Genomic DNA, 72,089 nt, shown 5'->3' on the forward strand with positions numbered 1-72,089 from the left:
TCTGCCCAAGTTTCTTAACCAATTTCTGACTATCTGGCATATGATGGCGTCGGCTGGACTTGCTCCAGAATTTTGAGGGTCGTCCTCAAAATTCTGCCCCAATTTCCGGTGCTGGGGGAAAATAAAAATTTTATTATGATATGACCGAACCCACAAGGCTTCCTACTTATCCCCTCTTAAATGGAAATCAGTTCAAGCGTAGTTCAGTTACATCATATGAAGGAATGTAAACAATCTAAACATAGTATCTCTTGATTGCATCTGAATTAATTGGTTTCGGCCAAACTTCTCCATCCATTTATGCAAGTATGAGTGCTCTTGCTGTTAGCATCCGGTGAACCATATAAGGACCTTTCCAGTTAGGAAAGAATTTCCCTTTGGCTTCGTCTTGATGTGGGAAGATCTTCTTCAGCACCAACTGTCTTGGTGCGAATTGTCTTGGTTTGACCCTTTTGTTTCAGGCTCTAGACATTCTGTTCTGATTAAGCTGATCGTGACATACTGCGTTCATTCTCTTTCCGTCTATAAGGGCCAATTTCTCATAGCGGCTCCTTATCCATTCTACATCACTGATTTCGACTTCCAGTATAATTCTTAAAGAAGGAATCTCTACCTCGGCTGGAATGACAGCTTCGGTACCATAAACAAGTAAATAGGGAGTTGCCCCAGTTGATGTGCGGACCATAGTGTTGTACCCCAATAGGGCAAAGGGTAACTTCTCGTGCCATTATTTGTGATTTTCTACCATCTTCCTTAGTATCTTTTTGATGTTTTTGTTGGCAGCTTCCACAGTTCCATTCATTTGAGGCATGTATGCTGTAGAGTTTTTGTGCTTGATTTTGAAGGTTTCACACATGGCTTTCATCAGGTCACTTTTGAGATTGGTGGCATTATCAGTTATAATGGACTCGGTAATTCCGGATCGGCAAACAATACGATCCTTGACAAAGTCCGCGACAACTTTCTTGGTCACAGCTTTGCTAGATGCGACCTCTACCCATTTTGTGAAATAGTCGATGGCCACTAAAATGAACCTGTGCCCATTTGAAGCAGTGGGCTCGATCGGACCGATGACATTTATTCCCCAGGCAAAAAAAGGCCAAGGTCCACTTGTTGCATTGAGCTCGCTTGGTAGTACCTTTATCACATATCTGCATGTACCTGGCACTGGTGGCATTTCTGTACATACCGGATGCAATCCATTTCCATGGTCATCCAAAAATATCCATCTCTAAGTATCTTCTTGGCTAGAACAAAACCATTCATATGCGGTCCACAAGTTCCGGCATGTATCTCCTCGAGCAATCTGGAAGTTTCCTTTGTGTCAACACACCTTAACAATTCCAGATAAGGAGTTCTTCTATACAGGGTCCCTCCGCTTTAGAAGAAGTGATTGGACAGCCTCCCCAGCGTGCATTTCTGAGTTTGGTTTTCCTGCTCTGGATATTCTCCCCTTGCCAAATATTCTTTGATGTCGCGAAACCAAGATTTTCCATCCGTTTCTTCTTCAGCATGAGCACAATAAGCCGGCTGGTTATGGATTTTCACCGTGATAGGATCGATAAAATTCTTGTCTGGATGTTGTATCATTGATGATAAGGTAGCCAGTGCGTCTGCGAACTCATTTTGAATTCTGGGCACATGTTTGAATTCTCTCTTTGTGAATCTCTTCATTAACTCCTGCACATGATACAAGTATGGCAATATCTTGGTGTTCTTCGTAGCCCATTCTCCTTGAACCTGGTGTACCAGAAGATCCGAATCACCAATTACCAGCAGCTCTTGTACATTCTTATCGATGGCCAGATTGAGCCCCATGATGCAAGCTTTATATTCTGCCATGTTGTTGGTGCATGAAAACCTAAGCTTCGTGGATACAGGGTAATGTTGACCTGTTTCTGATACCAAAACTGCTCTGATGCCTACTTCTTTGAAGTTTGCAGCGCCATCGAAGAACATTCTTCAACTGCCGTAAGCTTCAGGAATGTCCTCTCCTACAAATGATACTTCTTCTTCATCAGGAAAATACGTTTTCAAGGGTTCGTATTCTCCTCCCACAGGATTTTCAGCAAGATGGTCTGCCAATGCTTGTTCTTTGACCGCCTTCTGAGTTACATAGACGATATTGAACTCACTTAACAGTATCTGCCACTTCGCTAACTTCCCGATTGGCATGGGCTTCTGAAAGATGCACTTCAGAGAATCCATCCTGGATATGAGGTATGTGGTATAGGCACAGAAGTAATGCCTCAATTTCTGAGTTGTCCAGGTTAAATCACAGCAAGTGCGTTCCAGCAGAGAGTATCGTGTTTCATGAGGTGTGAACTTCTTACTCAAGTAGTATATGGCTTGCTCCTTCCTTTCTGTCTCGTCATGTAGTCCTAAAACACATTAGAAAGCTCCATCTAATACAGATAGATAGAGTAGCAAAGGTCTCCCAGGTTCTGGCGGGACTAGGACTGGTGGTGTGGACATTCCTTGATTTTGTCAAAAGCCTTCTGACAATCTTCGGTCCAACTCGTTTCAGCATCTTTCCTCAACATTTTGAAGATGGGTTCACATATAACTGTGGACTGTGCTATGAAGCGACTGATGTGGTTGAGACGTCCTAGGAAACTCATCACGTCCTTCTTCTTCTTTGGTGGCGGTAACTCTTGAATAGACTTAACTTTGGACGGGTCCAACTCGATTCCTCGACGGCTGACAATGAATCCCAATAAATTTCCTACGGGAACCCCGAGGTTCAATTTTAGATTGTACCTCCTTAGCTTGTCAAAGAACTTTTTTCAAATCCGCTATGTGATCTGCGACCCTATTGGATTTGATAATGACGTCGTTAACATACACCTCGATTTCCTTGTGTATCATGTCATGGAAGATGGTTGTCATGACTCTCATGTAAGTAGCCACTACTACAAAAAGGGCCTTTGGTGGCAATTTTTTTGTGGCAATAAGGCAATTGCCGCTAATAGATTATTTAAGCTGAAATATTAGCAGCACATGACCATTAGCCGGTAAAAATTATCCTTTTACCGACAATAAAATAAAATTGCCACTAAAAATTACTAATTAAAATTAATTGTTATTATTTTAACTTTCTCTCCGCACCTGAAAAATATAATCTTTCCCTCCATTTTTTTGGACAACAATGAATTATTCACTCCAATTAGAAAAAAATGGGAAAACCTATTCCCTTCATGGAACGGATACAACATTGCGCCCCATCAATCAGGTCTCAGTCAGGTCTCGGTCATCTTTTTCCTCTGCAACTAACGACATCGAATGACCACTCCTCTATAAGCCTACATCGATCAGGTCTCGGTCATCTTTTTCCTGAGATAAATCCTCTTCTTCCCCAGGTATAACTTCTCTTCTTACCCAGCAAGTGCAATTTAATATTGATTTTGGATTGGTGCTGCTCGTTTATACTCAATTTCGTCGTCAGTATTCTCCCTTTTATTTGTATCCAACCTCTCTTTTCGTGTAGGTTCAAGATTATTGCAGAAATCATTTTTCTCCTTCACTTTCTTGTCTTTATCGGCAAAAAAATCTGCTTACAAGTACAAATTTATAATTTTTGATATCCAACTATTGCGTTTTAGAATTTGTGAAAGTATAGTTTTTCAGCATATGCTAAGTCGTTTGTGGTAATTGGATGCTATTAAATTGATGTGCGATTGGTTGAGTTTATTCCTTAATTCCTCTATTGTGTTATGAATTGGTTCCTCTGTATGTTTTCGAAGGCTACTGTTATTCTTGTGACTATTTAGATATTTTTCTAAGTATCGTCGATGCATATTGATGTTTTCATTGAATCTACTACTAGTCGAGATATGAATCCACTAGTCGACATATATACTGTTTTTTATTGTTGTTGATTGATACGAGCTTTTCTGATTTTCATAAATCTGATGCCTCTGTACGAAATAAGCATATGCTGAGTTTGACTGATTTGATCATTTTGCTCTAACTGTTTCTCCACGCTAGGTTGTTCGTTTTACTAATCAGAAAGTTTTTCAATTCATCTAACAATCTACACTGCTATTTTCGCAATGAAGGTGGCAAAATAGTGAAGTTAAGAAAAATTATCGAGGGGTGTAGGCGAGTTCTCCACAAGCTTTATGATGTGTTCTCCTGAGTAATGAACAAGTGAGAATCATTTCCAGCAGGCTTTAATGGTGAGTTAATATTGTTTAAAATTGTTATGATTTGTAAAATTGAAGTACATACTCTTGATTTGCAGCACTTGTGGGATTTTACTATTCAATTAGTGATTAGTACTTCGGTGTTGCAAATGTTCTAGTTTGGAGACTTTGCCTCTTAAACATAGGAGAATAATTAGTTTTCCCCTGGTTTCTTTAAATGGTCCTTAGTTTCTTATTTGATTTTGAGGTAATATGATTATTGCCATCACACAACAAATTGCTTGGTGGTGTTTAAATATTGAAGAAATTAAATTGATAGCAATAGCAAATCATGCCTTTTCAGCAACTTAATTTTCTTTGTTTTCTTGTGGGCAAACTAATACATTGCTACTTTTTTTGCTTTGAAAATCTTTCCAAAGAGTTTTTGCTGAAAGACACTTGAAAAAAATATTCCTGTAATTTTTACAAGTTTATTTCTTGTTTCTGATGTGTTACATGTATTATGGGGTAAGTGGATCAGTAAATCATTTCTTGCAAGTGAGGCATTTGCAGTGTACTTTATGAATATTACGAATGTTTTAATTTCAAAAATTACATCTTCAACAGTGTGTAACCTATTATAAAACCCTGAGATCAATAAAGGAACAAGGTGAATAGATATCCTTTGTTGTACACCTATTATTGTTGTTTTATAAAGGTCATGCATAGTAGGGATTTCCTCATCCTCTATAAAGGTCAATTGTTCTTGTAGTCAAGGTAATTGTAGTAGGCACCTTGCACCAGAAAAAGAAAATAAAAGGGCTTTGGTTCTAATCCCTTTTTGTGGTTTCTTAAGGTGAATTCATATATTTATCCCCTCTTTAAGCAATATTATGTGAGTAATAGACTATTATACTGTTATGTGGATTCTTAAGCATGAGCTATTCTTGGTGCAGGACCGTAGGTTGGTAATGAAGAGCAAATTCAATTGTCAGGATTCTTGAAAAATTTGTTCTTCCCAAGATAGTTTGACAAACTTAAGACTACATATTTGAAATAGCTAAGTGTGAGGAGTACTTGTATTACACACAATTATGGATCATTAATATCAGATGTGAAAACAATAATGAATAAACAAACAAATATTGTATCAGGTTGAGAGGATTTTCTCTTCTTCATGTTGGCTCACTCCTGCTATATACAAGGAATTGTTGTCCAGATTAGCTTTAAGCCCCGATATAATTAACAAGTGATTGAAAGCTTGGAATTTGAGAACTAATCCAAATTAGAGTGTCTTTGAAGGTCACATGTACATTCACTATTTAATTGAAGATAAACACTTACATGTTGGCATATAGTTAGTGTTGAAACATTTACGATTTCTGTTGTCCGTTGTTTTGTTATGATACTGTTATTTAACAGATTTAACCATATAAGTTTTTTCTATTTGATGACCTTTGAATCTTCCATTCTAGATAATTTGGAGCCAAGAAAGGTTCGTGGGCCTACTTTACTAAAAGATATTTGGAAACTTCCTCTGTAGAAGTTAGTTAATGTGTCGTCTGAATCTGGAAAGCTAGTTTCTTCAGTGAAAGCTTAAGGCAGTGTTTTGTAGTGAGTGTAGAAGAAAAGCTCAAATATTTTTCTGGTTATTGCTGGAAAAGTTGTTATCAACAATATCAAACCAACAGGTAAACTAATCTCTCCTATTACATTTGATATGTAATGTGGATCCAATTTTAGCATCTGCATTAAACCAAATATAGTAATTAAGAGATGATGAAAATGAATAATATATACTGACAGGAGGGACATAATATCTTTTTCAGCTATGAGAATTGGTCTGATATGCTATAAATCATCTTGAGGCACACTAGATCATAGCTAGTATTAGTCATATGACACAAGAGATTGTAATGTTAAAAGGAAGCTATAAGATTTATCTACTTCAACTTATAGTAAAAATCTTAAAGTCTTCCGAGGGATGTTGAAAGCTTAATGACACTACCTATCTTCACTTATCCTTAGTCCCGTTTGTTTACTACAATATAGCTTACCCTGTATTCTTTCCAATTTCTTTTCCAGATGCATCTTAGAAGTCACTAAGTAAAAGATTGTTTACCGTGAAAATGGTAACAACAATTAAATTTATAAACGGGACTCTAAAAATATGTGATCTAATTTTATGCTAGTTGTTAGAGCAGTAGATGCTAAGAGTATAAGGTTTAACGAAGAAATACAAGCTAAAACGGGGTAGTAATGAAACCGAGATGCTTGCATCCCGAGCCTCAGATTGGTTGATGAAGGACCTCGAGGTTGATATCTGGCTCGAGCTCGAGCTACCGGGGGTAGTCGGGAATGGGATAACAGTTAAGGTATGATCAAACAAGGCTCTGGATGGCCAATACCAAGAAATAAATGAAGAACAGTATGAAAACAGTAAACGCTAAGAGTAGCCTCGAGCTAGTAAGGACGAGCAAGTTAGAAAGAAAAGAGAGAGAGAGATATTATTGATCTGGTGGAGAATAGTTGGAGCAACATCAGCCCTTTACAAAGTGGCATGGATTCCCTTTATATAGGAGAGGGAATACAATATAGTACAGAGTGCATTAAATATAAAGATATGGAGATGGGACGGCTAGGCACGATGCTAGACCCTGCTGATGATGGCTGCTTGCCTCGGGAATTCCCTACCCTCGGAACCTTTGTTGGATCGTGGGCGAACCTCAGGGGAGGGAGCTCGATCGTAGTCCTGCAGCCTCGAGATACTGATATGACCCTCTGAATGCACCTTAGTGGCGAGAAATAGACTCCTCCGATTTCACCGTATACAGATAGTCTCCACGTTTCCTAGAATGAAGTAATAGGAAATGATTTTGAACCGTCGTCTCGAGGTCATCATTGTCGTGAAGTCAACCATTTAAGAGCATTAAATGGCATATTCCAGAGAACTGTGCAAGGTTGCCATCATATGCAGTAATCGAGAAACCCACGAACTGCCATTGGCTCGTCCCTTCCGCTTCCCCAGCGGTTCCTATAAATGCATCGCTTGCTTGACACTTTCCACTTTCACCCCACTTCCAAGCTCATGAGTAAGAATTTTTGTATTTGACAACCCTTCATCTTTTCATAAAAGGATTTTTACCATTGACATGGCTAGTACCTCTAGGACGGTTCCCCGACGGAATGACGCTGCATCATCATTCTGATCGCCTATGGAAGAAACCATAGCGATTCCCTCCTTGGAACAATGTACCCCACCTAATCTCGACGTGTCAGAGGATTTTAATGTCGATGCCACTTCATCTACACCGGGCCGATGCAAGCATGTGTCTCGATACGTTAGCGTTGTGACCGATATTAGAAAGGTGAGGAAGGACTATCGATGGAGCAGGGCAGTGGAGGTCCATTCCCGGTCCTGACGTGAAGAAAAAGCTCGAGGACGCCAAGGGACTGTGGCCAGAACTACTGCCAGAAGTGCTATGGGCATATCGCACAATGACAAAGACGAGCAGAGGAGAGATGCCTTACTCATTAGTCTATCGGACTAATATAGTAATACTAGTCAAAGTCGGAGAGCCCAGTTTGAGATACTCCCATGAAAGCGAGTCGAGGAATGATGAAAACAGAAGGCAGGACCTCGACAAAGCCGAAGAACAGAGAGATATGGCCTACATAAGGATGATCACCCAAAAACAACAGGCAGAACGCTACTATAACAAGAAGACCAAAGTCAGACCACTCAAAGTCGAGGACTACATACTTAAAGCCAAAACACAAGCAAGCAAAGACCTGCGGGAGGGTAAACTAGGAACAAATTGGGACGGCCCATACAAAATCATAGCAGCAGCAAACAAAGGGTCATTTCAACTAGAAACAATGGAAGGAAAACCGCTACCGAACAACTGGAACATCGTCCACTTCAAGTACTTCAACTTTTAAGAACAAGCGTCCTCCAAGTCATACTCCTTTTCCCTCGCCTGAGTTTTTTTCCCAATTGGGTTTTCTCAAGGAGGTTTTTAACGAGACGACAAGGGGGACACTCCAAGTCGAAGTACAGACGAAAAAGGCACGGGACGGTCAGTTCATCGCCCAACCTCTCAACATATCTCCAGGTCGCCCGATGAAGGGACTAGATAGACCGAGACTGGAATGCTAGCCCGAAAAATATGTAAATTTCTACAAGTATGAGCAAAGCACAAATGTATGTTCGCCCATGTTTCCAGAACATTGCCTCAGTATATACTCGGCCCACGGCCAAAATTGAATAAAAAACATTCAACCTCGCTCGAATTAAAAAATGTTCGACCTCGTTCGAATTAAATAACATTCGACCTCGTTCGAATAAAATAACATTCTACCTGGTTCAAATTAAAAAATATTCGACCTCGTTCGAATTAAAAAACATACGACCTCTTTCGAATTAAATAACATACGACGTCGTTCGAATTAAATAACATTCGACCTCGTTCGAATTAAATAACATTCGACCTCATTCGAATTAAATAACATTCTCATTCGAAATAAATAATATTCGACCTCGTTCGAATTAACTGCGGGTTATATTCGACTTCATTCGAAGTAACACCCATACAGCCTCCGTCCATTGTTAAGTTTAACATACGTTCGACTTTGCATATATTAACTAAGTTACAATTCGAACTAAGCTCCGATTATGTTTGATCTTGGTTGAGTTTTAACACTTAATTAGCCCCAGGACATGACTACCTAAGTTCGGTATTTGACCTCGTTCAACACAAAAAAACAAGTTGTTACGACTAAAAAGAAGCCAAAAGGCAGAACCAGAGAAAGAAGCATACAAGCCCGAATAGAAGAAAATAACATTTCATACTTCAATATTCATTACAATGGCTAATAAAGACGCCCGCAAAAATATGCACAACTTACAAACAAAAGGAAGAACGATTACTCGCCACCTGACCCTACGGCATCATCTCCACCATCTCCCTCGGCGTACTCGTCCTCGTACCAAGCGTCCTGCTCAATCCTGTCCACATCCTCCTTGCCATCACCGGCCTCTAGGGTAGCAAGATCATAGCCAGTGATCCGAGCTGCACGAGCCTTAGTATGAACATCCTCAAATTTGGCTTCAAGAACTTTCCCTGCCATCATCAAACTTTTAAATATGTCCAGCTGGGCCTCAGCATGGATCCACTTCTCATATAAATCCCGCGGGACATCAGGAAAGGCAGAAGCATGAGAGGAGGATGGTTGAGCCAATAGCTGAGACTTCTAAGCCTTGAGAGCGGCGACTTGGTCTTCAAGACTAGAAACCTCTTTTTCAAGCTCCCATATCTGCTCATCAAGCTGAGCTTCCCTGAGCTTAGTCATCTCAAAATCTTTTGCCCGCTCAATCGAAGAACGTGGATCGCATCCTCCAAAGCCTCAACTTTTGTCAAAGTCGCCCGCGTAGCCAACTCGGCCTTCTCTTAGTCAGCCGCCCTCTCAGCAACCTCCATTGCTTTCTGGGCAACTTCGCCACCCAAAGCATCAGCCTTGACCAAACTTTGTTCGAGCTCGGCCCGCAGAGAGAGCACTTGATCGTGGAGGTCTGTGCACTAGGCCTCCACCCCCTGCTCACCTCGAGCTCCTCTTCTTTGTCCCTATGCGCCCCCTCGAGGATGCTGCATTTACTGATGACTCTCATTAGCTCATCATCTTTCTGCTTCAGCTCGTCCCTGATAGCTTAGAAATTGCAACTCTCGCCAAGCCGCCCACAGATCACGCGATGTTTGATGTGGTATTGACGGTACTTCCTCTCCATCTTATTAAAAATGGTTTTGCGCTTCTCCTCTCGGCGAACACTCTCAATCCCAAGATAATGGTCTAAAAATAGATGAAGAAAGTCAGTCTAAAAAAAGAGAAGGGTGCAAGGCACAAAAACTAGAAGGATCGGAAAACTTACCTTAAGGGCGAGGCTGGCTATGCCCAACGACAGGGCAGCATCGTTCAACGTCTCTAGGGTCCTGCCCTCCACATCGGAACAAAGGGGAACCAAGGAAGGGACCATATCCTCCGTGTTCACCAACAGGTCACGATCCATAGGGACCACGATAGTACGAGTAGACCCTTCTAACCTTACTTCCACCCGAGTAAATCCCTCACTCAGCATCCACACCTCCTGGGGATCAATGTTAGAGCCAGTTTCATAATCGTCCTCGGCAATGACTTTTCCTCTCCCCTCAACCGATGAGGTAACATTGATCGGTCCCGAGGATGATGGCTCATTTCTTAGTACGGTGTCCGCAGCCTCAGACGACCCTCCAACTTCAACCTCAACCTCAGGTAAAGGAGCACCTTCTACGACCCCCGTAGATAGCGGGGCTTCGGATGATGGATTTGCGTCACTCTCAGGCGTAGCAATGGCCGGCTCACAATCGCCCCTTGTAGAGTCCACTACTCTAACTATTCCATTGCCGACATCCACAGACCTCTTCTTACGTGGAACCAAGTCCTCCTCACTCTGGGATGACTCGTTTACTAAATGGAGCACAAGAAGAGCCGAAGTCTTAGATGTTGAGGCTGCCGCTGGTCGAGTTGGTCTAGCTAAAGCCAAAGGCCAAACGGAGGTAGATGACCGGGTAGACCCAGTCGCGATCGCAGCCAAGGCAGATCCCGCTGTAGCGGTCGCTTGCCAGAATGCAGGAGTAGAAGCTCTCGAACTTCTCCGTGCTAACAACAAAATAAAGGAAGAAGGTCGAGATCAATCCCCACAAAGGTAAAAAGCGGCCAATTAGAAAGACACAACAACGAAGACCTAAAATAAGAAAAATTACCGGGGGCTTGGGTCCGAACTTCTCGCGGAAGGCCGACCATTCGCGAATCCCCACCGTATGAGGAAGGACCCGACTAACGCAGACGTGAATATCCTCGACCAAAGGAGGGGGTTCGACCTCAGCTGCATAAAGAAAAGGCAGTCAATACAATCAGAGTCGACCAACAAGAAGTACAATGAAGAAAAAAGAAGAAAGATACTTACGGGCGTAGTTCCAAAGCTCAGGGAACCCAAGGAGGTGTGATATAGGCAGTCTACCCTAATGCAAGCATCAGTGGCTAATTCCACGGTTCGAATCCATGACCTATAGGTCACATGGAGACAAGTTGACCATTTCTCCAAGGCTCTCTTTGACTGGAGACCCTTTATTTTGCTGATTAATTGGTTCTTTTCAGGATGTTTTGAGAGGATTCGATCAGGCCACAAACTTGATTCTTGATGAATCTCATGAAAGAGTATATTCAACAAAGGTACGCTTAATCCCATCTAAGAATGTATCAATCATGTCTAAGCATTTGCTAATAGTGATGTTCAGTTGCTAATAAAAATTACCTTAGAACAATGTTCTGGATATACTATGTGGAATATTCTATTTATTACTTGCTATTCCCTTGGATATGAAGTCTCTTTCCAGCTCATTCATATTTACGAGAATTTTTTCAGTCATTACATAGCAGTCTAGTTTGTTGCTAGGAGTAGTACCTTCGCTCTAGTTTTGTTGCTAGGAGTACCTTAATATTTGAATGCTTGAAAAATATCTTCAGGTTCTACTTTCTATCTAAGTAGGTAGTTGTATCATCAAAAAATCCCAAAAAAGTACAAAGCGATATGCACCTGCACCGTGCTTGAGTCAAACAGGACTGCCGGTTGTGGGGCGCAACTATTATCTACTAGGACTACAAGTTTTTGGTGTTACAGGGAACAATTCATTTAGTTGTTCACTGCAATTTAAGAAATTCCCTCATTGTTGCATAATCTAAGGATTGAAGAGTGAGATAACATCTTGTTTTTAGCTTCATCTGATAATTGGGTATCATAATATCCTCGTGTGGTTTTCCTGAATGTCACGTTGTAACAAGATGCATTTGTACGATTGAAATTGTGTTTGCTAATAGGAGATTCATACTACACTAGCTGCTTTCGCACTAAGATTCTTTTTTCTCCATGCTTATAAGCAAGAATAGATTCCTTTTTCCTTCCTTCCCAATTATGTTGTGCTTTATTTGCCATCCTTGGTGTGTTGACTACTGCTAATCCTTAGCTTTAATGTGCAGAAAGGTGTGCAGCAAATTGTGTTGGGTCTTGTATGGGTCGAAATCTGACTAAACAAGAATCTGCGTGAAGAGGAACGGTAAAGTCATTTGGAACGAAGTCGTATTCGTACAACGCTATAGCGATGAGCACCTCGGCTAAGGCCGAGGTCGTGTACTCAGAATACTTGTATGGAGAATTGGATGTTACGGTATTTCAGAGGGTCAATCGGTAAAACAGCTAAATAACTTAGGTACTCTGGCTAATGACCATTGTGTAAATGAGAATATCTAGTATATATACTAGGTGAGAGAATGAAGAAGGGGGGCTGGAACAAACTCACATACACAGACATATTTTCAGGGAGGAAGAGGGGTCTTCATCTATGTCTCCTCGCTGAGGAGAAAGAAGCAAGGAAGCTCAGATCCTCAGTATATATCGTTAATCTCATCATATCAAATGTATTGGTGCCAACCTTGTTAAAGATCGGTGACCCCTTTTTGTCTAAGTATTCTTCATTATTATTCAATGTTATGAAAATCATCATCCTCTTCTTATATTACGGGATTCAATTATTGCTATGGTTAAATTTTATGTTCAGCTATGTTTGCTTGTTCTTATCCTATGTCTCAGATCTAGAATGAATTATCTTTGGCTAGGATTTATCTCAAATCTTCCTATTTAATTACTTTATAAAAAGAGTTAACTCTTTTTAGTCAAACAATTTGGTGCCGTCTGTGGGGATTTTCTAGCCAAAATTTTAGTTTTTTCTAGATCTAAAGTCAGCCAGAGTTTCACTTCCCGGTTGTCGTAGCCTCGCCCTCTCATTACAAACACCAACTTGAGAAATTTGTAGGCAAGCTTTTGAAATAACCGAACCAACCAGGGTCAGATCTTCGCATGAAATCAAAATTATGTCTGATATCTATACAAAATCCACACCTTGCTGTAACGACGGGGTTGGTACGTCGTGAGTGTGAGTTGTCAAAGTGGGATCATGGCCACTACGCACTAAGCACGTCCCCAGTCCTATTTGCTATATTAACGTTAGATACTGATCTATACTTCATGCACATTGACCTCTCTTAGGAAGGGACGATAGCCTATTGTGTGATTCTTTGAAATAACAAGCTTGTCATGCCCGTATGTACGGAGTATAACTTATGTCTCCCTTATTTTTGTACCTGTATGTACGAAATATAACTTATGTTCCCCTTATTTTTGTGCACCTGGGACGGGATCGGATCGGGACTCGAGCTCGAGATCCCAACGGAAAAAGTAAATTGTCAGCCCTTAAGAAGCCCAGACTTGACTAACGGCGAAGCTAAGCACGAGGCTATCAAATCTAAAGCCGTAATTCATGTACGGGGCAAAACGAGTCGTTCTACAGTGCCCCTCTCCCCTCGCCAATCAATCAGGTCAAGGTAACAGATGATTTCAAACGAGTTTGACTTGTTATTTTTCTTTTTTGAATTAGGATAGGAACATGAGCATTCTCCCAGGTGCACGAACAAGGAACAAACGCCTCCAAAATAACACACCAGGAAAACGTTCCACACCATATCATCCTGCAGGCAACAGTCAAGTAAAACCCCCCACACCGTACCATATTACGAATAACAGACAAATGGCACAGAACAAGTCAGCATTATTAAGAAACAATCTCCATAACCTAGGACTGCGGCGATGAGCCCATGGAACAAACAGTCTCTCCAACACAAGCAGAATATGAACACAAAAAGCTTGCACGTATGCTCGCCATGGCAATCCTACGTCAATCCAGACTAAATATTATGAATCACGTTCGAACTTTGTTCGAATTAATCAAGTCACACGGTGCCCAGAAGCCCAAGCAATAAGTTAATTGCTCGTCCCGTCTACGGTCTCTCCAGACTGAGCAATGAAGGGACTAGATAGACTGGGACTCACCCCGACGCATACACAAACGATGCATCAACGAGTAATATTCTCCAATAAAAGCAAGGCAGCATGCAAAATTCTTACCACTCCACCGAGCCTGCACATCGGCAAGTGAAAGTAATGTTCGACCTCGCTCAAACTCCTAACTGGTTACAACTTGACCTTGCTCGAATTTATACCCTTACGTCCCCCGGCCATCACCAGGCAAAAGTTAAAATTGACTCTGCCCAAGCTGGCCAGTTAAAATTCGACCTTGCTCGAATTTACAAGTCAAAATTAACTTTGCCCAAGCTGGCAAGTCAAAATTCGACCTTGCTCGAATTTACAAATTAAAATTGACTACTCTCAAGCTGGCAAGTCAAAATTGACTACTCTCAAGCTTGCAAGTCAAAATTGACTCCGCCCAAGCTGGCAAGTCAAAAATTGACCTTGCTCGAATCTACAAGTCAAAACTGACTCTGCCCAAGTTGGCAAGTCAAAATTCGACCTTGCTCGAATCTACAAGTCAAAAGTAACTCCGCCCAAACACGCAGACGCTCGAATTTATACCCTTACAGCCCCCGGCCACTGCCAAGAGAAAGTAAAATTCTACCTCGTTCGAATCAACAAGTCAACGTTCGACCTCGCTCGAATTCATAACGAGTAACAATTTGACCTTGCCCGAATTTACACCCATACGGCCCCCGTCCATCGACAAAGAGTAAAACTCGGCTTTTATTCAAGTTATTAAAGTTTGACCTCGTTCGAACTAACAAAGTAAGGTTCGACCCCATTTGAACTAATGAGATGAAGATCCCTCAAACAAAATTTGACCTCATTCGAATTTCCAACTAAAAATTAGGGACTCGTCACGGGTAAATCTGAAGATCTTTTTCAAAAAGGGAAGAAGAGGAAGAAAATCAAAAGATATGCAACCAAAGGCGAACCAACTATATTATTCAGAAGATGTACATACGCAACAGCGTCTTACAAAAGGCCAAAAGCGGGCCCCCGTAAAAAGAAAAACAAGCAACAACAAAAGAACAAAAAAAAGCCAAGTACAAAAAGCTACAAAAACTTCACTCGGCCTCATCTCCACCGTCGTCCTCTCCAGCATTGTCATCATCAGAAGGAATCCCATCTTCAATCTCAGCACCCTCACCAGCCTCCGGTATCGTAGGATCATAACTGCAGGCAAGACGAGCCTCGCGTGCTTTAACCCGAGCATCTTCAAAAGCGGCCTCAGGAACGCTCCCCGCCGCCCACAAATTTTTGTATATATCTCGTTGGGCCTCAACATGGACCCATATCTTGTACAAATGGTGGGGGATAGCAACAGAAGTAGCTTCTTAAGGAGGGTCCTGAGCCAACAGTTGTGCCTTCTCGGCCTCAAGAGCCACAACTTGGTCTCCCAGGCTCGAGGCATCTCGCTCGAGCTCATCGATCCGCTCCTCGAGCCTTCTCCCTCAATGCGGTTGTCGCCCTATCAGTCTCCCACTTAGACCTGAGAACGTGGATAGTGTCTTCCAGCACCGCCGCTCTCGCCAAGGCCGCCACTCGGGCTCCCTCGGCCCTCTCCATCTTCGCCACCTTCCTTTCTAGCTCAACCACCTTCTCCGTCCGCTCTGCACTTAGATTGGCAACTCTAGCGGCATTCTGCTCAAGCTTGGCTCGCAAATACAACACCTTCGCTTGAAGATCCTCGCATTCCGCCGCAACCCCTTTGCCCACCTCTAGCTCCTCGTCCTTGGCCCTAAGCATCCCCTCGAGCTCGCTACATCTGCGGATAGACTACATCAGATCCTCGTCCCTTTTATCCAACTCCTCCCTGAGGGATTGAGCATGCATCTCACGGCACCTATTGCGATACCGGCGATACTTCGTGGCCATTTTCAGAAAGATTTCAGCCCGCGTCTCAACCATACGAGCACTCTCGATCTCCAGCATGTAAGTCTAAAAAGGGGGAAGAATCAGCGAAAGCAAATGGCACAAAACGAAGAAAATAGCAAAAGGAAACTCACCCTCAAGGCCATCCCAGCCACACCGCGTGACAGACCAGAATCACTGATCTCCCGAAGAGACCCGCTTTCGGCGGCAGAGCATAGAAGGTCAAATTGGGGCACCAAGTCCACCATGTCCTCCAATAGGTTAAAGTCCGATGGAATTGCGAGCACACGGGAAGGGCCTTCCGCCCTTACGTCGACCTTGGTAAAACCTTCCTCGAACATCCTCATGTCCTCAAGATCGATATCAGAATCGAATTCATAATCATCTACCACTATGCGATTCAACCTTTCATTAGCCGAAGATGGGGTGCGGACCTGCCGAGATGTCGATGGACCACTCGGAACAATCGTGGCAGCCTCCGAACTCTGCCCCCTGCCATGGCAGCCTTTTTCATGACCGTAACAGGCATCGCCTCCACACCCAGGCTGGCATCACCGCCGGCTTCAGACACCACTGAAACAGGGTCTCCCCTCGAGGACGTTTCAATCAAAGACACCCCCTCTGACATAATCCTCCGCCTCTTTGGCGGAGCCTCTTCGCCACCATCATGAGAAGGTTCGTTCGCCGAATGAACTGTGGGGACCAGAGTGTCCGACCGAAGAGCAGCCTTCGAACGAACTAGTTCAGACGCGGACGTAGTCCGCAGAATGGCCAGACTTTGGATGCCCTTATCCACGGCTACTATTGGTAAGGGCCTGGCCGAGGAAGCCGGCTGACAGAAAGCAAACATAGGAGCCCTCACCCTTCTCGCTCTCCTCCGACTTACCAATGAGAGAAATTCGACCAAACGAAGATATAAGGTAAAGGAAAATACGGAGCAAAGAACAAAGCAACTAAGACCGAAATGAGCCGACTCACCAGCGGAAGGTTTACGCCCAAACCTCTCGTGGAAATGTGCCCATTCGCGAATCCCCATCGTGTGGGGCAGAATCGAGCTCACCCATTTGCGAATATTAGTAACTTGCGGAGGAGGTACTGTCTCGGCTGCAAAAATAAAAAAACACTCGATACCACGTGCTCTGTTCAGACATAGAAGAAGTTCTCCCAGAAGCGGCGATTGGCCTTGTCATCCATCTTCACCAACAAACCCTTGGTTCCTCGGTGACAAAGGTAAATCATCGTGCCCCTATAAAAATGGGGGGCGAAGAGGTGAAGCATGTGTTGTAGAGAAATTCTTCGATCGGCCAGCTCCGCGTACTTGATGAGCATAAGAAAGAGTTTGTATGCATACGGAGAGAGTTGAGCCGGACATACCTCGTAGAAGCGGCAGAAGTCCACCACCAAGGAAGGAAGGGGAAGCATATATCCGATGACAAATGGATATGCATAAAACACACAGTAGCCCGGACGGTGTATATGCACTATGTCACGACCCGCCGGAACCAGTTCAATGTGATCAGGGATTCTCCATTTAGTTTTAAACATTGTGAGCGTCGCGGCATCCATCGTAGAAATAACAGGTTCAAACTCATCCTCGGCAGGGCTCTTCAAGTCAGTCCTTGCTTTCCCTGGGCGGGGGACCACTTCATCCACCGTCGGAAAACCTTCATCCTCCATCATAGCCACTCTCTCTTCAAGTGAGGGAATGTCGTTTTTCGGTACCGGGGCACCAACGGCTCTATCAGGGTTGGAGGATGCACTAGCGTTCTTTTCTTTGGTTGCAAAAATCGGGAATAATAAGGGAAAAGGTAGCGGTCACAAGAATTTTTAACAGGAAGGGAAATGCGAGAAACGGAAGGAAAAGAAGAAAAGCTGCGAGTTTTTCTTGAGCGATTGGGAAGCACAGCGTTCAAATGTAAGATTTTTCCCTATTTATAGGGATATAAATACCCTGAGCGGGAAAACCAAACGCCGCCATTTTAAAAACGGAAAGGGCACTGGAAACGACGTGATACATAGAAAACGTGCGCCATAATGACACATGATGAGTTTTAATGACATTCTGAACTGACATGACGGTCTGATGCATCTTCCCTAAACGTCACGTCGCTACCTCGCCATGAGGTATTTGCCCATCGCCCAAAGTGCTCAGATTTCTCACAACTTTCGAATTGACAGAGTCCGCCCATCGAGCTTGCCAAAAGACAACCCCAATAGGCGGAGGGACTAATTGTATGGGTCGAAAACTAACCAAACAAGAATCTGCGTGAAGAGGAACGATAAAGTCATTTGGGACGAAGTCGTATTCGTACAACGCTATAGCGACGAGCACCTCGGCTAAGGCCGAAGTCGTGTGCTCAGAATACTTGTACGGAGAATTGGATGTTACGGTATTTCAGAGGGTCAATCGGTAAAACAGCTAAATGACTTAGGTACTCTGTCTAATGACCGTTGTGTAAATGAGAATATCTAGTATATATACTAGGTGAGAGAATGAAGAAGGGGGGCTGGAACAAACTCACATACACAGACATATTTTCAGGGAGGAAGAGGGGTCTTCATCTATGTCTCCTCGCTGAGGAGAAAGAAGCAAGGAAGCTCAGTCCTCAGTATACATCGTTAATCTCATCATATCAAATGTATTGGGGGCAACCTTGTTACAGATCGGTGACCCCTTTTTGTCTAAGTATTCTTCATTATTATTCAATGTTATGAAAATCATCATCCTCTTCTTATATTACGGCATTCAATTATTGCTATGGTTAAATTTTATGTTCAGCTATGCTTGCTTGTTCTTATCCTCTGTCTCACATCTAGAATGAATTATCTTTAGCTAGGATTTATCTCAAATCTTCCTATTTAATTAGTTTATAAAAATACTTAACTCTTTTTAGTCAAACAGGTCTTTATATCATAAGGGGGGACAATATGTATGTGTAATGTTTGCTGCCACTTCTTAGTTAAGGATGCATATGGTTCGCCAAAAACAAGGATTCCTTTATGCTCTAACAGGTTCTGTTTTATTTTTGCAGAAGCGTCGTTGGGGAATTAGATGAAGAGCAGGATGCTAATTTGGATATGTCAAAACTGAGAGCACATCCTCTAAAGCCAGTCGTTCACTGACGTGCATGTAATCCTAAGAATGGGGTGGATCAAATGTCAGTTTAGTTGAGGAACTTTAGTGCAACTGTCATTTCAGGCGTGCTCTGTGGCTAAGAACGCAAACTGTTATAGTTCATTAGACGCCATTCATATTAGTTTGCGAAAGAATTTGAACCAGAAACGCTAGAGTTAGCTGCTCCATTGGTCACGTTTGACACATTTAATTGTATTGAACTGTCTTACACTGCTTATCATGCGTAGTTCAAAGGGGGTGAAAAGAAAGGTGAATATGACAAAGTTGATGTATTATTTTGACAATCGGGATTATGGCGTGAATTTTTTCTTTTCTTTTTTGGGTTTAACCACCCGTTAACTGAAGCCCCCTGCCCCGGCTAATTTTGATTTGAGTTTGATAAGCCACTAAGGGGTTAAGCGTTTCTATCAAAAAGTTCTCAATTTCCATGTACAAGTTGAGACCTCTGGTTAAGAATGAACAACAAGAAGAAGAAGAAGAAGAAGAAGAACAACAACAACAACAACAAACTCAGCGTAATCCCACATATTGGAGTCTAGGGAGGGTAGTGTGTACGCAAACTTTACCCCTATCTCGTGGAGATCAAGAAGTGGTTTGCAATAGACCTTCGGCTCAGTGAAGTATAAGCACAGTAATGAAAAGAAGAACTCGATCAAAAAAATTGCAAACTCATTTTTTGAGAAGTATCAACCAAAAGCCACCTTAGTCCCTTATAAGAGGTTAAAGATGGACGAAATCCTTCCTCCTAAAGTACTGCAAGCAAATTATGCATGATTCTGTACTCTCCTCCATTTCTCTTTAAACTACTCACAACAAAAGCACCAATGACTGAAGGCTATTCTTAAACAAGATTGATCTTTGTGAAATATGTAAAGGGGAAAAAATTCGGACATAATTCTCTCTAAACGATACTCCTGATAGAATTGGAGATAAACAAGTCATTGGAAACTCAAGAGGAAACACTAGCGCAGTCCACAGTAAAAAATATTATGCTAGACAATATTACCCTCATTTTAGTCTAATGGAATAAGTCTTCGAAATACCAAGCAGCGCCAAACTGCAGAATAATGCGTCCACAATATAAAATATTTTGCTAGACAACATTACCCTCATTTTAGTCTAAAGGAATAAACCTTCAAAAAACCAATTATAGTATCAACATTAACAGCCTCTTTCCCACTAAACCAACTCAGATATCTGGGAACAGGTCACCCAGATAAAAGATGCCTTCATCACGAACGCAGGTGTTTGAATTGGGGCATACTCCAACACCAAAGTTAGATGAGGGCGCAATGGAAGGTAATTGCTGAGAGTCAATGGTTAAACCTCCCCCTGGAGCAGCCACCCTGTTCTCAGGTGCATTGTTAAAACCGAAGCTACCAACTGTATAACTGGATATTCCACTGTGAGCAGCAACTGTATAACTGGACATTCCACTATGAGCAGCAACTGCATAACTGGACATTCCACTATGAGCAGCACTGGACAGCATTGCATGAGATGATGGTGTTTTTCCAACGTCAAAAATAGAACTGATTTCGTTGTCTTCGACCATATGCTCAGTGATTAACGCTTCTAGTTCACTCCCAATTCTAGTGACAGGGTGACCGTAGTTTTCATTGCCAGCAGCAGTAGATGATTGTAGGCTGGGTAATAGGGATCTTTCAGTGTCACCCTGAATCCCAGCTTCATAAGTGCCCTCCTGCTCCATGATTAGGTCATCTATACCTAATATGAAGTCATCATTCACATCATGGTACAGACGATTCACTTCATTGACAGATGCAGCACCAGGGCCTGAGGACTCTCCTCCAGAAACTGCTATCACCGGCTCAGCAACTGTGATTTCTTGGGGCAACATGCTCTTCATTTCTATGGCAGCAATTGGGGAGGTAAACGTGCCAACACCAGTAGATACCACCCCGCTGTCAACAGCTCCAGTCGTATCGTTAGTGCTTGCCGTCACTTGTGATCCTCCTCCAGCAGGTCCAATCATGTTCTCAGGGTTTGGTACTTGGGAAGTTCCAGCAGTTTCAATATCCACACTAGTTATGTCGTGAATGCTTGCTCTTCTCCTCTCTTTGTTGACGCCTTCGCGGCGATTGAAAAACTTTTGGGCATGGCTAGCCACCTGTTGTGGTGTTCTAGATAGCACACAGTGCCTGGATATACTTTTCCAATCGCCCTTTCCATATTTATCTAACCCCTTAAGAAACAACCTATAGCAGGAAAGAGAGAGAAGTTATCAGCTTTGCATTAATCCAGGAAACAAAATCGCAAGACAGTCTTAAAAGTTTAACACTCTTTCAATCAGCAAAAAGCGCAATACATCTTATAAATTCCAGTGAAGAATAGGTATGATTCCATAGGCATACTTATTGCCGTCTGCATGCACTGTATAACATCATAGATAACAATAATCAAAACTAACAACATCTCTCCCTACTGCCCACCCCTAAATAAAATCACAATTCGTTTTTTTTTTCTTTTTTCTTTTTCTTTTTTTTTTACCGAGAAAGAGCAAGGAACCTAGAATCAGGGGATAACAAATGTCAACCGTAGGATATATGATTTCAACATTTGCTTAATTTTCTCTGCCCACTTGCTTTCGCCTCATTTCTATATGCACTCACTTCAACTACATCTGTCATCTGGCTTCACAAATTGAAATAGGCTATTCTTAGGAGTGATGTCTTAAATGTGATTTCTTACTCAAAAGGCAAAAAGATAAAGATAAGAAAACAAGAAGAATAACAAACAAGACATGTTCATAAAAATACTTTATACCAATAATCAAATAGACCAATATTTTTCGACATATTCTTAGTAATGGTGCTTTTAGCTATGGGAAGAAGCCCTTGCGGGGGGGCAGCTTAGTTACCGTGTCGAGGAAACTAGGGTCCAGTAAATTCTCTGATTAAAGCCCCAAGCACCCAAAGAATTTTTTTTTTTTTAAAAGAAAAAAGAGAAGAGAAGAAAAGAAAACACAAACTAGAACATTATTCCAAAACTTGTTTTTGCCCTACTCTATTTCTGGATCATGAAATGTGTTATGCTAATCTTACGAGATATTCAAAATTCAAGAGGTGCTAAGAAAGTATTAGCACATTGAATAGACTACCAATAAAAGATTTTTACTAATTAAAAGATTTAGTCTAATTGGGTTAAATACATGTATTTTTCACATCACTGTTTGTCAAGCAACAAATTCCTCAAGTATTTCCAGCATAAGCCAGAGCCAGACTGAAACCTTTATGATGTGTTCATTAGCTTGTCCATCTGCAGTAAGGCATTCATCTGGTTATAAGCACCAAATACATATACAACGCTGCAACTTATGTTGCAAGATCTATATGGAGTAGTACTCCACTCGTCGAAGAAAAGGATAAATTTTTTACTTATTTTAAAAAAGGGATAAACACCCAAAATGAAAAATAAGTACTTTATAAAGAAATCTCTTAGGGGAAAACCTTAAAAACAAGAAAATGAATGGAAAAAAAAAAAAAAAACTAAATAAAGACAAAGCATTTATTTTTGATGAAAATTTATGTTTATTTCATTTTCCCCCACAATATCACACATAAAAAATATTTTACCATTTTCTTCTTTCACTAAAGTTACAGATAGCTCATGGTTCTTTTGTTAATTATCGATGCAAAAAGTTAAGCTCAACAAACACAAACAAGAAACAAGCATTTTGTAGCAGACATATGTCCTGGAGGCAATTTTAAAATTCTTTTCAGGGAAAATAAGAAATTCAATAAGCTATCAGGCAGGACATAACTATAGAAATGCAATAATCACACATTTGGATGATTAGAAGCACACCGACATGGTCCTTGAGAAATGTAAGGAAATTTTGAAAATCCTTTTCTAGTAAAAAGTGAAAATCATGCAATCAATTAGCAAGACATGATTATAGCATCCAGTAAACATCAATTCAGATGATTAATATTGTCCTTAAAGAAATGTACAGGAAACGCACTTGTGTTCCTCTTCTGTCCAAGCAACCCCTTTTCGCCGTTCTACATCTGCTTTTGGTAATCTACTTTTATTGCGGGAATTGCTTTGCATATTCCGATATCGAGGTAAAGGAACAAGTCCAGACTCAATCGCATTCACATCCTCAACTAATACCTCATAGTGATTTTTTATATCTTCAAGTGATTTCCCAGGAAGTGCTGCTGCCATCCTCATCAATAGATCATCATCACTAGAGTACACCGCCAGGGTATTCTCAAAGATTTTATCCTCCTCCTTAGTCCAGAAGGAGCCATTGCATGTCCGATCGATGCTCATTTTCTTTTAGATCTACACGGAAAGGGTCAAGTATGAAAAGGAAAGTTTTTCAAAAGCATTCTGAAAACGGATGAATTCAATATATGACAAAAACCACCATAAATATCTGGCATCTAAAATAAGATTTTATGTAACTCCTGACACTTGGTAAACAGAAAGAACGGCAGCAAGACATGTATTCTTTAAATCAGTTATAGATTCTAAGAGTAGTAATGAGCGACTGGTAAAAGGAACGGATAGGTGGCATGCCAAAACAGAACGACCACTCGAACCACATAATTTTCGAGATGTTAATGTGCATATGAACATGGAGGAAAAACAACCAAAGTTATCTGAAATACAAAATATAAATTGATGAGGCCTGTGGCACAATAAGCAATAATGATGTTTCTAATAAAATTTATATGGTGAAAAGCATCTGATAATAGTCATAATGTAATCTACTATATAGGTACTACATATTTATTAGAATGTCTTCAACCAGGTACAGCCAAAGAGGAAGTAAATGGTAGATCTAATTAAGGAAATAGCATAGTGACAGTTAAGATTTGTATAGAGAGCTATTTCTGACAGCTAAATAATAAGGAGCAAGTTGACAAGATAACTTCACCAGTAGTATATATGGTACCAACAAGAAGATACTTGTGGTATATCACCCATAAAAGTCCCTAGAGACACGAAGCACTAAGAAATCATCTTATATTTTTTTACCTTTTCTATCAGCTGATAGGTTTTATAATAAGAAGGAAGAGTGCAAAGAAGAAAACTAATTGTCTCAAACTAAGCAAAAATTATATCACCAAGGTATATATTTGTTCTTGTTAGTGACGTAAAAGAAGATCTAAGGCCTTCTACCACATAAAAGGAAAAGAAACCTGCCAATCCAACACGCTATCAAAAGAAATCGATCCTCAAAATGTTCTAGGAGAACAGTCACACTGAACACAGCATAACAAAACCTAACATTTCAATCAAAGCCGGCCTTTTAACAACTAACAACTCATTGCGTGATGATGAAGGGTCAAAAAGATTCTTCAAGTGATTCAAACAATTTTGACAAAAATCCCATACAGAAGAACATAGGTACAAACAGTGGCGGAGCCAGAAATTTTAGTAAGGGGTATCAAAATATAAAACAATAAAATACACGAAGAAAATAAGGGGAGCAACATGTAGTATAAATGCATAAAAACAAATAAAAAATCCTAGCTAACCAGTGTAATTTTCTGGAGAAGGGGTGCCAATTGACACCCCTTAACATAAGGTGGCTCCGCCACTAGGTACAAACATGACGGGTCCATCACTATTTCTATACATGATGCACCAACTATTTCTATACATGATGCACCAACTAGGAATCAGGAAATCATTGAGCAACTTCAACCACAAAATGCAATAATGACAGGCATATTATGATAAATGCTAATTATATTGCTTAACTTCCAGTAGATCCTTGACCTAACAATTGAAAAATGGTAAAAAGATAAATTCAGAAACCCAGACTAGTGAGTTATCCAAGCTCTTAAGTTTCAATGACATACTCGTGTCAAATGGTTATGTCAAAGATATGGGTATTTTGTAAGGAACTTCCAAAGTACTCTAAAACTTACTAGAGTTGAGCATCTCTGTGTAAGATTCACACGTGAGTTTTAACATTTCTATGCTCGAGTTAACGAGTTAATCTAGGACTGAAATATGAGTGTCTGGGTAGTTGGATCAGTTCAAGTTGTCAAGAGAAACCAAAAGGGTTATTAGGTAATCCACTAGTCTTTTACTCAAGTTCTGAAAGAAGTAAAAGTTCCAAGAGAAAAAAATGAAGTGTAAGATGGCACCATTGTGAAGTTTAGAAAATTGATTATCTTGGGGGAAAGTATCAAAGAGGGGCTGATGTTTCAACTTCAGTCCTAACCCCGCTTCAACTTGCAGAAGGTGGTATTAAGACAAAGCTCATAAATTCTCTCACGGTTAGAACTAAATTAACCTTTAAGACAATCTCATGATAAGCATAAGCTGGTTTCTTTATAGTAACAAAGTCGAAAGAAATGAACACTTTTCCCATCTTGGAAGGGGTTGATATGTCGGAAAGCGAGTATCGCTGTCAACGCTATCAATAAAGGCAAAGCACTTATTCGATATTTTAATGAATGATCCTGGAAATTGTCGATATTATAGCACTATAGGTCTATGCATTTCAACGGTTGTTAAGATTTTTTATAGCAAAATTTTTTTTTTGTAGAGAAGTGCTTTCTATTGTATACTTTCAGTAAACAATTTAAATACCCTTCGATTGTGCGGAACAGTGGAAGTTTCAATAAGATTGTCTTGTATAATATAAAGACAATACACTAAATTCCCAATCTCTTGATAACCATATGTTGCTAATATATATTGTTTGATAATCTTGTTATCTTTGAGTCTTTATAGCAACTCCAGTCACAATAATAAAAGATATTCTCCTCTTCTCATAGCCTTGAAAGGGGCTCGACGTATAAGTGAGTTCTAGTAGTGCTAGTGTCAATTAAGGCAAAGAACTCAACTGTTATTTATTTAATGATCTCACCCAATTCAGAATATTTTGGTATTACATGCCTACGCATTTCAAAATCTGTTGAGAATTCTTTGTAGTCAATCAACTATGCCTCAATCCCAAAGAAGTTTGGGTCTATATGATTCCTCCTTATCAATTCTGCTCTATTTAAGTCCACTTCCATCGAATACTAAATCATTCCACTATTGAAGCACAATAAGAGTTTCTCTAGATGTCAAACTATCCTTGTAAGAACATACAAGTCTCTAAGCATTAAAAAAAACTCCCGATGGCTGCTGAATCTAATGCAAGTATAACTATAACTAAACTTTTACCCTAACTAGTTGATAGCATCTATACGGATCATTTGCTTCTATTATGTTCTGTTATTACCTAAATCTGAAATGGTAGGTCTTTTGAGACAACTTCCATCCATATGATTTTAGGTTTTAGTAGTCTCATTTGTCTTCCTCTCATTATTGCATTGTTGCAACAAGAATATAGCCAAACCCATCTCAAATGATATTTTCGCATTTTATCCTCTACTTGCATTTACACCTTCTGTACTTACCCTCTATATCAGATATGATCATTTCTAAATTTGTCCATTCAGAATTCTTCCATAAAAATGCTTAGATAAATGAGAAAAGTAAGTTTTATTCTCTATTTATAAGTAGTAGTCATAAATGAAACTATCTAGAACAATGGTCACATTATGCCACCTACAACTATCCAAAGCCTCATTACCAGATGCGAATGTTAAAAGTCTATTGCATGGATAGATCACGCATACGAGTTAAGATTCCTTCACTACAGCTGTAACCTTATAATTTGAATTTGAAGCTAGATAAATATGAATTTGGATTTTCAAAAGGTACAATTTGTACCAAGCGCTCTTGTTCATGGAACATGAATGGCAATGTAATTCACCACTTAAACAAAAATAAAACTCACTAGGAGTGGGCTTCTTTTGCATGATATTGGTACAGATTTAATTATAATATATAAATGAGTTTTACATAAATTATAGTACTCTCTCCAAAATTATATGTTTCGTACTTAATAAGGCACCAATTTAGACTAAGAGCTTAAATTATCACTATATATTAATAGAAGTTAGTGAAAAAAGCAAAGAACAAGTAAGTTTTTAAAGATTGTGAACTTGTTAAATACAAAACCGGGTTAACAATTAACAGTGCCTTGTTAACAATCAAATATTAAAGAAGCATTAAAAAGCTTATGGAGAAAACTTTTCTTTTAAAGAATAGAAATTCGAGAGGACACAATTCCAAAATTTGATGCTATGAAAATAGTAATTAAGAAGTAAAACTTACAATCTCACTTGGGGGAAATAGTTGCTAAAATTTGGTATTACAAGCTGCTAGACCAATGTGAAAGGCCCAAAATAATCCGTATTTAACTAGGGTTAGCATGCCATGGCAACAGGAAAGACGAACGCAATATATTTACAGATGTAGGAGCATAATTCTATGTAATACCTGAAAAGCTTTTACTCTCCTGAAAAAGTAGAAATTTAACAAGACAAAAGTAAAAAATATCAAATAGGAGAGTATACAGTCTCCTGTATCTTTTATTATAATACATCTTGAATAGAAAATGATTGTGTCATTTTAAACAGAACATTTTACATAAATGGAAAAGGAAAAAATCCGGGTTCCCTTACAACACAATCTAACCGCTTAAAACTAATGAACGTAACGACAAATTATATCCATGACAAGAATTCAATAGGAAAGCTTTACAAGATCCTATATTTCCCTTCTGAGAACCGTTCATATCTCTTTCCTCTCTAAATAAAGTGTAGAAAACTCAACAAGATGAATTTCATGATATTCAAACAGGTGAGTATCACTTCGTCTCTTAAGAATCTACCCCTAAAACCACTAGATAAATCAATCATTCTGAAATTGATCATACATTCTCTTGTATCTACTGGAGTATTACTTTTACACATAGCGAAATAGTACAATGTTGTTCATTTGTATGGATTATGTTTACATAGATCAAAATGGAAATATCCTACTTCCTTGACAACACAATCCTAACCATTTAAAATTAAGGAACATGGAAGGGATAGATTATATTTTTATACATGCCAAGATTTCTTTTTTCTTTTCGTAACGGTGGTATGGGCCAGCTTGCGCACACCTCGACTATTCCACCGGGTAAGGCTTGGACAGATGGGAAGAAATCTATCCATGCCAAGAAATCAAAAGAAAAAATCCTTACTTTGCCCTTCAAAGAACCAATCATATCTCTACTCTACCTATCAACTTTCATAAACACAAACGCATGTTAAGCACATTTTGCATTAAAAAAAAATTCACAAAGCATAATTCAGCATACTTCTGAGTGTATCAACTGGAGTGATAAGCTGTGTCACTTATTTATACAATATTTATACAACCAAAAGGGAGACACACACACACACATATAATCAAAAAAAAAAAATTGAGAAGAAATCTTATAAATGCTGGGCAAAGAGATGATTTTGCACACCTGGGATTTGAAACTTACAATGAATCTAAAAATTACTTGATAATGGTTAGAAATTTTTCTAAGGAGGCATTTCATCAGTATTTAAGAAAATTAAAAAATGGTCAAGATTACCGTAATCTGAAATTTTAAACATTTATTGTAATACCACAAAAATCTAAAATATGCCGAGCTGTAATTACCTGAATTGCCAAAACTCAAAAACCGACATATTTTGAAATAATCAGCAGATTCATCTCCCATTTTTGGATTCTCCATTGAGGAGCAATCGAAGATCATATTCTGCGTTTGGGAAGGGTTTTGAGTTATTGCCATTGGTTTTAAGCTTCAAGCGAAGTGACGGACATACATATATACAGTCGTAAGAGAGAGCTGAAAAAGGAAGAGATGGATTTGAAGCTTCGTCTTTAAATCGCTAATACTTTATTGTTTTCTCATATTCTATTTTGGATAAAATAATTCATAGTTTCACATATAATTTAATATAGTATTTTTTAACTTTATTATTTTTTTCTTATACATCCAACCAAAAAAATTTACAAAATTTATGTTGGCCATGGTAGGCCTGAGGAGTGAGGAGAGCTAAAAGTAAGCTATAATTGGGGAGAGGTGATAAACAAGACACCGTACCTATACACTTTAGAGAGAACATAACACTTGATAGTTAGGGTAAAATTCATAACAATATGAATTTAATAATTAGGGTAAAAGGTTTCTAGATAGTCGGGATTTTCCTTTTCATACTTGTAGTACCATTATTATTCATGAATTTTCTTACATTTACTGTATGTTGTCCCTTTTGCTTCGGTCTTTTTATTATCATGATGTTGTTATTGCTTCTTTTTCTTTTTCCATGGGTTCTACGTTACTGTATTTCTGTTCAACTATATTGTGATTATGCTTTTGTTGAGCCGGAAATCTATAAAAAAATAATATATTACCTCCACGTAAGAATAAAATTTGTATACACACTTTGTTGTTGTTGTTATTATGTTGCATTAATTGCTACAATATTACAACCAACTAACCCTTAATCAAATATTTGGAGTTGTAAGTCCCTACAATAGAAACCTTCTACACCCCAAACAGAAATTAGTAGCAATAGTGAGCTCTCTTAGTAAAAGCTTATTAATCGAAATTAGTTGTGTTAATAGACTTCAAATATTGAAATTAGTTGAAAACTCACATGGAATGGTTAAACGAAAAAACTCACATAAAAGAAAACATTGAAAAGAGATGTTAATAGTTACCAACATTTAGTATAAAATAAAACATGATGCAAAATAACCTTGACTAAATCACAAGAGAAGGAATGTTTAACCACCTTTTTGGTTACGGAATATAGTGATTAAACAATTTTACAAAAGCTTATAAAGTAAGTCAATATGAAATCCTTTTTTAAGTTCAAGCTCACAGGCCGTCTATCAATAACAATAAATATATAAAGAAAAAATTTAAAACAAACGTATATCAAGTCGTCAAAATCATTGACATCAAATAGAAAACAAAAGAGAGAATCAAAATTTAATGGAGACTGGAGAGTGCATTTTTAGTTTAAATTGGCATTCAGCGCATGCATTTTTAATTCAGCTAACCAAATCAATGCTATCAGCAGTCTCCTAAAACAACTTTTCTTTAAAGCAAAAGTCCATCTCTGGTGGGTCTTAAGGGTCACATGACGACCTCAATTCATATATTATCAAACAGAATTAATACACGAAAGAGGATATGTTGGAAATTGGTGAATTTTGATTTTGATGATTAATACACGAAAGAGACACTTAAAGTTGGCATCATTTTTTATTTAGACACCTAAAATGAAGGTTGTTCCTATTGAGCATTTATGCTACACTAAACTTGTTCCAATTAGGCACTTTTTTGACAATTAGCCAAACTTACAAAGTGTGTGCAATACACTTGCGGCTTACGTGACGAATGACAAATAAAAAAAAAGGATATATATCATTTTGAGTTAAAAAAAAAAAAAAACCATTTTCAAATCTATTTAGTAAACAAAATAAAATAACATTCTTAAAAAGAAAAAAAAACTTAATTTATACCCAATCAGAAAATGACACATCATTAACAAAAGAAAAGACAAAAAAAAGGACACATTGGTGTTCTTAAAATCATTGTTCTTGGTGTTCTTCACTATCTTCATGTCTATTCTTGTTCCAACCACGATTTTAATCCAAAATTTCAAGAGAAACTCCTCCAAATTTGTTATAACTTCAACTAAAGATTCCCTACCAAGACTCGAAGACAACCCCAATATTAATTTCTCAATTTTTCATCAAATCAAGTCACCCATTTTAAACCATCAAGCTTTATAAAGATCCCATTAATGGTGTTTCGATTTTTTTTTTAAACCATGGAAATTATAACATTCGATTTCTTTGATGGGTGAAAACCATTTAGTACTGCAAAAATCTGAGCAATAATTCTTACTAAGACAAAGCCCTTGGATATTCAAAAACTTGATGAAAAACCAACAAAACAAGAACTGTTAACTACTTAGGAACCATTTATCGGCGCAGTTCACCATCGCCGCCACCGGCAGACCCAGTGACATTCTGAACTTGTTCCCAGCGGAACCTCATCGTCCTCGCTTCGACATTGCGGACGGTGTCGATCTTCACGGCCGTCTCTCTATCCACCGAAAACTGAATGGTGTTTCGATTTGAAATGAAGAAGAAGGGTTGGTTCAAACTTTCTAGCTAAATCAATGGTGGAGGCACAACAATGGTGAAAGTGGATGAGGCAATGGTGGAAATGGTAGTGGACATAAAGAAGAAGAAGAAGAAGAAGGAAATAAAAAAGATAAAAAAAAAATCTGTTTTATGGGCTCTTCACGCGCCTATATTGGGTGAAACTCACTCTATGTGCCAACTCAGCAAGAAGTGCTTAATTGGAACGAAGTTTATGTAATGTACGTGCTCATTAGGAACACCCCTAAGTTCAGGTGTCTAAATAAAAAATCGTGTCAACTTTAAGTATCTCTGTATGTATTCAGCCATTAATAAGTATTGCAGATATATTAGATTGGTCGAAGCTTGTGAAGGAGAAGGAGCTCATCCTGTTGGCACTTAATCTTAATGGGAATATAATTAACTTCTGCGTGAGATATTGTTTTTGTTGGGCTAAACTAGCCCAAATACACTCTTAACATGGTGTGATATTCTCTGTTTTGGACCAAGCCCGCACGATTTTTTCCAAAAGGCCTTATGCCATTAAGAGATCCCTACACCTTATATGTAGACTCCCAATCTTTTCAGCTACCAATGTGGGACTTTGTTCGCATACCCAACAATTTTCCCCTCGAACTAAGTTCCACGTGGCCCAGTACCACGATTCACAGGTCAATTTTCGAGATTCACTGAGTGCCACCCATATTGTTAGAGTATTATGGCAACCGAAGCCCGCAACTAGCTTCTTCTTGTGTGTGCACTGCCCTGCACCATCACTTCGCCATCTTTATACTCTTTCCGCTGAACTTGGGCTCTGATACCAGTTGTTGGGCTAAACTAGCCCAAATACACTCTTAACATGGTGTAATATTGTCCGCTTTGGGCCAAGCCCGTACGGTTTTTCCCAAAAGGCCTCACACCATTAAGAGATCCATACACCTTATATGTAGACCCTCAATCTTTTCAGCTACCAATGTGGGACTTTGTTCGCACACTTAACAGTTTTATTTCGTGATAAATGATCTAGCAGCCGCCCAAATAACAGAGAATCTTCAAAATCCTTATTGTTGACTTAGAAACCAAGTTTGTGAGGAAATAGAATCATAATTAGAGTCTTTTTAAGGAAAGAAATATATTTTCCTTACACTTCCTTTATTCGCTAAGGTTAGGAGACATTTAAGGGACATATCCTGGTCGAAATTGATGGAAATTAAATATGTTTCTTGCTGAAAAAGAATTATAATTAGAGTAGGAAACAAATAAGAAGTGTGGTCATATATGGTAAGTTCTTTATGAAGTACGCTTCTTACTGTATTCGTTTTCTTTTATAATTTGGACTCTTTATGCTACTAACATGTTACCTAAATACAGTTCAAGTTTACTTTATTACAGATATGCACATCTATTATTTCTTCAGAGTAATTTGAGAAGAAAAATAAGAAAAAACAAGTTTAAGTATTTTGAAGTGTATATTGAAGGTTGAAATATGCAGAAAAACCAGACTAGAGAACCCATTCCTTGATATAGTGTCAAATTCATTGTGTCTAGTCTAGTTCATTGTATTATGCTTATTGAGTTGTAATCTTATTTGCTTATACAAGAAGCATTCCGAGAGGTTTATTCTGTGTGTGAGAATTCAAGTCTTAGGCTAGAGTTAGCTCGAGTGTTTTGCTACAATTAGAGTGGTTGTAGGCGTTAAGTGGCTAGGATTTAGTCTCTTAGGTTATAATAGTTTTGTAACCTGAAACAACGTTGTTTCAGTGAAATTTTGTGAGAAATTCCAGAGGTGGGTCGTAATTTTTACTTTCTTGAACAAGAGGGGTTTTCACATAAAAATCTCTTGTGTATTTAGTTCCGCACTTTTTATTTCAGTTGTTTATCGAAGGAGCAGATATAAAAACCAACTTTTTATACATCTGTCTGAGTGGTGCACCGAACTAACAGAAAATAGACCATAGTGCCACATCTTTAGTCTTTAACTAAGTACACATGTGGCACTTGATAATCTGCTCACGATCTTGCACAACTTGCTCACGTTCTCGCTATGCCAAGTCAACCTTACTACACTAAAGATCGCTAGAGGAATGTTAGAACACAAGAGAATTGCCAAAGAAGTTTTTGTATTAGAGAGAAATTGATTGTTTTGCTTGGTGAATTTACAAATGAATGCCCCCCTTATATACTAGTCTCTTAGGGTCTAGTGTGTAAATATTAATTGTTACACAAGTCCTTAATATTTACAAGTAAGTCCGTTCTCTAGAATTCTCTACATAACTAGAATCTTTCAGGGACTTTCCTAGCAAATCCATAGGTTTCTAGAGTCTTCTTAGGAAAACCTCTATATTTCTCTAGAACCTTCTTACAAGTGTTACTTTATTTCATATGTAAGCTTCCACATGGCATTAATATATGCCAAATGGCACCTACGTGGTATAATGATATAGCGGGCCATGACACTCTCCCCCACCCAATTTTGTGCCGCCCTCGGCACAAAGCATTGACACGTACGCGCGCACCTCGCCTTGGCATCGCCGGAGATCTTTGTCCATTAGCCATGATGCTCTATGGAGCGGTTCGTCTTCCCATTTCACAAGGTACTGGTCACATTTCTTCTTACGCCGTTTGTACTTTGGATGGCTAGCAATGATTGCCTCGATCCTCCACCCATCAGGTGCCTCTCCTTGCTCTTGGCCTGAATCTCCCCATAACTCAACCAAGTCTAGAAGCTTCTCAAGCATCGGGTTTATGCTTTCACTTCCTATTTGGCTGCCCTCCGTGATTCCCTCCTTGCGAGCAAACTTGACCCATCTGCTTGGTGCATCGTCTAAGTCCGATAGCGTGCCATCACTTTGTAACTTATCATTCCCTTCAACTATGTCCGCCCAACCTTTCTTGCTACCACTATGCTCCATTTGCATGGTGCCAAGATAGGCTTTGGAATCCCCTACTTTCGGCTTAGATTCCAAGCGCATCCCTCCAATACAGGCGGTCCCTCCCGTGTCACCCTTGTGTGGCAAAGTTCCCGATCATTGTTGCAAGCTTCCCCAACTTTGGGCATTCACTTGCCCGATGTGATCATTTACAGAAGTAGCACCCTCCCTTAGGCACGTACGCGCTATTGTTTTCCGGTCCCTTGCCGTTTCTGTTGGACCCTTGTTCATCATATGATGGCCCCTTTCCATTACCCTTGTATACCTCTGTTATGCCTTTCCCATTGTCACGTCCTTAGTTTTTAACTAGGCACACGTGTGGCACTTGACAACCCGCTCACGATCTTGCACAACTTGCTCACGTTCTCGCTATGCCAAGTCAACCTTACTACAGTAAAGATCGCTAAAAGAATGTTAGAACACAGGAGAATTGCCAAAGAAGCTTTTGTATTAGAGAGAACTTGATTATTTTGCTTGGTGAATTTACAAATGAATGCCCTCCCCCTCTCCCCCTCCCCTCCTTTATATACTAGTCTCCTAAGGTCTAGTGTGTAAATATTAATTGTTACACAAGTCCTTAATATTTACAAGTAAGTCCCTTCTCTAGAATTCTCTACATAACTAGAATCTTCCAGGGATTTTCCTAGCAAATTCATAGGTTTCTAGAGTCTTCTTAGGAAAACCTCTATATTTCTCTAGAACCTTCTCACAAGTGCTACTCTATTTCATATGTAAGCTTCCACATGGCATTAAAAATCCCTTGTGTATTTAGTTCCGCACTTTATAATTTTAGTTGTTTATCGAATGAGCAGATATAAGAACCACCTTCTTATACATTTGTCTGAGTGGTGCATCGAACTAACAGAAAATAGACAATATCCTTCAAAACCTTATAAAGAATGCTAGTAATCATCCTTATGTACATTTGATATCTATATTGTGATGCCATACAAAAAGTTAGCCACACTTTATAGTGTGCATACCCATATATTGTATTCATCATTAATAACATAATGGTTTTTCCTTAATTTGAATCTGAATTTTGGGATGTTATCTCAATCCAGTTTCAATGTGATTTCATCAAATTCAGTAGAGAACTAGGATCATCTTGTGCTCCTTACTTCGAATTCTACCGATAGATCAGCAACTATATTATATTTTATATAAGTGTGAACAAAAATAAAATTATCTTTGATAGAGTAATATGATCCACAATACATCTAATTTGCCAAGGTGCCTTTATTCTGTTGTTAATCATGTTCATAATCAACATGGAATCAGCTTCCACAATAACAGACAAAAAACCTCTATCGATGCATATTTTCAACCCTTATAGCTATGCTCTAGTCTCAATCATATTGTTGCTACATTGGCATAGAACTCCGCATTAGCCAAGATGAAACAACCCATGTAATCTCTAACGACACCTACACCTCCTATACTTCTGAGATTTCCTTTATAACAACCATCAATGTTTAGTTTTCGCCTTCAATTTTTTGATTTCCTCCATATTATCCTTTGACCGGTAATTACTGGTTGTGCCGAATCAATTATATAACATAAGAGCCTTTCCATGCCAAAGGCAATTTGATAGTAGAAAATCGAGTATTTAATAGCATAGTTATGATCCTGCAAGCCTGCATAATGATAGCCATCACATACATACATATAAATTCTCAAACCTAGTTGTATACCTACTTTTTCAGATTTTCCAACAAATAATTGAAGGAATGCATCTCAAGAGAGCAATATGAACATTATTTTTGCTTTAAGTAACCACCATGACATTGTTAAGATTTTGCCATGATTTTCTTTCCATATTTGATATCTTTTCTTGAAGTTTACCATAATTGATTTTATTTTTCTTAAACGAAAAATACATGTCTATTCTATATTTGACATGTCCCATTTTTGGAGAAAAGATTGTGGCATCTATAAATTAAGGATCTCTCCTTTATACACAACAACACAATATCAGTGAAAATAATGGGCTAGCTAGTTTTCAGATTGGTAATTGAGAAATAGCTAGTGTTTGCAAAGTCATTGAAAAATAGCCACTATTTTGCTGCAAAACAGAAAGTTCCAGCATAACATTGGTGTACCTGTGTATGAACTTCCAGCATATTATGCTGGAACTCCAGTATATTATGCTGGAATATTTTCTGGATTTTGAACAGTGTTTTCATTCAGATTTATCTTTACATAAAAATGGCTAAATTTTGATTACTTTTGAAATTGTGGTTATTTTTCAATTACCGCTTGTAAATCAGGCTATTTTTGAATTCACCCAATATTATCCATAATGTAGTCATTAAAACAAGGCGAAATATATAAATGGCCCCTTTATGTTGTCATCAACGATGAGACAAACACCTCAATTGACCAAATTATCAATTACACACTTTATTTTAGACTGAAGTACGACCTCGTGAACCCCTCGTGCTTGCATGGTAAAGTGTGTGCTTTATAATCACATATGAGCGCGTGAAACCCTTAAAATCTAAGTTTTTATTTAAAAAAAATTAATTTTACTTTATGTGGTCCCCACTTACTTTCATTTCACCGTTCTCCTCCTCCAAAATTTTCACCTTCAAACAATTACCATGGCAGCCCATATAGCAAGCCAATACATGAAAAATTGGTACTTCAAATTTTGTGCTTATGTCTCCTTTCAACCTCAAACACCCGCTACCATCTCCACCACTGTTACTGCCACCACCATAAGAACTCCGTCCACCTCCTCATGTCCTTCACCACTACTTTAGCCGCCTCCACCACATACAAAAAAGCATACCAAAGATAAATCTTCAATCTATCTCCACTAGCTCCACCAACTATCGATACTCCGGTATCATCTCTTTCTTTCGGTGCTTCCCCTCCATTCATCGCCACCGCTCCCGGCTGTTCTCCTACCAAGTCTCCTAATTCTGCTTTCTTGAATAGAGTCGTCGTCGCCGGATCTGCTATTGTAGTTGTATGTGCTACTGCTTTAATGCTTTAAATCTCTGATATTCATGGAGTCTAATGTATATGTAGTTGCTCTGATAATGAGCATCCATATATCCACCAAACAAATTTGGTAATCATCTTTGGGCATTGATGAGATTAGAAAGCTTTCGCTCGTGTAGTACTTGGATTATAGGAGTTGTCTGTCAATTCAATTTTTTGGTCAGTCCGGTGAGACTCCATTATTGCTATACTAGAACTCGCCGAGTGTGGGGAAGGGGGTAAGATGATTGTTTTTGTTTTAATTATGACAAATTACACTTGTTGTCCTTTAATTGGTTCATTTTAATACATCATTGGTAAGTGTAATTCACGCATGTGGTCTACTGCACTTGAGTGTTTATTTGATACACTTAACAGTTACTTGGAGTGTTTAATTGGTAATGGGGTCAATTGAGATGTTTGTATGGTCGTTGAGGACAACATAAAGGGGTCGTTTTTGTATTTCACCTTAAAACAATTTTTTTATGGGAAAATCATTCTCTCAATAGTTTATATTTTCTCTTATATTTGTTTTCTCATATGTAAGTCAATTGACCAAACCTCATTATAATATTTTCTTATAGTATATTTTTTGTTTTAACATTAATTTATTATTTTTAAGGTTTGTTTTGTTAGCTTCCGCACGACGCCTTATTATTTTTGATCTCAAGACATGACTATTTGTCAAATATCCCCTTTGCATAATCTCAATGCCACAACTCTGACCAAAGAAAGACCAGACATGATTTGCTATATAACTCTTGCAAAATAAATGTATGATAGTCTATTCCTTGTATATATTATCAAAAAATTGCACGGGGCGCCTATTTGGTCGCTCCCATTTAACCTATACCCATTTTCTAAAAAACTTTTAATTTGTACCCACTTTTTAAATAACTTCAGCTCTCTTTCTCCTCCTCATTCTCCTCCTTCATTTTCTTTTTCTTCTTCTTCTTCTTCTTTCTTCTGCTGCTATTTTCTATCTTGCAACCCCAGTAACACAGAGTTCTTCTTTAGACTATCAAGTGTGATCACTCCTTTGTCACCATCCATTAAACTTCGGTACCCTTCAAAAGCCAGATGTTGTGCTTATTGTAGATCGAGTTAATGAGTGGATATTTATAGCATGGATGCAATATATTCTTAAGGAAGTTTTCTGGTGAATATTGGAAAGCCATATTCCAATTAAAGACTAAGTCAGATGAGGAATTTCTCTACTATTTCTTAGAACTTGCGTTCAAAGGATGTTTGCTTGTTTGGAAATTCTATTTCAGACTTAGTCAGTCTTTTCATTCGTCAAAATGAGCTATTAAAGCACTGCCCATATTGCTCAGAAATGCTTAACAGAAATGGACAAAATGCTATGCATGTTGCTATATTGAACACTCTATAGCTGAAGTTTCCCTGTTACAAAGACAAAAACTTTAGCTCTAGAGCTGAAGTTTTTGTGTTGTAACTGGAAACTTCAGCTCTAGTATGTAATATTAATAGGTGGTAAAAAAACTTCAGCTCTAGTATGTAATATTAATAGATGGTAAAAAAACTTCAGCTCTAGTATGTAATATTAATAGGTGGTAAAAAAAACTTCAGCTCTAGAGCTGAAGTTTTTGTGTTGTAATTGGAAACTTCAGCTCTAGTATGTAATATTAACAGGTGGTAGAAAAACTTCAGCTCTAGTATGTAATATTAATAGGTGGTAAAAAAACTTGAGCTGAAGTTTCCCAGTTACAACACAAAAACTTCAGCTCTAGAGCTGAACTTCAGGCCCCGCTACTAGAATGCTAAAGTTTTGCGTGATTGCATTTGCTACTTCAGCCTTGTATGCTGAAGTTATGCGAAAAAGCGGGTACGCTTGCAATTTGTTTTGCAAAGCGAGCACAAGTTAAAATGTGACACAAAAAGCGTGTATAGATGCAAATGCCCCTATATTATAGCAAGAGCATTTAGAAGGTAAGATTATTCTGAATTTTTGGACCACTTCGTCATTTGTCTCCTAAAATTACAAGTTGTCTCCTAAAATAACTTGTTATGACAATTCATGCAAAAGCAGAATTGTTATAATATGGAAATACAAATGGTGTAACATTCTTACCATAAATAAAGAACATAATAACTTGGAAATCAAATATTAAGTTCTACACATACCATATGCTAATTAATTTCGAAAATTTTCCTAATATGCTATTTTTGGAAGTGTCTATCCAGATAATTAATTAATCTACTCATATTTTCATAAATGTCTAGTTCTTTTAATTTTGGGAGTTATCAACCACGCAGACTTTGTGTCACAGGGAGGCTCTTTTCCTGATATGGTACTCCCTCCGTTTTAATTAGACAAGAAGTCTAAAAATAATAGAAAGACTTTTAAAGCTTATACTCTAAAATAAATTTTAAGATATTTGTGTGGCTATAAATCATTTCATTAGGGATAAAAGAGAAATTTTAAAGTTAACTTGTTTCTAAATATAGAATAGTGACATTCATTTTGGGACAGATAAAAAGGAAAGTGTGCTACACAAATTAGGATGGACGGAGTAATATAGGTAATGCTAAATTTGGAATTGACAATTATTCCAAATATTTTAACTTAATTCATTTTTGCTAATATGTAGCTATATTAATTGTGTGAATTCTACCACTTTGCAACTCCCATATTAAGTAGGAAAAATGACAATGCATAGCCGCTCTCAAAATAATAGCAGAAAAATATATTTTTAATATTTTTTTGTATATATATATATATATATATATATATATATATATATATATATATATATATATATTATGTATGTTATATACTAAAATTATATAAATTTTATAAACTTTTTCGATATATTTTTTGACGCAGGCTAAAAGTGAAAAAAACTCTTTTAAGTCCAGTTACAGTGAAATTTTTAGGACTTTTTGTCAAAATAGAATATGCTTTAGCGCAATACTTCATTTTGCAGCCCGAAATTACATATTTTTAGGGTCTTTTAAGCAAAACAGGACCAAGGTTGTGCGTGAAACTCCATTTTCCCATCAAAATTCGTAGATTTTTGTGATTTTAAAGCAAAAACAGCAAAAACTAACACGTTAAATTTCGTTGAATTTTAACGTAAAAATAGCACGGGCTAGCCAGTTTTCAGACTGGTAATTCAAAAATAGCCAGCGTTTGTAAAGTCATTAAAAAATAGTCACTATTTTGTTGCAACACGGAAAGTTCCAGCATAATATACTGGAGATCGGTGCACTTGTGTATGAAGTATACTTATGCTGGAACTTCAGTATAATATACTGGAGTATTTTTCCGAATTTTGAACAGTGGTTTCGTTCAGGTTTATCTTTGCATCAAAAGTGGCTAAATTTCGATTACTTTTGAATTGTGGCTATTTTTGAATGACCACTTGTAAATCTGGCTATTTTTTAACTTCTCCGAATTTTAACTCGTCAGATTACACTAATTTGACCCATCGGGTAATAGCCAACGCGTTGGTTAAATCTTGGACTGAGTTAAAGGGATTATCAAATAATGGACTGACTACTTTTCCACAGATAAAACACAACACGTTTAACTTCTTTCTGTAGTAATAGAAAGGTCCAGCTCTAAAAGAAATGGAAAGTTCCACTTCATCGAGTGAATCAAATGGCTTTAGTGCCATGGTGGTAAATAATGGCGCACTCGAGATATTTCATAAGTGGTGTCAAGGAGTAGATAAATAAATAAATTACTATAATGATAAGTAGTATCATTTTTATATTTATCCTTAATATTTTCATTTTTCTTACTACATATCTAGCATAAAATTTCGACAAAACAAGTGTTTGCTAAATGAAGCTTTTGCAAAGTGGTGGGTCAAAACTATCAATATATAGTTATGGTGAGATGGCTCATCCAATCAAGTCGAGACCCCAGGTAACATATGCCACATCATATGATATTATGGCGTAGCTGTTCTCCCGAGCCGATCCACAAAACTGGATAGTTTAGGTCAAATGAGCTTATGTACTCCCCACTTATTGAGATACTTTAAGATTTGAGATGAAAATGTTTAAGGTTAAAGTTTTCTTAAATATTTTCACAGTTCGGAATATTTTACAACGTTAACACCCGATGTTTACCTCAGACCAATAAAAAGATCCAATGTTTACACCAACCCAATAGAAGCACAAAGTGGTGCCTTTCCATTTAAACAGCATTTCAACATCTAAACTTCCATATTGACTGGAAGAAAACTAAACATCCACTACAATGTAAAGATCAGTATCAATTAACGATGAGATATTCCTTTTACTACCACCAAAAAATCCCTGGATTGGCCATATTGGTTCTGTGCGACAACCAAGATATAACATCCTCAAATACAATATAGGCAGTATTGTAATGGCTCAGAAGAGTTTGTTCTTTCTTTAGGTCCTAGCAGGGGAACCAACCAGGTTAGAATTGTTACTGAAGGTATGTGTTTGTAGCTCAAAGAAATAGCTCAGAAATTTGATAGTGCAGCATGCAGAACTTAAGCAACAAATGATAGTCAATTAGAAGATTCAAAACTCCAGGAAAAAAAATTGATGTCGTTAAGATTCCAAATACCATCAAAACTTCCTTTAACATCACCACAGTAGCAAAACTCATCTACACCAGATATTTTTCTCAATAAGGAAAAACGGCAAAGTTCCACTAAGATTGAGCAGTGTCCAATGGAGCGATCTAACATCAGCTGCTATCTCACTGGTCACCAGGCATGCTCTTAATGATATCAGAATCGCCTGAGTGGGAGAAACAGAAAGTACTTTAAACGTCAAAACAAAAATCCATGTTTAACCAACACTAATTGAACAATCAAGAGGGTAAGAATACCTGGATCAATGATGCTGAGGCAACAGACTCTGAAATACTTACCACATGCAGTCCCCAAATCTACGTTGTCTGAAACAAGAAGAGATATTTAGGGGAAGAACCATAAATCTACAAGAAATGACCGTAGCAACAATACCAATCTAAAGAACTTGAAGCAAATATAGTGACCACAATCAAGAGCTAGGGTAACTAAAGTTATTCAAGGAACAATATGCTAAGAATGCTCCACAAACAACTGCAGTTTTCTATTGAGAGAGGTGTTAGCCCTATATGAAACCTGGAAAGAAACTCAGTTTCTATTATTATTCTTCTTTAATCGATTTGAATTTCATGCTATAAGAATAAAACAACACATGTAAGACGAGAAGTGACCAAAGAAAACACAGATACTCATATGCATGACACTAAGCTTAAAGAAGAGCAATATTCCAGACACTATTTTGATTTATAGATTGGTTAGTTAATCTTATACCCAACAAACTCACATTTACCCATAACCCATCTCATCTAGCAAGGTTTTTTTTCTTTTTGTTGCATTCCATCTCCTGATTTTTCAATCTTAGACATAATGCCATTCAATCAATCCAACAACAAAACTAAAGACGTATCACGTATGCATTCCAAATATGATAACATTATAAAGGCCTTTGATAAGCTGACCACTGTTAAAAAGAAAATATGAACATTTTCCATGACTTGAACAAACATAAGAGACATTCAACCAAAACTCTAAATAAAATGACACTTCTAATTAACATGGAAACATACAAACAGAAGCAAATTACTTCATAACACCCATACAGAGGAGGACCGAAGGAGGCATTAAAGGCAGCATTTAGACATCTAAGAGCACATAGACAAGAAAACTCACTTCCATTGTAGTGGTGGACTCCAATCTTCGCCAACATAGCATAGTACTCTATCTCAGACTTCCTGAGAGGAGGGCAGTTGTTGGCAATGATGACGAGTTTGCCTGCAATATGAAAACCAGAATGTACAACCCAGTTACATCACAGGCAAATTAACTCCCTCTCTTAACAGTCAAAATCCATATCCAGTAACTTAAGATCCTTTCCCTATAAAACTCATAGCAACCCTTCTCCAAAACAAATGCCTCTCACGAATAAAAGCAAATGACTAAAAAGTAAATGCAGTGGCCTTCCTCTGAATCTTTCTTCATCTTTTAAGTTCCCTAATTTCAAACACACACACACTAACTATGCCGGGGACAGAATCAGCCAAGCCTACTATGAATCCAGTACCGACAATACCAAAACAGTGACTTTTCCTTAAATGTTTTAGCTAGTATTATCTTAATTGAAGCTAGTTCAACACTACCACCAACACAAAAGCGACCAATCTGGACCTCAATCGAGGATAATATGATACTAAAATTAGATGTATTCTCGTATTTCTAACGTGTCATTCTCTTTTGGACAGAGGTAATATTTCAACAATGCAATTTACTAATCTACAGTACAGAATAAGTAATCTACTTGTACTCAACTAGTTCCAAAATGCACAATATTCAGCTGCCGATCATGCTTTTAACCACCTTAACAAAAACAAAACACATTTTTGCCTAAAATAAGAGCATAGAGAGTTGACTAAGTGTACCTTTGGAGTTTCTAAGAGTTTTGAGAACAGTCTTGTATCCCAATGTGTATTTGCCGCTCTTCATTACCAGAGCCAGCCTGTTGTTAATACTCTCATGAGTCTTCTTCTGCAATTAACAATACATGAAAAAAAATGCTTCTCAGATCAACCAAATCACACACACATACAAAAAAAATATAGATATATCAAGAGATTCTTACGGTTTTCTTTGCAGCAACCATGGTTGGCTCTGGCCTGGAGAAATGTAGTCGGAAATTATAGGAAGAGGCAAATGCGTCGACGGCGGTAATGAAGGGAGTTTTCTCCTATATAACCATACAACAATAACTGGTGAAATCGCTAGGGTTTTAGAAGAACGACGTCTTGGTGGGCCTGTAGTTTTAAGGCTTGTGAATATAGGGCCCAAGTTTGAGATTTTCCTGTTCTGAGCCCAATAGATTATTCTCATGATAAAGGTAATTGTGTATTTGTGTCCCTTTATTCTATTGGGACAAATAGCAGACCAGTTTCATTGTTTGCAATACATAGATTATACATTAATTACATATAATCTATCTATATCTATAATTTATGCTAAATATTGAACGACTAAAATATCTTTCAAATATTGATTGACTTTTATACCCTTAAATATCCGTATTATTTAAGAATATAATTATAAATCACCTAAGGCTAGAACACTATTTTGATTTAAACTACAATATACAAAGTTGATTTTGAGTCAAATTCTTTTGGGATATGTTCAACGTAGCCTAACAAGTCTACAAAGTTGATTTTCTAATACTGAAGTAAATCTATGCTGAATGACACTGTAATATTCAATACCTTTGCCTAATATTTGAGTCCAAATTCAACTAAATCTTGCATATATTTTCCCTATTATTATTATTGCTACTACTATTATTCTCATCTGTCTAACCTACTACTATTACTATTATTTAAGAATTGCTTTTTGTACTTTGTATGTATTCCTAAAAAATAATCACTTTATGAAACTGGATGTTACGTATTTTATAATTTATAACGCAAGATATATTCGTGCAAAGCATGAACATAAAGACCAGTATATTATATTAAAAGCACGAAAGCCCTTAACGAAATGTTGCTCGCCTTTTTTACCCTTTAAAACACGGTTTTACATCGGATAATCTTGTCATTTAGCGCTTCTCCAAATATTTAGGACATTAAAGTCAAATAAAATTTAGTTTATTAAATTTTTCCTTATTTACATTAGGTTAAGGCCTTTAAAATCAATTAAAAGATTTTCTTATTCTAACAAAAAGAGAAATAGAAAACTTAAAAAACTTGCCTAACGTTAGTTAGGTAAACATGGAAACTTGAACGATTCTAATTAACTGCTACATAAATAACGAAAAAGTGAATAGAGTTTCTATAATTAACTATAAAATTCTAACAATTTATGAAGATTAAAGTGGCCGATCTCTTATTTAGTCCTAAACTTGTACATGTTTTACTATTGTTAGAATTAAATACCACTCACTTTAAATATGATTTTGAGCATCCATTGTTTTGATTAAATTACTGTTGTTCTTCTCTAATTTTATCATATTTCTTAATTTATGGAAATTAAAAACTATATATTATTCTATAGATTACTGTTAGTGTTTGTCTGTTATTTTGTACATATTTCTTAAAGGTCACAGGATAGTTCTTGCTATGAAAGAATGCCCAATCAAGTGCCATAAAAATTTGATTTTGGTAGCAAAAGATATGTCACGAGCCCAAATTCCCCGGTCGTGATGGCACCTATCACAGTATTAGGCAAGCCAACCCAACAAGTAACCACAGTAAATTCTTTTCATAAAACTATTTTCTAGAACTGATTAAGTCTCAAATTCTCATAAAAAATATATAAATCAACTGAAATGTGCGGAAACAATACGAAATATACCAACACAGCCCATAATCTGGTGTCACAAGTCAAGAGCCTCTAAATACATCCCAAACTGACTGAATAATACATCATAAGTCTAAAATAGCAGAAAACTAAGATAGGAAGGAGGAAAGCAGGGTTATGAACGCCGTGCAGCTACCTTGTAGTCTCCGGTAAGCTCTAAGAGTGCTGGGAACCCTCACTTTGTTGCTCGGGCACCTGGATTTACACACAAGGTGCAGGGAGTAACGTGAGTACGCCAACTCGGTAAGTAACTAAAGTAAATAAGGTCTGAGTGCAGTGATGAGCAGTTTAAAATCATATAAAAGTGTTCAACAGATTATCAAGTCAAATTCAACAGTTTAATAGCCAGTTACTTCGTAAAAACTTCAGTTTCAATTGATATACCTGAAATCATTTATTCAATAGCTTTCAATAGAGGCTCAGTATAAAAGAAGAGTGAAAACAGCAAAAATGTTATAAACGGGCCCCTCGGGCAAGGTATCACTCACAGTATAGCCTCTCGGGCAAGCCTCTCAGTCACTCGTGACTCAGCTCTCGTCACATCTTACTCACACTCAGCACTCCGGCTCAATAATATCTCATAAAATAGTAATCATAATAACCGTTATGGCATGCACCCCGATCCATAGTTTATAGTCAACTACGCTCACTAGGGGTATACAGACTCCGGAGGGGCTCCTACAGCCCAAGCATCATATCGTTGTTGGGCACAACCCGATCCAATATATATCGTTGCGGCGTGCAGCCCGATCCATATGTATATATAATTTCACTGCGGCGTGCAGCCCGATCCATAATAGATATATAATCCTCACCAATCGGTCCTAAACCTCTCTCAGTCATTAACCTCACGGCCACTCGAGCGTATCAGTAAAATCAGGGAACTCAGCCCAAACAGTTTCATATATAGAAATGGAGTGTAAAATCGGTTTCAAACAAATAACAGGTAAAACATGACTGATGATATGCTTTCAAATTAAACAGGGTGAGAAAAATAGTAAAAATAGCCCTAAGGGTCTAAACAGGTCGGTACAAGGCCCCAAACATGTCATACAACCCAAAATATAGTATCAATCTCTAAAATACGGAACATCATAAGATTTCAAATCAAATACGCGGCTTAATAGTCTCTACGGGACGGACCAAGTCACAATCCCTACCGGTGCACGCCCACACTCTCGTCACCTAGCATGTGCGTCACCTCATTTATCAAAACAATATGAAATATCGGGGTTTCATACCCTCAGGTCCAGATATACAATGGTTACTTACCTTAAATCGGATGAATTACTATTCCACAATGCCCTTGCCTCTCGATTCGGCCTCAACTCGCATCGAATCTAACAAAATTAGAATCATAATATTAGAATATGCTAAGGGAACGAAGCTCATGCGAAAATAATCAAATTACAACACAAATCACAAAATTGACCAAACCCGACCCCCGGGCCCGCGTCTTAGAATCCGACAAAATTTATATCAATGGAATCCTTATCCCTCCCACGAGTTCATTCATATCAAAGGTACCAAAATCCGACCATAAATGACCCCTCAAATCCGTAATTTTAAGTCTCCATTTTTCAAGCCGTGACCCCCAATTAGCTACTGATTTTCCCATAGATTTCAAGCATACAACCTTAAAAATCATCATAGAAACAAGTCTAGGGTCCAAAAACCTTACCTTCACGAAATTTCCTTGAAATCCCTCTTCAATTTGCTCCCTCAAGCTCAAACCCGTATGAGAAAAATGATAAAATAACCAAAAATTCGCGAAGGAAACCTTATATACTTTCTGACCCAGGCTTTTTGCAACTATGGTCCCTACAACGCACTTGCGGTACCGTATCTGCGGCCAAAGCACCGCACCTGCGGTTTTCACTTAAAACCCAAACTCCGCACATGCGTCTCACCATCCGCACATGCGGTCTCGCAGGTGCGACCAATCATCCGCACCTACGCTTCAGCCCTTCACGCCAACTTCCGCATCTGCAGCTAGCCTTCCGCTTCTGCGGTCCCGCACCTGCGGTCCCCAACTGCAGGTGCAATTATGATAGTGGTTCAGCAGCTTCAGCTGCAAATCTCAACTCCAAATCTCCCGTCAACCATCCGAAATCACCCCGAGGCCCCCGGGACCTCAACCAAAAGTACGAACAAGCCATATACTACTATCTAATCTTATACCCAACTTTGAATCACCTAAAACAACATCAAATCAACAAAATACATCGAATTCAGGCCTAAAGTTCCAAAAAACTTTCGAATTCCGCTTTTGATCAAAAAGTCTATCAAACCTCGTCCGAATGACCTGAAATTTTGCGCACACGTCACAAATGACACAACAGACCTACTCCAACTTTCGAAATTCCATTCCGACCCCAATATCAAAATCTCACCTATCAACCGGAAAGCGCCAAAATTCCATTTTCGCCAATTTAAGCCTAAATCTACTGCGGACCTCCAAAACACATTTCGATCACGCTCCTAAGTCCCAAATCACCTCTTGAAGCTATCCGAATCATAAAAACCAAATTTCGAGGTCGAATGCTCACAAGTCAACTTCCAGTTGATTTTCCAACTCAAAGGCTAACTTTAGAGACTAATTGTCTCAAACCTTACCAAAACCATTCTGGATTCGAACCGACTAACCCGATCCATATAACACAGATAAACAGAGCAATAAGAAGCAGAAATGGGGAAAACGGAGCGGTAACTCATGAAACGACCGGCTGGGTCGTTACATCCTACCCCTCTTAACAAACATTCGTCCTCGAACGAGTCAAGAAATATACCTGAAGCCTCAAATAGGTGAAGATATTTGCTCTGTATCTCCTGCTTGATCTCCCAGGTAGCCTTCTCCACGGGCCGACCTCTCCACCGCATTTTCACTGAAGCTATATACTTTGATCTAAACTTTCGAACCTAACACTCTAAAATAGCCACCGGCTCCACATCATAAGTCAAATCATTATCTAACTGAACCGTGCTGAAATCCAAAACATGAGACGGATCGCCAATGTACTTTCGGAGCATAGAAACATGAAATACCGGATGCACACTTGATAAGTTGGGTGGCAAAGCAAGCTCATAAGCCACCTCCCCAATCCTCCGAAGCACCTCAAAAGGCTCAATGAACCGAGGACTCAATTTACCCTTCTTCCCAAATCTCATAACACCCTTCATGGGTGAAACCTTCAATAGAACCTTCTCACCAACCATGTAGGACACATCCCGAACCTTCCTGTCAGCATAACTCATTTGCCTCAACTGCGCTGTACGAAGCCTCTCCTAAATCACCTTCACCTTGTCTAAAGCATCCTGCACCAAGTCTGTACCAAATAGCCTAGCCTCACCCAGGCTAGTCTGTACCAACCAATTGGAAATCTACACCGCCTCCCGTACAAAGCCTCATATGGAGCCATCTGAATACTCGACTAATAACTGTTGTTATAAGCAAACTCTGCGAGTGATAGAAACTGATCCCATGACCCTCCAAAATCAATGACACAAGCACGCAACATGTCCTCCAATATCTGAATAGTGCGCTCGGACTGCCCGTCCGTCTGAGGGTGAAAAGTTGTGCTCAATTCAACCTGAGTACCCAACTCTCTCTGCACGGCTCTCCAAAATTGTGATGTAAACTGAGTACCCCTATCTAAAATGATAGAAACTGGGATACCATGCGAACGAACAATCTCCCAGATATAGATCCTTGTTAACCGCTCTGAAGAATAGGTAGTACAAATAGGAATGAAGTGCGCGGACTTGGTCAGCCGATCCACAATCACCCAAATAGCATCGAACTTCTTCAAAGTCCGTGGGAGCCCAACTACAAAGTCCATGGTGATTCGCTCCCACTTCCACTCTGGAATATCCATCTACTGAAGCAAGCCACCTGGTCTCTGATGCTCATATTTCACCTGCTGACAATTGAGACACCGAGCTACAAATCCCACAATATCCTTCTTCATCCTTCTCCACCAATAATGTTGTCTCAGATCCTGATAGATCTTCGTGGCGCCCGGATGGATGGAATACCGCGAGCTGTGGGCCTCCTCCAAGATCAACTCCCGAAGCCCATCCACACTGGGCACACATATCCGGCCCTACATCCTGAATACCCCATCATCACCAATAGTCACATCTCTAGCATCATCATGCTGAACTCTATCCTTCAGGACAAGAAAATGAGGATCATCATACTGGCGCTCTCTGATGCAATCAAATAAGGAAGACCGAGAAATCACATAAGCCAATACCCAACTGGCTACGAAATATCCATCCTCATGAACCGATTGGCCAAGGCCTGAACATCAACTAGAAGAGGTCTCTCCCCAACAAGAATATACGCCAAACTCCTCATTCTCACCGCCTTCCTACTCAAGGCATCGGCCACCACATTAGCCTTTCCTAGATGGTACAAGATAGTAATATCATAATCCTTTAGCAGCTCCAACCATCTCCACTGCCTCAAATTGAGATCCTTCTGTTTGAACAAGTGCTGGAGGCTACGATGATCAGTAAACACCTCACAAGACACATCATACAAATAATGCCTCTAGATCTTCAATGCGTGAACAATGGCAGCCAACTCTAGATCATGAATGGGGTAGTTCTTCTCATGGGGCTTCAACTGACGAGAAGCATAAGCAATAACTCTACCATCATGCATCAACACACACCCAATACCAACTCTCGAAGCATCATTATACATTGTATATGAACCTGAAGCTGATGGCAAAACCAATACTGGAGTTGTGGTCAAGGCAGTCTTGAGCTTCTGAAATCTCGCCTCACACTCATCCGACCACCTGAATAAAGCACCCTTCTGAGTCAACTTGGTCAAGGGTGATGCTATAGAGGAAAATCCCTGAACAAAACGGTGGTAATAACCCGCCAAACCAAGAAAGTTGCGAATCTCTGTGGCTGAGGACGGTCTGGGCCAACTCTGAACCACCTCTATCTTCTTCGGATCAACCTGAATACCCTCGCTGGACACCACGTGCCCTAAGAAAGCCACGGAACTGAGCCAAAACTCACATTTGGAGAACTTTACATAAAGTTTCTCCTCCCTCAACCTCTGCAATACAACTCTTAAATGCTCCACATGCTCCTCCTAACTACGCGAGTATACCAGAATATCATCAATGAAAACAATCACGAATGAGTCAAGATAAGGCCGAAACACGATGTTCATCAAATGCATGAATGTTTTTGGGGTATTGGTGAGCACAAAAGACATAACAAGGAACTCATAATGACCATATCTAGTCCTGAAGGTTGTCTTAAGAATATCCGAGTCCATGGTCTTTAATTGGTGATAACTTGAACGGAGATCAATCTTAGAGAACACTCTCACTCCCTGAAGCTGGTCAAATAAATCATCGATACGAGGCAAAAGATACTTGTTCTTGATTGTTACTTTGTTCAACTGCCTGTATTCAATTCACATCCTCATCGTGCCATCCTTCTTCTTCACAAATAGAACAGACGCACCCTAAGGTGACACACTAGGCTGAATGAACCCCTTATCAAGGAGTTCCTAAAGCTGCTCCTTCAACTCCTTTAGCTCCGCTGGTGCCAAACGATACGATGGAATAGAAATGGGTTGAGTGTCCGGCACCACATCAATACCAAAATCAATATCCCTGTCTAGTGGCATACTCAGCAGGTCTGTAGGAAAAACATTGTCGCGCCCCATTTTTCCCTCCTCGTGGAGAGAGGTCTGTGTTTCAACATTCCATGAGGTGCAATGACTCATTTCCCTTTTGGGAGTTGGGTATTTGAAGAGTCGCCACATAACGGATTATGGTGTGTTAGCGCACCTACAGTGATTAACTCTTGGGTTGGTTTGCATTACCAGTGATTAGGGTAAGGGCTCGAGATAACTTAAAGGGGAAGATGTTAGGCACCCCTCTTGGTCCACAACTGTGGGTCCCGACCAAACTTATATTTTATAAATTAGTCCATACAAATAATTGAATCAAATAGGTGTAGCACGTTTGAACAAGTCAAGTAGTGAAATAAAGGTTGAACAAATTATGAAGAAAAGTTTTAAACAAGGAAAAGGTTAGGGGCTAAAGAGGGGTCCTAGGTTGTTTATCCTACGGGATCACCCCACGCAATGTCTGGTAAACACTCCTCAATGAGGGGCTACATGTGACATTAGCGTGTAGTCATCATATCCCATGTCTACCCTTCCCATCCCCTTATCGGTCATGCAAAGCGAGTGTTGATCATCGATTCCTATTGTGTGCTGCTACCCGTCCCTTCTTAATAGTCCCGAAGGGAGTTAGGACCTCTTCCTCTAGGCAGTTCTAGACATACCCCTAAAGCTTAAAGGCAAAATTCTAAGGCACATCAAAGAAAAACAATTTAGGACTTTCAAATAAATGGAGCAACTAAAGGCTCATAGTTTCCTCCGCAAACGAGCATACATGCATCACGACTCAACCACAAATAAGGTCTTTAGCAATCAAAGTTCTAAAGCAGGATTTCTAAATGATTATGCAGGAATAAACCACTTTCAGATGCAGAAGTCACAACCTATTAGTTGCCTAAGATCTCTTTTAAAAGCTCATTAGGATTCAGAAATGTTGAGTGACAGAAACGGCTTCAAACCAGTGTCAGTTTTGAAAATGCCCTAAGGCTTGCCTATATGCAGGACTGATACTTATGTTAATGTAGAAACAAGCAAGTTCGCGAATATCTAATGAGATTACAGCATATTTAAAAGGACTAATTTTAGAAAAAAGAGTTATTGCCCGATTTTGAGAAGTAAACTAGGCGAGGTACACTTGATCTATTAGGCTAATTCGAATTACTAGACAGAATTGCGAATTAGATCATGGCATCTAGGCGTATTACTGTTTTTAGTCAACTTGTAGTAATATATGAAAGGCATGTTGAATCAGAATTACACCATATAGGCATGGTATCTACACTTGAGTTGATATAAAACATGATGACTTGGAACCTAGAAACATAGTTTCTACATGACAAATGCAGGATTTAAGAACATAATTTGTATATGATGCAAGTGACATTAAAAGTGAAGTCCTTATAGGCATAGTTTCTATTATGATGCAAATGAGATTAAAAGTGAAACCCTACAGGCATGCTTCTACTATGCAAATGCAATCATATTCAACAGGAACAAAAACCCTATAGGCATGTTCTCTAGTGAGTGAGGCAAGCAGATTCGAAATTAAATCCTAAAAGCAGGATTTCTACCCAAGTTACCCCATAAGGTATACATCTACCCACCCTTTCACTAAATGCCCCAAATATCTGTTTACAAATTATTACAGGCCAATAAATGAATTACATAAGTGAAATAAAATTAAGAAGCTATTCCATAGAGAGCTTGCAATTAAGCCATAGTTACCCAAAGCCTCCAATGGTCTTTCAATCCTTGTTTCCATAGACAAATCAGAGTCTATTCAAAGTTGACCCCGGGCAATGCTTACACCCAAACTTAATATCCAAGCATTTAACCAGTGCATTGTGGAAATCCAACCTCAGTATGTCAGAGTTCCAAGGGTTCTCAAGGGATCCTAAGGCAGTACACATACTAGAGGGGGCAAAACTTATTAATAAAACTGGTCTGAAAGGTCCATTTTGAAAGCAATTAGTAACAGAGATGGTTGAAAGAAGTTGGATTAGTAAAACAGAGTTCAAACACTTCAGGGTAAGACCACACACAGCAAGTGAATGAATTCAGTAATCACACATGAGGTTAAGGGGGTTTGGGGATACATATACATTAACTGCAGACACCTGACCCCAGCAGGAGTATTAGGACTGGTATGGACATGCTCAGAGATAGTTGGACACTGGCATAATCACAAACCAGTCATGAACACATAGAGGAGGGATATGGGATTTGGGATTCACAAAGTGGTAAGTGCACAGTAGGTAAAAAAATACAATTGTCCAAGCATGCTTGAATCACACAAAGGGAATACATGAATTTAAAGGGAGGGGAATCATATCAACATGCTTAGATACAGACTTCACAACAAAACCACAAGTAAAAGCAGGCCAGAAATAAAAGAAACTAAAACAGGAATAGAAACATGTTGTTGTTGAGACTTTAAATTACACTAGGACATACCAGTGAAGATAGAGGTAAGCAAAATGAAAGAACCAAGGTTTATAGATGATAGCCTGGGCTTGCAGTTGGCTAATAATAGTAGAATAACACCGAGTTTTTTTTTAAGTAAGAGAGGGTTTTTTGAAAGCCAAGTCTCGTGTCTTGTTAATGAAAGACTTAGGGTATTTATAGCTTTGAAAATAGGTAGAAAATAGGTAACAAGTAAAGATTCAGCACAATTATGGAAGTAATCACAATTAGAATCCAATTAATACAAGTACTCCCCTTTAATCAAGAAATTACAGCTTGAACGGATACCAACAGGGATAACCAAGGGAAGAAAATCAGTCGAGAAAGATTGGTTTTTACCATATAAGGGGTAGTAAAAGTATAGAGCATATGATTGAGTCTAAGTACAGAATACACTAATTAAGGAAAGGATTCAGCAAGAATGAAGCGCCACAGCAAATAAGGAAATGGAATCAATCAACTTAAACAGCCAAGTAAAATTTAGGTATTTATAAGAAAATCTTGCAATCAAACCATAAATTAAGGAAATCAGGATCAATCAAGAGGAGTCATGACTTTGTACTTCAACATATAAATAGAGAAGAATGAACAGGCGCAGCAGACATGCAAGGTTAGCCATATCGATAGAAAGAAGCAAGAGATGAGCAAACCAGATGGACACAATCATATAGAAGTGACACGAGTAGGCTAAGGACTTCGTAGAAAAACCCATTCGAAGCATGGTAACCAACAGAAACTTAACAAAGTCAAGTAATCATGGCTAACACACAGAACCAAGAGTGAAGAAAACCAATCTAACACATAGAAACAGGTAAAGAAGATCAAGCCAACACAGAAACAAGTAAAGAAAATCTTTAAGACTCACAGTAACAAGTGAAGAAAATCTTTAAGAAATCAGGGCTTTTTAACAGAGTTGAGTTAAAAAGTAGTAAGAACTTAGAATCGGTCAAGATAGACAAAGAAAAAGGTTTAATCATAAAGAAATCAGTCGAAACAGGTATAGAAAGAACTCTGAAAACCCTGGTTTCTCAAAGGGAGTAAAAATGGTTTAAAGTAGAATATCTTTTAGAAGAAAGCTCGAGAATAAGCAAGTCACAGAAGGAGATAGGCTTAAAGCATAAAAAATAACATAGATCTAAGATATTCAGAAGAGAGTTAGGGTTTCAAATAAGAAAACCAAGTAAAAAAATTAAAGGAACCTGTTGAAACTTCACCGATCGTGACATATAAGGTGTGATTTTGCCCAAAATCACACCGGACACCCATAAGTAAAAGGAACAGAAACCCTAGGTCCAAATCGACATGGCCTGAGACCCTTGAGGGCCTTAGAGATATGAGCAGGGTGATGAGAGACCCATTGGAGGCTTGGGTTTGAAAGGGTGGTCGCCGGAGATGAACGCAGAAGGAGGCGGTGAAAAGTGATTAGAGTTAGGCCGAGAGTGAAGAGAGACGAGAGCATCTGAGGGCGGCACCCTTAGAAAAGTGATTAGGGTTAGGGGGTTTCTCAAAATTAAAAAGGAAAGGTTGAACGAGGGCCGTTGATCTAAGAGATCAACGGTCAGGATTTATGATGGCTTGGGTCGGGTAAACGTGTATAGGATCTGGGTCGGGTGGTTTGGGTATGAAATTGGGCTGGGAAAGGGGTCCAATTTTGGCTATAATTGAAATCCAAATTTGGCTATTATTTAAATAGCCAATTTCACCTATTTAATTTAAAAAAAATAACATGCAATTTCTGGAAAATAAATTTATAAAAAATAACATGCAATTTCTTAAAAGGGCTAATATTGCAATTATGTGAAATTTAGCTTTAAAAATACTAAATGTATTTGTAAAAATATATAAAAATTACTTTAGCCATATATTGGCATAAATATAGAAATTAAATAGATGAATTATCAAAATAATAATTTTGAAAATAATTATTGGGGATTTTATGGATAAAAAGGGAGACAATAAATCAATTTAATCCCTTAAAATTATGGGGAAAATAATAAAAACCCTGGACATGCTTATATATGCATATTTATGCTATTTTGAAGGTAGTTATGCATATGTAAAATATATAGGGAAAAATTAAGTATCAATAGCTGCCCATCTTTACCTGGAAAGGATGAAAGAGTTTACGGGTAAAGACATGATGGCCAATTTTGACCGGACGGGATATTTTGAAAAACAGAGGTCGAGCTCCAGTTTCCGAGTTGCCTACATATCCCTGGTTTTATAAGAATCAGGCCATGTGTAGTTCTGGATTCACCTGCGGAGTATGTCGATGAAATTTTGTAAGAACGGACACGAGGTGTGAAAACGGTTACGGTGAGCATTTAAGGCTCGGAACGGTTGGAAGGAACTGGAGCGGGATTTCTCCTGCTAGGATAGCGGTTGCCTACCGATTACCTGCAGATAAAAGATGCTACAAACGTATTTGCAAAAATTTAAACATGATGCAAATTCCCTTTAGACAATGAAGGTTGTCTTCGGATGATTAAAGATGATGTCCTTAGACCATGACGTCCTGGGCCATGAATTATTTAATGAGGAATTCGCATGCCATGAAATGATGTTCTCGGGCCATGAAAATGGTGCCTCCGAACTATGACGCCTTTGAATAATGAGATGCAAATTTGGGAGAACCTTAGGCCATGGCATGGTGTCTTCAGGCTATGAGGATGGTGACTTTAGACTACGACGCCCTTGGATAGATTGGCGATATTTCAACCCATGATATACAATAGTATGATGTAACAAGAAAAGGCTTAGTCTTGTAAGGTTGAAGGCAAAGCTTAGCCCGAAAGAGGAGCAAATAGGTAGTGCCGGAGAGACAACGCTTAGTCTTGGTGAAAGAATGTAAATAAGAGGCAGAGGTTAGCCTTATGCAAATATGGAGCCTGGGATTAGACTCATGCAAGATTCGGGACAGGGCTTAGTCCCATGCAAATGGAAGGCAATGCTTAGCCTTATGCAAAAATGGAGGCAGGGCTTAGCCTCATGCAAAAAATGGAGTCAGGGCTTAGACTCATGCAGATGTAGAGTCAGGGAATAGACTCATGCAAATATGGAGACAGAGCTTAGTCTCATGTAGGGAGAAGGCAATGCTTAGCCTTATGCAAGTATGAAGGTAGAGCTTAACCTCATGCAAGATGCGGGACAGGGCTTGGTCCCATGCAAATGGAAGGCAATGCTTAGCCTTATGAAAATATAGAGGCAAGGCTTAGCCTCATGCAAAAATGGAGTCAAGGCTTAGACTCGTGTAGATGTGGAGTCAAGGGTTAGACTCATGCAAATATGAAGGTAGAACTTAACCTCATGCAAGGTGCGGGACAAGGCTTAGTCCCATGCAAATGGGAGGTAGAGTTTAGCCTTATGCAAATATGGAGTCCGGGATTAGACTCATGCAAATATGGAGTCAAAGATTAGACTCATCCAAATTTGGATCCAAGGATTAGACTCATGCAAATATGGAGTCGGAGATTAGACTCATGCAAAGAGAAGATAACAGATAAGGGTATAATATATCTTAGCTAGGATATGTCCAACGTCTAACGGCCGGATGGATGGTGAATTTGCTTTGTGTATCGAATGCTATCGTCAAATGTGCCTGCATTCAAAGAAAAATCGTAAGTTTCATGAGGGGAGGTTGGTTCTTGCTTCATCTACCGGCCTTACTTTGCTCCGCTCTGGAAGCCCCTTTCGAGTTCCCTTGGGTAGCACCTAACGATTATAAAATATTCGAAAAATATACATTTGTTGGTAAAAAGAAAATAGAATTGTTTTGGAAGCGTATTGATATATTAAATAATTTTGATGAACTGGCGAATGTGACACATTTCAAAGGCATTGCAACTCTTTTATGTTGGAATTTTGAGGGTCCTCCTCAAAATTCTGCCCCAATTTGATAGATGTTTTGTAACCGTTTACGAATGGCGAACCTCGTTGAATCTTCTTCGGAATTTTGAGAATCCTTCTCAAAATTCTGCCCTAGTTCTTGACTGATTACTGGCTTCCTGACATTTTGGCTGGACTTGCTCCAGAATTTTGAGGACCCTCCTCAAAATTCTGCCCCAGTTTCTGATTTTGGGAAAATGAAAATTTTATTATGATATGACCGAACCCATAAGGCTGCCTATGTATCCCCTCTTAAACGGGAATCAGATCAAGCGTAGTTCAATTACATCAAAAAGGAAATTTTCTAAGTTTTTGCTTGACTGGCTGGCACATGGGATTGGCAGGCAACTTATGAGCTACTATAGATGTGCTCAACCCGGTCATATCGTCATACAACCATGCGAAGATATCCTCATATTCCTTTAGAAAATGGATGTACTCTTCCTTTTCTGTTGGTGACAAGTGAATGCTGATGCGGGTCTCTTTGACGGTCTCTGCGTCTCCCAAATTTATTGCTTCTGTTTTGTCCAAGTTGGATTTAGGCTTGTTCTCAAAATTCTCAGCTTCCCTGACAATTTCCTCGGGTATCTCATCTTCTTCCTCTGAGTCACTATTCTCATGTTGCGTTGCCTCATTACATGTCACAGTCACTAGTTCATCAGGAAAAGTAATAATAACACTGTAGAAAGGAAAAATATAAAAAATAGTAATGAATAATGATAAAAGGGTAAATGCATTTGATTAAAACTGAGAAAATTGTTCGAACAAAGCTTGGCTCGATAGAGAGCATTTATTTTGAAACAAAAAAATCTTAAAATAAAATTGCTGGAAATTTAAAAATGCATAGAACGGCTATAAATTCTGCCAAGCTACCCAGGGACTCGCGGGCTCGGGATGATGTGGCGGTCCAGTTTCTGAGAACAACTCCCTTTGCCACAGTCTGAATGGAAAGGCCTTCTTCCTCCTCCTCCTCCTCCTCCTCAATTATGGCACTGCAGTCCATATCCTCATCTTCTAAGAACAGATCCTTTAGCCCAGCTAGTGCTTCTTCTTCAGTAGTTCCTCATATTGTGTCTACCTGATGGAAAGTTTGTTCCAAATGGGGTATCAGTTGCTCAAAAGGGTAATTCGATCCACACCATGGAGGCGACCATTCCCTGTACTCCTGCCATGTATACTGGAATCCAAGCCCAAAAGTGGTACCATAATTTTTCAGCTGTATTGGTTTGGTGATGCCTTGGAGGTTCCTTTCCCAAACCTTTGTCGGATTCATATTCGGACCATGCTAGTATGCTTTCTATTTTGTTACTCCACCACTTATCCTTCTCGATGGCATTGACCCATTCGATGTGATGATAGGTTTCCCCTCCTAGTCTTCTTCTATGTCCAATGGCCGGGATGGTTTGACTAGTATAGATGGGGTTACTTCCATCTCCATGAATGATTACCTTCTGACGGTTCCATTCAAATTTTACAACTTGATGTAGTGTGGAGAGAATGGCTCCAGCAGCATGGATCCATGGGCGGCCCAACAAAAGATTATATGAGGATGTATGTCAAGCACTTGAAATTCAACGTCGAACCAAGTTGGCCCTAACTACAAGCAAAGGTTGATCTCCCCGATCGTGGCCCTCTGTGACCCATCGAAAGCTTTCATATTCATGCTTCTGGTTCTATTTCATGGAAACTTTTGTCCAACCTTTTCAGGGTATCTAGTGGACAAATATTCAGACTAGAACCTCCATCAACCAGGACCCTGACAATGAACTTGTCTTCAAATTGTACTGTAATGTGCAATGCTCGATTATGACTCAAACCCTCGGGAGGCAGCTCGTCTTCGTGGAAGATAATCTTATGGCTTTCCAGCACTTGTCCGACCATGTTGGCCATTTCTCCACCAGTGATATTATTGGGTACATAAGCCTCACTCAGTACTTTCATCAAGGCGTTCTTGTGTGCCTCTGAATTTTGTAGTAGTGATAGGATAGATATCTGAGCAGGGACTTTGTTCAGATGATCAATGACAAAATACTACTTCGCCTGTACTTTCCTCCACAAGTCATCTGGCCCGGTCTCAATGACAGACTGTCTAGTAGTGGCATCCTTACTTGAACCTCCCAGGTGTTCAAGTGTGTAGACTCTTTCAGTTCTAGTCATCCTTTGTATGGTATCAGATTCCTCTATCTTAGTCTTCCCTTTTTCACCGAGCCTTGGCGACATAATCCCAGAGTATTACTTTTGAGTTGAATGGGGGTGTGGTTGATACCATCATAGTAAAAGGTGTGACCACTTCTACTTCAAATGGAGCGGAGGTGGCTGCGGGCGGAGCTACCTCCACCTCGAATGGCACTGATATAGTTACCTCAACGTCAATAGGTGCCTGAGTCTGAACCACAATAGAAGTAAGTGTAACTGCAACCTTAAAGTCATCGCCTTCTCGGATAAGCCCGATCAACCCCTCGGGGTTCCATTCCTCATTCATTTTTATAACATGCACACCGTCGCATCTATGATCAGGGAGGGGATTGTTACGGACATTAGGTGCGGCTTCCTTTGCTTGTATGACATTGTTGTCAATGAGTGTCTGAATCTTATCCTTCAATGTTCGGTACTCAGTAGTGGTGTGCCCTTTCATAGTAGAGTGGTATGCAAAGGTTTTGTTCGGATTGACCTATTGGAATGGATTTTCCAGTGCCATAGCGGGAATAAGAGTGATGTAATCTGCGGCCTTTAACCTTTCATACAACTGGTCGATGGGCTCAATAATGGCGGTGTATTGTCTAGGTGGCTTGCGGTCGAAATTGGGTCTTGGTCTTGGATAATTTTGGCAATTTGGTGGTGATTGGAAGTGGGATAGTTGGGAATTGTAGGTATGATGGACAACGGCTGGTTGGGAATATCTGGGAAATGAGGGTTGATATGTAGGTGGTGATGCTTGGTATGTGGGTGGAGATGCTTGGTATGTAGGTGGAGGTGCTTGGTATGTAGGTAGAGGTATCTGGTATGTAGGTAGAGGTGTTTGGTATATGAGTGGAGTTTTTGGGCCCTGGGCCACTATTACTACCCTAACATCTCTTTTCTTCGATATGCCACCTGATTGAAGTGCTTTATTTGTGGCTTACAGTGCCTCGAAATTTGTTATCATCCCACTCTTAATTCCTTCCTCGATTCTTTCCTCGAGCTTGATGAAATAAGAGAATTTGTGATTTTCGATGACCATCAGTCTCTCATAATATTGTGGATCCTGTGCTCTGACGAAGAATTTATTCATTTGTTCTTCGTCCAAAGCGGGCCTGACCTTGGTGGCTTCCGACCTCCAACGAGTAGCATATTCGCGAAAAGTCTCAGTGGGCTTCTTGTTGAGATTCTGGACGTAGAAGAAATCATGTGCATTTTCTGTATTGAACCTAAATCGGTCTATGAAATCTGACGCCATGCTCACCCAACTGGACCATTTCTTGGGATTCTGGCTGATATACCAAGATAATGCATCCCTAGTAAGACTCCTCATAAAGAGCTTCATTCGAATCTTTTCATCTTTTCCAACCCTCACAAGCTTGTCACAATAGGTCCTTAAGTGAACCCTGGGATCACCTGTACCATCGAACATTTTAAACTTGGGAGTTTTGTACCCCTCTGGGAATTCCATATCGGGTTGTATGCATAGATTTTCATAATTCAAACCTTCTATTCCCCTATCACCTTTAACACCTTGAACTCAGCTTGTTAACTTCTTGAGTTCTTCGGCCATGTTCTTAATGAGCAAGTCCTTTCAGAGGGTTCTGATGCACATGAGATTGGCTGGGTGGAATATGGTATATAGTTTCCAAGTATACGGGGTTGCTTTGATGGGTGCTAGGAACCTGGGTATAGTGATGGTCATTGGTGGAGTTTCGTGGATCTGGAATGAGTGATAATGTATTTTGGGGAGTGTGGTAAGTGGTAGTTGGTGTGTACGAGATCGGTTGATGCTGTTGTAGTGGAGTTGGTATCGGCAATAGGTTGATATTTTGTGGTATAGTTGCGTATTGATTTGGTATGGTAGGATTTTGCGGCTGTTGGTTTTGTGAGTTTTGAGGAGGTGTTGGGTTCTTTGCGTTTTGTTGGTGGATATCAGGGATATTGAGGGTGAGTGACAAGTTTGCCAAATTGCGGACCTGCTCAAGTTCTCCTTGCAGTTCTAGTATCTTTTGTTCAAGTCTCAAAACCAGGTCATTCAAGGCCGGAGTACTACGACCATCGGAGGTCTCTGCATTCTCAATGTTTTCCTTTCAGATTCCACTTAGGCCGTCCATCTTTGATTTCCCTCTGCTTTTTGTATTGCTTGGAGGAGGAGGAGGTGGATGGCCTCTGGATCTGGTATGATATGTTGATGAGGTCAGTATGGATGAACCAACCTATGGTGATGGGAATAACAATAATAAAAATAACAAACAAAGGGTAGCAAGTTAGTGGGGATCCTGACATGTTTGCAGTATTTAAACACATAGTGCGAGATATAAATTCATATCCTAATTTGGGAGCCTCGTTGTGCCCGAGGTAGGCTTAGCGACAAATAAACTTAGAGAACTTCAAATGCCAATAAATGCTTCATTTCATAATATAAAAGTAGACGAATCCAAAATGACGCTAACATAATGAAAGAAAAGACAAGTTACTACTGGCACCTGGCCTTATTACATTTAAGAAAAGCAAGTAAATCTAATCTATTTGGTCCCAGAAGGACCTTTCCCAGATTCGATCTTCCGGACTCCATCAAACAGATCTCCCAACTCGCGCAGTCCAAGCAGTAAGTAGGCTCGGGCCAGATGTCCTCCCTCGGTTCCTTCAGCATTCTGACAGTTTTGATCCTTTTTATGACTTTTCCCTCCAACTCCACTATTCCTCGCTCCAAGTATTCCAGCTTCCTGTTGGAAATGACTGCCATATCTTTCCATTCCTCGATCAACCTCACGTTCCTCTCGTGTATCTCCCGATGCTCATTCTCAGAGTCATGGACCCTCTTGTGCAGCCTGTTGTATTTAACTTGGGCTTCAGCTTTCTCGTCTATGATTCTGTTCCCTCGACCAGCCCCCGGTGTCACCGCTCCTTTCAAATTGTCCTCCAACCATGCAGAGTAGATAGGCTCGCACCCTGCGTGATATCTGTCTGGCTCAACCATGATTTTCTCTACAACGATTTTGCAGTGCCACATGTGCTGAGCTTGGCACTTGTAAGGTATGTCATCGTCTTGAAAATCTGCCCTAAAATGACCCATCTTGAAGACCCTCAGTACAACCTGCTTTCTGCCTGCTTGCCTCATAACTCGTATAGGGATATATGGATATATCCCTCTTAATCCGATCAACACCAAATGTGGAGCATCCCTAGACCTGATAATGAACTCGTCCATTGGAAACCATTCAGCCATCCACTGTACCTGTTCCTCGGTCAGATTGTCGAAGAACTCTGCCCATTCACTGGCACTTTCCGGTTGAGCAAATATGTCCGTAATATAGGTCATCTGCTTAAGGTGGTGGAAAGCAATGTGGTCGTTCCAAGCCCTTCGCGAAAATTCTTGGCGATAGTGACCCCTTTGGAGATGTTCCAATAACCATAATTGCAGCAATAAGTTGCAGCCCTCAAAATACTGGACTCCTCTTTGACAGCGTTCCAGGGCCCCATAGATATCAGCTATGATCATGGGGACTAACCTGGTGTGGATTCTTCCCTTTTTCATTGGGAACACTATCATCCCCAGAAAGCACACGATGAACACGAACACTCTTCGATGGATGTGACCGAGTGAAGCGAGGGCGATCTCATCATGATAAGTGCGGAAAAACTTGTTGTGGCCATACCTATCATAAAAATATTCGAAAGGTATGTAGGAGTCCTTCAGGCATACTAAGTTGACATTCTTTTTCAGCCCCATCATCTTCAAAAATCCCATGTCTGTACGGTTTTTCGGCACCAAAAGCCCGGGACTGTCCCAAGTCAACCCTGCCAGTCCTCCTATTTCCTCTAGGAGCGGTGTCATTTCTACGTCGCCAAAATGGAACACGGCTCTGTCACTGTCCCAGAATAGGGTGGCAGCCTCGATTAGTTTCTTGTTTGGTTCAATATCTAGTAGGGACGGCAAGTTACCCAGCTACTTCTTCACATGCTTCTTGTCACTTGAGGAAAGATCTTTCCACCAACTTAGCAACAATGGAGGAATATTGCTAACCATACCAAATCTGGGGACCTCGTGCCTCATTTTCTGCAAAACAAAAGGGTTAGGCCTTACCCCTACCGGACTCGACTATTTATACATTTATGATCAACATATTGGCATTTAGTCCTCCAAATTAATACATAGAACGCGATTGCATCCGTTGGGATTATGGAAAACGCGGTGGACTTTGGATAAGGCTCATCTTAAAGGATCATTATGTGGACAACACAATTGATCCAACTAGGTTTGACCATGATGCATGCACAATTTAAACAGAATAAGGTTTCTATGGGGTTTTAGACTGGTACCCTCAAGCGGACAACTTGAGGGGGAAGGCACGGAACCGTCGACAGCATCGCTGATCTACTGGTTTTACCGCAAATAAGCCTTTCCGAATTTAAGGGTAGTAAATAGGAAGAGTGCAACCACTCATTAAAGCGTTGCTATGGGATTTGAGACACACGAGTGGAATATGATGTGGAGCATGATTTATGCAACAGTTAATAACATGTAGACAAGTATTTTTCACGTTGGAAAAATAAATACAACATTTAAATAATTGAAAAGACAGTTACAAGAAAAGGAAAACAAAGAGACAAGTCAGTTTTCAAGGTAAAGAATCATAAATGCTTAAAAATAGACAGTTAAATTTAGACAAGGGAGCAGGGTACAAGATAAGCATGCTTGGACTAATTTGTAAAGACAAGTTTGTTGTGGTAAGAGCCTAAAAAATATCCCCAGCAGAGTCGCCATACTGTCGCGCCCCCTTTTTCCCTCCTCGCGGAGAGAGGTCCGGGTTTCGACATTCCATGGGGTGCAATAACTCATTTCCCTTTTAAGAATTGGGTATTTGAAGAGTCGCCACCTAACGGATTATGGTGCGTTAGGGCACCTATAGTGATTAACTCTTGGGTTGGTTTACATTACCAAAGATTAGGGTAAGGGCTCGAGATAACCTCGAGGGGAATGTGTTAGACACCCCTCTTGGTCCACAACTGTAGGTACCGCCCAAACTTATATTTTACAAATTAGTCCATACAAATTAATTGAATCAAATAGGTGCAACACGTTTGAACAAGTCAAGTAGTGAAATAAAGGTTGAACAAATTATGAAGAAAAGTTTTAAACAAGGAGAAGGTTAGGGGGTAAAGAGGGGTCCTAGGTTGTTTATCCTATGGGATCACCCTAGGCAATGTCTGGTAAACACTCCTCAATGAGGGGCTACACGTGACATTAGCACGTAGTCATCATATCTCACGTCTACCCTTCTCATCCCCTTATTGGTCATGCAAAGCGAGTGTTGATCATCGATTCCTATTGTGTGCTGCTACCCGTCCCTTCTTAATAGTCCCAGAGGGAGTTAGGACCTCTTCTTATAGGCAGTTCTAGACATACCCCTAAGGCTTAAAGGCAAAATTCTAAGGCGACAGTCAAAGAAAAGCACTTTAGGACTTTCACATAAATGGAGCAACTAAAGGTCATAGTTTCCTCCGCAAACGAGCATACATGCAGCACGACTCAACCACAAATAAGGTCTTTAGCAATCAAAGTCCTAAAGCAGGATTTCTAAATGATTACGTAGGAATAAACCACTTTCAGATGCAAAAGTCACAACATATAAGTTGCCTAGGATCTCTTTTAAAAGCTCATTAGGATTCAGAAACGTTGAGTGACAAAAATAGCTTCAGAGCAGTGCCAGTTTTGAAAATGCCCTAAGGTTTGCCTATATGCAGGACTGATACTTATGTTAATGCAGAAACAAGCAAGTTTGCGAATATCTAATGAGATTACAGTTGTTTTGAAAGGACTAATTTTAGAAAAAAGAGTTATTGCATAGTTTTGAGAAGTAAACTAGGCGAGGTACACTTGATCTATTAGGCTAATTCGAATTACCAGACAGAATTGCAAATAGATCATGGTATCTAGGCGTATTACTACTTTTAGTCAACTTGCATATAGGCATGGTATCTACACTTGAGTTGATTTAAAACATGATGACTTGGAACCTAGAAACACAGTTTCGACATGACAACTGCAGGATTTAAGAAACATGATTTGTATATGATGCAAGTGACATTAAAAGTGAAGTCCTTATAGGCATGGTTTCTATTATGATGCAAATGAGATTAAAAGTGAAACTCTACGGGCATGCTTCTACTATGCAAATGCAATCAGATTCAACAGGAACAAAAACCCTATAGGCATGTTCTCTAGTGAGTGAGGCAAGCAGATTCAAAATTAAATCCTAAAAGCAGGATTTCTACCCAAGTTACCCCATAAAGTATACATCTACCCACCCTTTCACTAAATGCCCCAAATATTTGTTTATAAATTATTATAGGCCAACAAATGAATTACATAAGTGAAATAAAATTAAGAAGCTATTCTATAGAGAGCTTGCAATCAAGCCATAGTTACCCAAAGCCTCCAATGGTCTTTCAATCCTTGTTTCCATAGACAAATCAGAGTCTAGGTGCTTCAAAGTTGACCCCGGGCAATGCTTACACCCAAACTTAATATCCAAGCATTTAACCAGTGCAGTGTGGAAATCCAACCTCAGTATGTCAGAGTTCCAAGGGTTCTCAAGGGATCCTAAGGCAGTACACATACTAGAGGGGGCAAAACTTATTAATAAAACTGGACTGAAAGGTCCATTTTGAAAGCAATTAGTAACAGAGATGGTTGAAAGAAGTTGGATTAGTAAAACAGAGTTCAAACACTTCAGGGTAAGACCACACACAGCAAGTGAATGAATTCAGTAATCACACATGGGGTTAAGGGGGTTTGGGGATACATATACATTGACTGCAGACACCTGACCCCAGCAGGAGTATTAGGACTGGTATGGACATGCTCATAGATAGTTGGGCACTGGCATAATCACAAACCAGTCATGAACACATAGAGGAGGGATAGGGGATTTGGGATTCACAAAGTGGTAAGTGCACGGAAGGTAAAAGAATACAATTGTCCAGGCATGCTTGAATCACACAAAGGGAATACATGAATTTAAAGGGAGGGGAATCATATCAACATACTTAGATACATACTTCACAACAAAACCACAAGTAAAAGCAGGCCAGAAATAAAAGAAACTGAAACAGAAATAGAAACATGTTGTTGTTGAGACTTTAAATTAAACTAGGACATACCAGTGAAGATAGAGGCAAGCAAAATGAAAGAACCAAGGTTTACAGATGATTAGCATGGGCTTGCAGCCGGCTGATAGTAGTAGAATAACATAGAGTTTTTTTAAGTAAGAGGGGTTTTTTTTAAAGCCAAGTCTCGTGTCTTGTTAATGAAAGACTTAGGGTATTTATAGCTTTAAAAATAGGTGGAAAATAGGTAACAAGTAAAGGTTCATCGCAATTATGGAAGTAATCACAATTAGAATCCAATTAATACAAGTACTCCCCTTTAATAAAGGAATTACAGCTTGAACGGATACCAACAGGGATAACCAAGGAAAGAAAATCAGTCGTGAAAAACTGGTTTTTACCATATAAGGGGTAGTAAAAGTATAGAGCATATGATTGAGTCTAAGTACAAAATACACTAATTAAGGAAAGGATTCAGCAAGAATGAAACACCACAGCAAATAAGGAAATGGAATCAATCAACTTAAACAACCGAATAAAATTTTAGGGTTTTATAAGAAAATCTTGCAATCAAACCATAAATTAAGGAAATCAGGATCAATCAAGAGGGAGTCATGATTCTGTACTTCAACATATAAATAGAGAAGAATGAACAGGCGTAGTAGACAAGCAAGGTCAGGCATATTGATAGAAAGAAGCAAGAGATGAGCAAACTAGATGGACACAATCATACAGAAGTGACATGAGTAGGCTAAGGACTCAGTAGAAAAACCCATTCGAAACATGGTAACCAACAAAAACTTAACAAAGTCAAGTAGTCATGGCTAACACACAGAACCAGAGTGAAGAAAATCTTTAAGACTCACAGTAACAAGTAAAGAAAATCTTTAAGAAATCAGGGCTTTTTAACAGAGTTGAGTTAAAAAGCAGTAAGGACTTAGAATCGGTCAAGATAAACAAAGAAAAAGGTTTAATCATAAAGAAATAAGTCGAAACAGGTATAGAAAGAACTCTGAAAACCCTGGTTTCTCAAAGGGAGTAAAAATGGTTTAAAGTAGATGATCTTTCAGAAGAAAGCTCGAGTATAAGCAAGTCACAGGAGGAGATAGGCTTAAAGCATAAAAATAACATAGATCTGAGAGATTCAGAAGAGAGTTAGGGTTTCAAAGAAGAAACCAAGTAAAAAAAATTAAAGGAACCTGTTGAAACTTCACCGATCGTGACATATAAGGTGTGATTCTGCCTAAAATCACACCGGAGACCCATAAGTAACAGGAACAGAAAACCTAGGTCCAAATCGACATGGCCTGGGACCCTTGAGGGCCTTAGAGATGATGAGCAGGGTGATGAGAGACCCATTGGAGGCTTGGGTTTGAAAGCGTGGTCGCCGGAGATGACCAGAGAAGGAGGAGGTGAAAAGTGATTAGGATTAGGTCGAGAGAGAAGAGAGACGAGAGCATCTGAGGGCGGCGCCCTTAAAAAAGTGATTAGGGTGAGGGGGTCTCTCAGAATTAAAAAGGAAAGGTTGAACGAGGGTCGTTGATCTAAGAAATCAACGGCCAGGATTTAGGATTGGTTGGGTTGGGTAGACGTGTATAAGATCTGGGTCGGGTGGTTTGGGTGTGAAATATGGCTGGAAAAGGGTCCAATTTTGGCTATAATTGAAAGCCTAATTTGGCTATTATTTAAATAGCCAATTTCACCAATTTAATTTATAAAAGATAACAGGTAATTTCTAGAAAATAAATTTAAGGTGCCAAAATGATTTGAAATACATAATTAACAATTTAAAAATACGAGATCCAATTTTATGCATATAAAACATAATTAAATCTTAAAAGGGCTAATATTGCAATTATGTGCAATTTAGCTTTAAAAATACTAAATGTAATTGTAAAAATATATAAAAATTACCTTAGCCATAATTTGGCATAAATATAGAAATTAAATAGATGAATTATCAAAACAATATTTTTGGAAACAATTATTGGGGATTTTATAGATAAAAGGGAGACAATAAATCAATTTAATCCCTTAAAATTATGGGAAAAATAATAAAAACCTTGGACATGCTTATATATGCATATATATGCTATTTTGAAGGTAGTCATGTATATTTAAAATATATAGGAAAAAATTGGGTATCAACAAACAGCGGGAAAATCCCTCACAACAGGAACATAATCAATACTAGGAGTCTTAGCACTGACATCCCTCACAAAGGCTAAGTATGAAATACAACCCTTCCCAACCATTCGTTGGGCCTTCAAGAACGAAATCATCTTACTGGGAACAAAATCAGTAGAACCTCGCCACTCAATCCGTGGCAACCCTGGCATAGCCAATGTTACTTTCTTAGCATGATAGTCCAATATAGCACGACACAGAGATAAATAATCCATCCACCATACAAAGCAACAATAGATCCACTCGGGTCTCCAGACCCCCAATAGTCACCACACACGACCGGTACACATGGTCCACAACAATAGTATTGCCCATCGAAGTAGATACACGAACAGATGAAACAAGAGACTCATGAGGCATATCCAAATAACGAGCAAAGTATGATGACACATATAAAAAAAGTGGAACCAGGATCAAATAATATAGAGGCATCTTTGTGGCAGACTGAGACAATACCTGTAATCACAGCATCTGAAGCAATAACATCTAGTCTGGCTGGAAATGCATAGAAACAGGCCTGTCCACCACCTGATCGACCTCCCCCTCTAGGACGACCCCTAGCTGCCTGAGCGGGTGGTGAAGTAACTGGAGCTGAAGTCGAGCTCTGACTCCTCTGCTGAGACGGACCCTCAAGAAGACGAGGACACTGCCTCCTCATATGCCCAACCTCTCTACACTCGTAACAACTCCCTGGTGCTAGAGACGAGGACTGAAGGGAACCCCTGGAACCGGAATGACCAGTAGAAGGACCTGGCATGGAAGAACCCTGAACTGATGGAGCACCAGACGAACTCTGGGCTGGAAGGGCACTCAATGATGAACGGTCCTAATAAGAACTGTGATAACCATGACCCGATGATGCCCCACAATAAACTAGGCGAGCTGACTGAGCATGCTGAATGGACGACCTCTGCCATGCTGAAACTGACTCCTCGAAGGAGCACCACCAAAACTACCAGATCCCCTAGGCCTCTTGGCCTCCCTCTTATCTCGCTTCTAGCGATGAACTGACTCAATATCGCGAGCGATATCAACAACCTCCTCAAAAGTAGCACCTGACACTCTCTCCCTGGTCATGAGAAATCCGAAGCTGATATGTGAGGCCATCGACGAACCTCCTAATCCTCTCTCAATCTGTGGGAATCAACTAGATCGCATGACGAGCTAACTCAGAGAACCGCATCTCATACTGTGTCACAGTCATATATCCTTGACGCAACTGCTCGAATTGCCTGCGCAGCTCCTCTCTGCGAGATTGTGGCACATACTTCTCCAAGAAGAGAACTGAGAACTGCTGCCAGGTAAGGGGCGCTGCATCAACAGGCCTACGTCTCTCATAAGCCTCCCACCAAGTAAAGTGTTACAACCCATATCCACATGTGTTAGTTCATGCCATATATTAGTTAACATAAATCCAAGAAGGAATTATCTCTGAGATGATAAGAAGTCAATCCTATTGGTCTTAAGTGATACAAGAGTGTATAAGGGTGATTAACCAGTATTAGAAGTTAAACGAATCAAGGATGTTGTAACTCGAATTTTCAGGTAATCTAGCGGTGCTTAATACACTCAAGAGGTCATTTATGAAGGTATTTTAATCATATAATATCCGTATCATAAGTCTTGAAGTCAAACGAGTTATGAAACAAAAGTCGACAAAAGTTGTCGCAACTTAGGTTCATAATTTTACTTAAACATTAGGTCAAATGTTTCTAATCTTTTATCATAATTTACAAGGAATTACGGGGTGATCTACCAACAAAATTAAATATCTATGAGTCTAGTTTCCAACGCATTAAACCGTTCATCGATACAATCTCGGAGTAGAGAGATATTCGTGTTTTCGCGAGACTGCGCCAAACACCTCTCTATGGGGCCCACTAAGTCGGTTTAAGATATTTGGACCTATATAGGATGCCTCCAACCCATTTTAAGTCATTTCTTTTCACTATTTTCAGACCTTAGAACCCTAGGAACATCCTCTCAAGGTTCTCTCAAGATTCAAGACCCAAAAAGGGCAAACAACACAAATCAAGTGTCGGGAATTCCGTGGCGCTAGTAAGTCTCTTGTTCTTCTTGTTGTTGCTCATTTTTGTGTCGTTTCAGCTCGTGTGGGAGGTTGTTTAAAAGGGTTTATGTTCTGTAAATACTCCCTCATGTTCTTAATATCAATCCTAGGTGATTTCAAGCCTTCTAAAGTGATTCTAGTGCCGAAAAACACTAATTGATCGCTAGTTTCGCTTTTTTGTTGTTGTGGCAGCATTGGAGGGATATTTCATGGAAATTTAAGGTCAAATTGGAGTTGTTCTTTCTGTATAAAGGTAAGGAACCTCTTACTCTATATGTATTTAAGATTATCCAAGTTGCGGCTAAGCCATTGAAGCTAGAACTTGTGAGATATATATCGAAAGGCTTGGTAGTAATGTTATTGTTTTGTGGACTGTTTTGCGTTGTTGTTGGGCTGCGTATTTTACTACTATCTTGTGGAGTTTTGGAGGAGGAAGGGTGTGGAGAAACACCATATATATGTAGGGTTATGGGCTGATAGTTATTCGTAACATTTCCAGGTTGTTTGACACGACTACGGTGGTCGTCGTATGTATGGAGTGATTAGGCTATGTGTGGACTATTTTGGGAGGCTCAATATGTTTATTATTGATGTTGTTTGGGCTGTTTGGTGACTGTTTTGAATGGTGTGAGGTCATATATATAGGGGAGGTGTTGTCCGTTTCATCGTAAAATAGGTTGTGGTCGATACATAATAGTTATGACGCTTAAATGATAACGATAGTATCGTTTCTCTTATTGTAGACTAAGGAGTTTTGACAATTGCATAGCTTGAGATTGGGGCAGTATATACAAGGTATGTGAGGCTATCCCTTTCCTTCTTTTGCACGACTCCGATTGTACATAATGTAATGAACGAGCTTCCAAAGATACTCTACTCTTAGAAGCTAGCAGTACTTACATTGTTTTCCCTCTTATGGAACGATTGATGTTAATGTTGCTTCTCTTATTCTTATGTTATCAATGTTATTGGTACTTCCTGATTCTTATAAGGTTCATAGTGAAGAGTTAGTCCTAATAACGTGTACAGAGGATACCGACCTTACGTCACTCCGAAAGGTTTAGAATGTGATTCCATGAGTCGAGCATGCATTATATATATGTATCTATTTTACTCTACC

At 39.2% G+C, this 72,089-nt stretch overlaps 3 protein-coding genes across 3 annotated transcripts; 1 reads left to right on the forward strand and 2 right to left on the reverse strand.

Moving 5' to 3' along the window:
• The first annotated feature begins 10,507 nt into the window (after positions 1-10,507).
• On the forward strand, positions 10,508-19,080 carry LOC138871345 (sm-like protein LSM8). The gene is made up of 5 exons (XM_070149218.1): positions 10,508-10,714; positions 11,316-11,390; positions 12,195-12,219; positions 18,860-18,887; positions 18,990-19,080. The coding sequence occupies exons 1-5, from the start codon at positions 10,508-10,510 to the stop codon at positions 19,078-19,080; spliced, it is 426 nt and encodes a 141-aa protein (XP_070005319.1).
• A 900-nt stretch (positions 19,081-19,980) lies between these two features.
• Positions 19,981-28,963, reverse strand: LOC104244997 (uncharacterized). The gene is made up of 3 exons (XM_009800531.2): positions 28,619-28,963; positions 23,079-23,404; positions 19,981-21,312 (listed from the first exon to the last, which is right to left on the reverse strand). The coding sequence occupies exons 2-3, from the start codon at positions 23,390-23,392 to the stop codon at positions 20,283-20,285; spliced, it is 1,344 nt and encodes a 447-aa protein (XP_009798833.1). The 5' UTR covers positions 23,393-23,404; positions 28,619-28,963; the 3' UTR covers positions 19,981-20,282.
• Positions 28,964-41,534: 12,571 nt separating this feature from the next.
• Positions 41,535-43,830, reverse strand: LOC104244998 (large ribosomal subunit protein eL30). The gene is made up of 5 exons (XM_009800532.2): positions 43,696-43,830; positions 43,496-43,601; positions 42,750-42,851; positions 41,879-41,947; positions 41,535-41,787 (listed from the first exon to the last, which is right to left on the reverse strand). The coding sequence occupies exons 1-5, from the start codon at positions 43,714-43,716 to the stop codon at positions 41,747-41,749; spliced, it is 339 nt and encodes a 112-aa protein (XP_009798834.1). The 5' UTR covers positions 43,717-43,830; the 3' UTR covers positions 41,535-41,746.
• Positions 43,831-72,089: the final 28,259 nt, after the last annotated feature.

The sequence above is a fragment of the Nicotiana sylvestris genome, chromosome 6, assembly GCF_000393655.2.
Source record: "Nicotiana sylvestris chromosome 6, ASM39365v2, whole genome shotgun sequence".
Lineage (NCBI taxonomy): Eukaryota > Viridiplantae > Streptophyta > Magnoliopsida > Solanales > Solanaceae > Nicotiana > Nicotiana sylvestris.

Coding starts and splice junctions, on each gene's coding strand:
- LOC138871345 (XM_070149218.1), top strand. CDS start 10,508: ATGGCCGGCTCACAATCGCCCCTTGTAGAGTCCACTACTCTAACTATT. Junction 10,715..11,315: donor AAGCCAAAGGCCAAACGGAG/GTAGATGACCGG, acceptor GGTTCTTTTCAG/GATGTTTTGAGAGGATTCGA. Junction 12,220..18,859: donor TGTGCAGCAAATTGTGTTGG/GTCTTGTATGGG, acceptor TTAGTCAAACAG/GTCTTTATATCATAAGGGGG.
- LOC104244997 (XM_009800531.2), bottom strand. CDS start 23,392: ATGAGCATCGATCGGACATGCAATGGCTCCTTCTGGACTAAGGAGGAG. Junction 21,313..23,078: donor TGGACAGAAGAGGAACACAA/GTGCGTTTCCTG, acceptor TTCCTGCTATAG/GTTGTTTCTTAAGGGGTTAG.
- LOC104244998 (XM_009800532.2), bottom strand. CDS start 43,716: ATGGTTGCTGCAAAGAAAACC. Junction 42,852..43,495: donor AACTCTTAGAAACTCCAAAG/GTACACTTAGTC, acceptor TTCATATTGCAG/GCAAACTCGTCATCATTGCC. Junction 41,788..41,878: donor CCTCAGCATCATTGATCCAG/GTATTCTTACCC, acceptor TCTCCCACTCAG/GCGATTCTGATATCATTAAG.